This window comes from Erigeron canadensis, chromosome 6, assembly GCF_010389155.1.
Source record: "Erigeron canadensis isolate Cc75 chromosome 6, C_canadensis_v1, whole genome shotgun sequence".
Taxonomy (NCBI): domain Eukaryota; kingdom Viridiplantae; phylum Streptophyta; class Magnoliopsida; order Asterales; family Asteraceae; genus Erigeron; species Erigeron canadensis.
In genome coordinates, this window is record NC_057766.1 from 8453891 (window position 1) to 8525677 (window position 71787).

Here is a 71787-nt window from a genome sequence, read left to right on the forward strand (position 1 = left end):
CGTCCAATTACCCTTTCTATACAACCTAAATTTTTATTAATAATTCTCATTCATAATATTTCCCTCCATCTTATCTTTAATAAAAAATCAAGTTTAATAAAGTTCCCAACAAAAAAAGAACACATACGATTTTTTTATACCACCTTTAATTTTATTTTGGGTGTTCTGTTTGTGTTTGTTTATTATTTGATTAATTGTAATGTTATTGTTATTTTTCATTTCTTTATTTAGTTTGTTGTTAATAGTATTTTGATTATGGCTTATTCCTCTATTACAAAAGAGTTTATTTTTTATATTTGTTTTGTTCATGTTTTGTTATTTTTTACAGTTTTATTATTTGTTATTTTGATATTTACCTTTGATATATATATATATATTGAGACTATCCGTCCAACGAATGGCCTAAAAACTAGTTATTATATATATGTTTCAAGTGTACATATAAACAAAACTATGATAATTATTAAACAATATTTATTTATTAAGTAAATTAGGAATTATATGTACTAATCATATGCTAATTATATTTGTTTACAAAAGTAATAATAGTTTTAATTATATATGATATTTAAAAATAAAATTAATTAATTTTTATATTTATCTTTTTTTTTTAATCTTGTCATAATCTTATCATGTTAACTTTAATCTTAATTTTAATATCTTTACTGATAAAACAAACCAACTTTCTCCCACTCTTCATTTTTAAAAAACTTGAATTACCATTTTTTTATACATTAATTTGAATATATGCATCTAATATTCATATAATAACTTTAATGAATTTACAACATAAATCTCCGACTTTTTATATAACTTCACTAGACCTTTTACATCAGTTACTTTTTTTTATATTAATAACCACACCGAAACTACCATAGCCGCCACCGCCACCTCCACCAGTCATCGTCGCTGCCACCACCTCCGCCACTCATTGCTGCCACCAACCGCCACATTGCGCGGGTACCTCTTTAGTATACTATAATACAACTGACTTAACCTCAATTGACAAACCACAACTCTATATTCTCTAAATTGACTAATTAAGCACATGTGTAAATATGTGTAGAAGCAATTTCTGAGAGGCTTTTGTTGTCCGTCGTAATACAATTCTATGGGCTGATTATGAAGAAGAAAAGATGTCTTCAAGGTCGTGATGACGTCATCATCACTTCGTGATGACGTCAGCACGAGGCTAGTAGTTCGTGTAAGGGAGTTCAAGGCCTACGAACGAGATAGAAGCCCAGCCCATGTAGCAGCCTATATATACTAGAATTAGGTTACAATTGACGTTTTGAGGGTTTGAGTCTAGACAGAAATCGTCCATAGTGCACGGGGTAGAGATCTATATCCCGTGCCAGTCAGATGTATACTGATTTGGTGTAATATCCATATGTTTAATGATATTCACGAGTTTTACATCTGTTCTTATCTCTTATTCTTCATGTAATTCGTGTTTATATGTCCATTAATTATACAGAAACCTCAAAGTCGATTATGAATGGATTCCGCACTTTCATAGTCGAATTGGTCACGATTTGAACGATCCGTCGTGTTTTAACAATATGTTTATGCTAATTTACACTTTAGTCTTTTCCATCACCAACTTACACTTTAACCCAATGTCAAAATATAGCTATTAATGAATATTTTGTTGTATAATATCCATCTAATAATGAATGCTAATGTCTATCCTCCTAAGTATCTTAATCTAAACTTTATCTTTATATTTATTTTTAATAAAAAATAGTTCGATTATATCTTTATCTTTATCTTTATATATATATATATATATATATATATATTAAAAGACAACTGACCTAATAACTTATTAACCAATCATAAAACTCGACTTTATCAAATTAAAAATTGATGATGTTATAAATATAAAAACTACAATTTAAAATTTACGAGATCTTTATATATTAAATTTAAATTGAACATATGTACACATATATCTAAATTTGTTACGCATGGAAGCCAACTATACATATGGATAGCTATTATGGATGTTTGTTGATAAAATTGTAAAAGCCAACTTTTACCTATATAGATATTAACCTTTTCTATTCTAAGATTTCTAGATGAATTCCATAATAAAATAATTTATATCTATATAATATTTAATCATTATCTAAAGATATTTACAATTTATAATTTTTTTGCTTTTTATCAATAACTTACACATTTTTATCAATAATTCTATAATAAAAAATAATTTTTTTTCTTTCATATAATATTAACACTTATATATTTTTAATTTTATTAACTAATAATTCGTTAATTTAAATCGATTTTCATTTATTGGTATGTCAAAATCTATCTTTTAATTCGATCATGAACTTTAAATATTGTTCTACAATCATATATTTTGTTTTTCGCATGACAAGTTGATACATTATTTTGAATAAAAAATAAAAGGTACAAGGGTCATGTAAATTGTTATTAACTACTTTTACTAAAGTTGGTTTGTACCTACAATCTCCAATTTTTCAAGTACGGACAATTATACGTTGCAATATTTCGAGTAAGATCTAAAGTATCTTGAGGTATTATAAGGAAAAAAATGTAAGATCAGAAAATATAAACAAATATATTTGTCTACAAATATATTACAAAAGATGAAATATAATATATGCATTCAATGTTTAGAATTATATTAAATTAATTTAAGTATACCTATATTTTTAACATTTAATATACATATTTAACAATTTATCTTATATTGAAATTATCATAAATATCCCGTATATTTGATACGGGCCAAAATCTAGTATCTTATTAACGCATAAGGCTCATTTTTTTCAAATTAAAATTTGCTTATGTCATAACTATAATTAAAAATAAAATTTATGGATTCATATAAAATTTATTATATATACTTTTTTAACCAAATATAATAATTGTTTATTATTAAGTGTTTATAGACTCATAAAGTACTCGCGCGTTGCGGATGCAGGTGTTGGCGGTGGCGACGGTGATGGTGGTGGTGACGGGTGGTGGAGAGCGGCGGTGATGTTGGCGGAGATTGGTGGTGTTGGGGGTGGCGCCGGTAAGTAGTAGAAGTTATTGATGTAATGTGGCTTGTACATTATGCATTAATATGTGTACATTGTCGAAACTTAAAATCAATATTGAAATTTTAAGTACAATGTTGAAAATCAAAAATAAATTTGCTTTATAATATAATATAAATACTAGATTTTATCCAACACTGGACACGGAGGTTACGCTATTATCAATATTAGATCTTCACAAATTTAAATCATAAAAGTTTATAATTTCAAAGATATACGGTTCTAAGTGTTATATTTTGCAAGTTGTAGTAAAATAATCATAAGTTCATCGCTATCATTATTAGCCGAGACATATTGATGGAATCATTTGCCGTAGTCATTCCACAAGACACATGCTAGAATAATTTCTCTATCATAAAATATTTTGAAACCAGTTGTACTTATAATGTGATATTGTTATGAAAGATAATTAATAATTAAAATATAAGCATACTTGTGATCATGTACATGACATTCAAGTATATGTATTTGATCATGATGCGGACTCATAAAATATAAACATACTTATGATCTTGTACTTGACATTCAAGTATATGTATTTGATTCTGTGATTCTTATTGTTTTTAGGATAATGATGTTATATACCGTCATCTATTATTATGTTTGGATTATGTATCTAGAGTGTAAGTTGTGTTTATATTAAATATTAAACTAAATATTAATATTTATAATTTATAAAAATCTAATGTAATATTTGTTAATAAGTCATTAGGTTTAGAAATAAATTTTTGTAGACAATATTTCAGATGTTGAAATTCTTTTAAGTAATTAAGTGATTGTAAATTTTAAAAGATTCTTTTAAGTTGATGCCTAAAACTAAATATAAATTAAGTATTCAGGACTAAAAAGTGTAAATTATTGATGAAAAACAGAAAAGTGTAAATTAATGAGACTTTTTTTACAAATCAATATAAATACTAATATAATAATATATTTGAATAATGATTAATAGAATTTTTAATTTGTAGTTAATTTAAAAAAATGATGACATAAGTGAGAATCAATTTAATAAAATTTAACGATTTGATCGGTTAATAAATAATTAGTTCAACTATATTATATAATATATATTAATATTTGATATTTGTGATACGTGGATTCAATAGCAACAAGTTGCAAAGGTTCTCTCATCTTAAACATTTTTAATGTTCTTGAGTAATTGTCGGTTTTATGTTCAAGAGGTTGTAATTTTGGGCCGTTTACTTTTTAATGGTTGATTAGGTCACTTTTTTCATAAAACTTCAAACAGGTAAATTAGTCAATTATTAAGTCCATGTTAAATATCTATTCTACAGATTGTCGCTATCTCTTGCACTTTCGAAAATTGAAAATTGAAGTACTTAAAGACGACTTTGTTGTAAGTCAGGTGTTATTTGTGTTTGGAATATAGAGTTTTGTTAATGACATCCCTTAGGGGTTTTAGTATTAGTTAATTTGATGCATTAAAATTTGTATTTTGTTTTGCGAAAATTCAGGGAGGCGGTTATTGATATATAAAGTACTACTTTTTATGCATGTAATAAGCTGTTAATGACAACCCTTAGGGCTGTCATTATCATTTTCCAAATAATAAATAGGTTGACTTGATTACCTTTAACCGTTGTCGTGACTTGATCAAAAAGTGACTTCAGAATACGACTAACGAATAAGGTTTTAAAGTAAAAACCATCTATAGTCTCACGCACAACACGTCAAACAATATCCGAGAATTTGCTAGATCTTGAATCACCAAAAACCAAAATCTCGAAGCTTTCTATTACTTTAGTTTCGTCGAACACTAGGAGGAACCGAAAGCTTTGTTTCCGTCGAGCAAATCAATCCCAAAATTAATTCCCCACAATTAATGCAATGCTATGGTTATTATATATACTATACTAATAGAATAGGTTGTGAATAGTAACTCTTATGGTGCCGAGTTATTATTCGTTCATGCTATAATCTGCACCATTATTCGGATTTTGCCAAATCACATCCCGTTCGGGTTTTATAATACGAGTTATTTTTTGGTTTTCTTCATATGTTTTTCTTTTCGAGTTTTCAAATAATTATATTTAAAACGTTTATTCTTTTGTTGTAACAGTATTCCGATTTTACTACATTGGAATCCTTTCGGGTTTAAAATTAAGGGCAATTTCTTGGTTTCTTAAAATTTTTTTGTCTTTTGGGTTTTCAAATAGTATATCAATTTTTTTTTGAGTATTGCCTTTGAATAAATATCTATTTCATATGCCAAAGATTTTAACAAACATATACAACGACACATCATCAATGATAAAACATAATCGTTTTCAGGTCTCCAAATAATATTAAAAACTTTTATTAATTTTATTGTGGTATTATCTTAGAATAAGTATTTATATGTCAAAGTTTTTAACAAACATAAATCATCAATAACAAAAAGTTGTAACACCCCGAGCTAAGCTCGAAATATTACCGAAAAGATATAGCGTAGGCATGGAATTATCGTAAAACATGAAACTATATGAATAAAATGGGATTCAGTGAATCCAACATCAAAGATCAAGTACAAAATGCATAAGAAGGGGGCGAATGAATCCTGGATCCATGTAAGTCCAAGCCCAAGTTCTAGCACAAGCATCCATCAACCATCACGTCTTGGATTCACAAGGTTACCTGAAAAGTGTACTAAACAAGGTCAACACTAGGTTGGTGAGTTCGTAGGAGAGAATGACAAGGATCTAATGCCAAAGCCATTCACAATATGAACAAGGTTAATGGGCAAGGAACACACTTACAGTAAGTCCTTAAAAGGCACAAGAATTCAATTTAGGTTGGCTCGTAGCCCAACCTAGTCCCACATGTATCCATTGCACAGACTATACAATAGCTAGAACACGTATAATGCACAAGAACACAAAATGTTGACATCAACAAGTATCCATCAAGTTTTAAAATGTCAAACATGTTCATCAATGTCCCTCAATTGTTCTCATGTCATTCAATTGTCATCAAGTACGTATAGTACCCGTTTATTGTCATCAAGTACGTATAGTACCCGTTTATTGCACTTGTACACATTGCCCCTCAATTGTCCTCCATATTGTCATCAAGTACGTATAGTATCCGTTCATTGTCATCAAGTACGTATAGTACTCGTTTATTGCACTTGCACACATTGTCCATAAATCGTCCCCATATTGTCATCAAGTTCATCTTGTCAATCAACTCAACTAAACACAATGCACATACACTTCATACGACTTTATATTTAAGGAATCTTAGATGCTTATATATAGGGTCACCCGCAGCCTTCCCACCACATTTGCCTCATTAAATGTATCATCGTCTTCCATGTATGTACAACTATCCCAATCATAAATAAACCAATCATACTCATTCAATCCATAAATCAATCAATGTCTCCATATCTACCATGTCCATCAATGACCCTCACACGTGTATTCACGTAATGAACTACATTAAGGTATTTAGAATACGCATAGTAAGCAAGAACACGTAATAGTGATATCAACAAGTATCTTAACATGTCCTATGTTTTCACGCCTGCACACATCGTCCCCCAATTGTCCTCTTGTCCTCCATAATGTCATCACCCAAGATACTCAAACATATGCACAATCAAGTCATGTCATCAATCAAGAAAATCAAGCGTATGCACAATTGAACTATGTCATAAATCAAGGCAAACATATAATTGTACACTCAAACAAGTCAAGAGACAAAAGTTGTACACTTTTCATCCCGAATCCCAATTGATTAGGGAGCTACGAAACTTACCTTGATTCCAAGCAATACTAAGTTAAGACCAAGCTATGAATGTCTAACAATCGTCAATTGTCCACAACCTAACAATATGTGACACAATACAAGTCATGGTCAACACTAGTTATACATTACCACAACTTCCTCCAAGGTGTTTTAGAAGTGTTTCGGGCACGTTTAGACGACAATTGATAGTTTTGGTTAAACATGGTTCAATGACTTAGCACCAAAATTTAACATGAAAATCAAAGTGTTTGGAAATGTGTTTAATCAATTTTGTTGGCCTTAAAATGGTGATACAAGACTAATAAACAAGCTTTGGATCATTGAACGTCAACCGATAACCGAAGAAAATGCTACAGAGAAGACAATGATTGGCGGATGATGTGACGGATGATCCGTCGGCTGATGTGATGAACACGGATCATCCGTCAATCCATGAACATCGTCCGCAGTTTTTCTGAAGAACAATAAACGGGTTTGACCTCAAAATTCACAACCCTAGAAGCCAAATTTGGTTACCAAATTCTAATACAACCAAATATAAGTATAATTAACACTAGAAAACATCTTGTTCCACAAACCTGTTTCCAAAATCATTAGATTCATCTTCAAACCCGTTTTTAAGCAAAAGCACCCATTTTACACTCAAATCGACCCAAATTTGTTTAGATCCACAACAAGGAAGTATTCTACAAAGTAAGAGGAACATTTTGAGCTAAGAAACACTTACCAAGTTGACTTGTAACCCAAACTTCAGATTTGAAGCTCTTTGAGAAAGATGAACACTTTTACAACCAAGAATCTTGAAGTTTTGCAAGAGATTATTATTGAACAAAGCTTTACTAACAAATTTGATGTTACTACAACCTTCATTTCGGATTTTCGAAAGAAAATGAAGAAGAAGATGTAGGGAGGGTGTTTGTTCTTGCACTAGAGAGGGACGGGGGATAAGATAAAGAGAGAAGTGAAAGAGTGAAATGAATGGATGAAAAGGGGAATGGGTGTAAGGATAGGTTGAGTGGAAGAATTGGGTAAATGGGTCAGCCTAAGAAGGATCCGTTTAACTTTCTATTTAATTCACATGTCATCTCATATTGTAAAAATCGATTAGTACTATCAAATGATCTCCACTAGCACATTAGTCTCATAATGGAATGGTAAATTGACCTACATGAACACATTGCACCCAATTGAATATCAAATTACACTTGAACTACATTGGTTAACTTAATAGTTAGTTAAATTGTACACGTGTAAAATGGTCAAAAATCACAATTGTTACATCATTCCCCCGTTAAGGGAATTTCGTCCCGAAATTCGATAGAACCCTTATCACTAAACAAATGCGGCGTTTTGACTATCGTATAACGTTTGTTCTTCACTTTCTTGTCCTCACTCTCTAATATCTCTACTGGCTTTGCAACAAAATTGAGCTTCTTGTCCACTTGAATCTCATTCATTGGCACATGTAATGTAGGATCCGCCAAGCATTTCCATAGTTTACAAATATGGAACACGTCATGCACACTGTTATGTTCTTGAGGTAGCTTCAATCTGTAAGCCACGTTGCCCACTCGTTCAATGATCTCAAAAGGTCCAATGTATCTTGGTCCAAGCTTGCCTCTTTCCACAAAATAGACAACACCTTTCCACGTGGAGACTTTCAAAAGCACATGATCACCAACATTGAGAGGATTTGAACGGATATTTTTTGGTTTCTACGGATGGAATATATAATCACTTGAGTTTTCATTGTTTTCGAAGAGTAGCAATTGAGAGGATTTTTTTGGTTTCCAAGACATTAATTAGGGTTTTATTATTAGGATATATATAGGGTATAAATATATCCTTAATAACTTAACCTTCAAACTAATATTTTTTTTATAAATTGACTTGGAATAAGATTCTTTTAATTAATAAGTACATTTAACTATTACTTAATATTTCACAATGAATAATTCATATTCACTAATTAATAAATAACTCTAATTAACAAATCTAGTTAATAATGTCCAATATCATTTCTGTCCATATTGCTGAATATAAATATGTAGATACAATATCACATATAACTGGATATTTAAGTACTTAATGTGTGTGACCCTATAGGCTCATGTATATTTCGGACATATATGGACATATCCCAACAATTTGATTTCAAGCGGAGCTTATAATTTTGTTATGTTGTTTTTAATGAAGTAGTTAAAGGAAACACATCATCAGCTCCTATGGACAACGAGTGGATCAGGATAACAGTCACAAAGGTCTCGTAAAAAACAGGTAGGTCAGGTTTACATGCACAAAGCCCAGTATAAAAAATAAGTGGATCAAGCTAACACACCCAATGACCCAATACAAACCAACAACCCAACTAACAATGTTGTACAAGAAGGAAAGCCTACTCGAGCTATAATAATTAATAAGGCCGACCTATTTCAGACAAGAGTTTCAGATGTTTTATTAATACACGTTGAATAGGTCTTGTTAGTTACATTTTTAATTTGCATGGTTGCAGTAGTTGTTCAATTGGAGAGTTAGTGGCACTAAAAATAAGGACTAGCCTTTTTCATGTTTAAATTCTGTTTGCATATATGTTGTGAAGCAAACCTAAATCTAAATCATTTCTCTTATTAATATATGTTGTTAATTATTTGAATACCTCTTTGGTATATAATCGACTTCTATTGTTAATAAGACTTATATTGTTAATGAATGAATAAATAGCTTAATTTTTAATGGTATATGTTTTTTTTTTCTTACCCACTTAATTTTACTGCAATGAAAGGGGAATGTGTTGCATTGTTTTGTAAAGGTTCTACGGTTTAAACAAGTTTTGGAAGAAGGTGGATTGTACACATAGAAGGATTTCTCTATTTTCATATGATTTTAAATTATTATAATTTTTAGCACCATTTTATATTACACTTTCTAACTAATTCATTAAGTCTATATTTTTCAATTTATTTTTCAGACCAAAGATTGAAATTATATCAATTAAAAGATAGTTCTAATCTACAATAAAAAAGAAATTGTTGTATAGAAAGTTACATGAACAAATGTATTATATTATGATTACATATTTTACACTTATAATTGTATTATATCTAAAGAATTGTTATTCTGAAAGTAAGTATTGTTTGGAGTATCTACATTTGCAATTAAAAATCATTTGCGCAAACTTAATCTTAAAAAAGTTGTTTTTTGTTCATTTAACTCTTTTCATTTCTGTTTGTACAAAAACGTAAAGTATGTGTGCTTTGAATCAGTGGTTGTATGAATGATAACATAATTGAATTTGAAGCGTATGATCACCGCGTCTTATGGTATCTGGATAATTATTTAATAACCAACATAATCCTTTTTAAATGAGACTATTACACGCAAACAATTATATTATCTCCAACACGTCTTACTATTACACGCAAACAATTATATTATCTCCAACACGTCTTAAGACCTCATAATGTATAAAAATTAAATCTATTTATTATATCTTAAATTAATTAATGGATTATAATAATAACCTATATGCCTAACTTATATAATTTAACTATAAAATGTCCCATATATTTAATTTCACAACATGTTTGCGTTATATATACTCTCTAGATCTATAAGTGATTGAGTTTCTTATCGAAAACTTTGTAGATGGAGCTCTCTCATACGAACCTTTATGATTATACATACTAAACCTTTCGATATTCGCGAATAATTTACTCTCTTTTCTAAAAAATATAGTAATAAAAGGATTTTGATTTTTTTGTGATAAATATGGATGTTGTGTTGAATTTAAAGGGTTTGTTTATACAAAACAAGTAACTTGGAAAAAACTAGTCTAGTGCACGTGTAGCGTGTAAGACCATTTCCATTTACAACCCTGTCAATTATAAAGCTAATTTATCTTTCTTACATCTATTCAACGCAACTAACTATCAATTTTCACCCCATAAACAACCGAACCAAACCATTTTTTAAATATAAAATAATGTTTTTAATTGACATTACTGTTAATTAAAATTAAAAAAAAAAATATTAGATATTCTATTTATTTAATTCAACATGTTAAGTTATCGATTATTATTTCCTATTTTAAATTTTTTCCTATAATTTAATTACATAAATTTAAATTTTAAATTAGTAAAACCTATGAAGACATTATATTGAAGTTAAGTTTTGAGAATATTAAAATAAAACACAAATGAAAACAAAACACAAATTTAAATTTTACGACCAAACATCCGTTGGCCACCGACTTAGTCGGTTGTCTTTAGCATTGTTTAACATAATTTTTACATCCGACCGACTTATTCATCCGAAGGCAGTGATCTTATAACTTCTTTTTTCTTTATTGAAACTTAAATTAATTAAATCCATAAAAATAAAGGTAAAAAGCGCCAAATTTTCAAAATCAAAATAACATTAAAATTCTGAGCCAATCTTCTTCCTCTTCTTCGACCTACTAGCTGAATCATCATCATCATCATCATCTTAAGGTATTTTCTCTTCTTCTTCTTCTTCACCTTAATTAATAATATTATAATTATATATATGTTCAGATTATGTATGTATAGCTCAAACTGTTCATACCTAAATTCATCTCTGATTCTTATAAGCTCTCTCTATTTTCCACTAGCTATTTTATTTTAATTTCCTTTTTTAGTTTCACTTTCTTCATTAATTAATATATATATATATATATATATTGAAGGAATCAATTCATGTGTGTATCAATCGAGGATATTTGCAGCTTATTACATTTTAAGTGTGATAACCGCTATTGGAATAAGACCTTAGACCTTCAATTCATAGTTTCGATATAATTAATTAGACGATTTTTTATGCTTATGTTACTCATCAGTTTTCGGTTATTGGATATGAAAACACGTATTTTACTCATTAGCTTACAGAGTTTCAGTTATTAGGATATTTTGGTTATTTAATAACGACTGACTCTTAATCATTATTCTATTGTGACTTGAATTCGATCAAAATGTACAAATGTCGCCTGATATATGATGATGATGATGATATTTGAAAATATGATGGATTTGTATTTTGCCTTTTATATAGTTTGATGTTTTAGTTAATGATGATGAGAATATTTTGGTTATTTAATATCGACTGACTCTGAATCATTATTCTATTGTGACTTGAATTCACTCAAAATCTACAAACAACGCCTGATATATGAAGATGATGATATTTGAAAATATGATGGATTTGTACTTTGCCTTTTCTTTGAAAATATGATGGATTTTAGTTTGATGTTTTAGTTAACGTATTTCACTCATTAGTTTTCAGTTATTAGGATATTTTGGTTATTTAATATCGACTGACTTTTAATCATTATCCTATAGTGACTTGAATTCGCTAAAAATGTACAAACAACGCCTGATATATGATGATGATAATGATGGATTTGTACTTTGCCTTTTATATAGTTTGATGTTTTAGTTAACAAATTTCACTCATTAACTTTCAGTTATTAGGATATTTTGGCTATTAAATATCGACTGACTCTTAATCATTATTCTGTTGTGACTGGAATTCGCTAATAATGTACAAACGTTGCCTGATATATGATGATGATGATATTTGAAAACATGATGGATTTGTACTTTGCCTTTTTATATAGTTTTGATGTTTTAGTTAACGTATTTCACTCATTAGCTTTCAGTTATTAGGATATTTTGGCTATTTAATATCGACTGACTCTTAATCATTATTCTGTAGTTGCTCGAACTCGCTAAAAATGTACAAACGTTGCCTGATATATGATGATGATGATATGAATATTTGAAAACATGATGGATTTGTACTCTGCCTTTTATATTGTTTGATGTTTTAGTTTAATATCTTAGAAATGTCCACAGAAAAAATGGAGTTACAGCAAGCCGTCGCTGGAAAACCTTGGATCCCCAAGTTGACATTTGAGGATTACCTCAATTTGGAGCATCTGGATGTCATATCACCTGCTATTCTTCGAAAGTTGAGGCCCTGATCACTGTCTTTAAATAATTTCATTCTGCTACTTATTAAGTCATCTAGTTGATTTTAATGTTGATTGATTACATCAAACATAAATCTAGTGCTTGCTTTGATTATTCAACTTTTATTGAATTTTCTAACACCTTCTGTTCTTGTTTACAGATATTAATGATGCATGGATTCAAAAGCAACAAAGTTGCAAAGGTTATCCCATCTGAAACATTATTAATTTTGAGTAATTGCTGGTTTTATATTCTAGAGGTTGCAATTTTGACCCGTTTACCTTTTAATGGTCGATTTTGGGTCACTTTTTTCATAAAACTTCAAATTGGTAAATTAGTCACTCATTAAGTTCATCTAAACGGGAATGGGTTAACTATCTATTCTACGACCTGCAGTTTGAACCGTTTACCTACGAATGACTCGATTTGGGCTATGTTAAAAAACGTTAAGTTAGTCAACTCATTGAATTCTGGGTAATGTCTTTTTTTGGTTGCAATTAAACCCGGTTAGTTATGAATGGGTTGAATCAGGCTATGCTATATTATACCTCAAAGGTTTGATTCATAAAAATAATATTTTTGCAGCATGATTTGCTGGATGCGGTGAGGTCAATTGACCTGATGGATGCACACCACTCAACACTGCAGAGTGATGTTTCTTCAAATGCATTCCTGGATCTTAATGAAGTAATCAAAGACCTCTCGGCTCTCCATTGGCAAGAATGCTGCATCGCTTCTATTGAAACTGTCAACTCTGAGGCCCACTTTAGCTGTGTGGTTAATGATTCATCACTTGTAAGTTTTAAGCTGAACTCTAACACCGCCTCCAGCTTGAAGGATGATTCTGAAGCCCACAAAACACAGTCTCGCTCATTCAAGAAATCCAGCTTCAAGGATGATTCTGAAGCCCACAAAACACAGTCTCGCTCATCCAAGAAATCCTGTTCCAAGGATGATTCTGAAGCCCACAGATCAGAGTCTCGTGCATTCAAGAAAAGTAAGTTTTCTTTTCTTTCTGACTAATTGTTTTCTAGGGAAGTTTGAACACTAAAATTACTCAAACAGCTTTTAAAATTGATTAGTACTTTCTCTTTCAAGTAAAACCTCAGACTCTATATGGTGTTCTTTTGGCCTTTATTTATCACTACTTCTGTTAAATAAAAAGTTAACGCATGTGAAGACAATGAGACTATTATAGTATATGCTCCATTGCTACTAAATAAATCAACTCTAATAGTTAACTGCCTCAGAAGTCAGAAATACAGGTCGCCGCTATCTCTTGCGCTTTTGAAAATTGAAGTACTAAAAGATGACTTGTAAGTCAGGTGCTATTTAATTTCAAGCAGAGCTTATAATTTTTTTATGTTCTTTTAAATGGAACAGTTAAAGGACCACAAGTGGATCAGGATAACAGTCGCAAATACCCGCATGAGAGACTTCTATGCCAGCTTTCTGAAGAAACTGTGGATCAGATCAAAATAAGTAAACCCCAATCTGGAAAACAAGTGGGTCAGCTTCCAATGCCCAAAGGCTCCCGTAAAAAGCAAGTAGGTCAGGTTTACAGGCACAAAGCCCAGATTAAAAAACAAGTGGGTCAAGCTAACAAACCCGAGGCACGTAAGGGAAAGCAAGTGGGTCAGGTAAACACACCCAAGGCACGTAATGGAATACAAGTGGGTCAGGCTAACACGCCCAAAACCTGCAATGGAGAACAAGTGGATCAGACTAACAAAGCTGATACGTCCAGCTATCCATCACAAACCAACAGCCCAACTAGCAATGCAGTACAAGAAGGAAAGCCAACTCAAGCTATAACATGGCCGGCCCGTTTCAGAGAAGAGTTTCACATGTTCTATTAATACATTTTGAATAGGTCTTGTTAGTTACATTCCAGTTGTTCCCATGTTGCATGATAGCAGTGTTGTTGCATTGGAGAGTTAGGGCACTAAAAAATAAGGACAACATGGTGATGAACCAGCCTTTTGTATTGCATATATGTTTCAAGGCACATTTATTTTAGAGATGGTTATGAAAGATGATGTTAGATTGCTATAACTATAACTTCTTGAGCTTTTGATCTGAATATCCAAAATGATGACTGTTTACCTTAGTTGCAAATAAATGAGTTATATCTTCATGAAAGGTCAGTGTTACTTTCCATAAAAATCGCAGCTACATGAAATCGTAAATCTTCTTGACTATTGATTTAGTTATAGTCTTCTAATCTGTATAAACTCTTTTTATCTAGTACCAAAATATGATGCTATGGAGAAACTAAAAGAATTCTTGTAAGTCAAACTTACTGTTGTTTGGCTCTGGATTTGCATTGCTGTTGTCTTGGTAGCGCACGCCTGATTTGTTTTCTATTGTGTCTTAATATTCTTCAGCATCATACTTTTTGTTTATGTAATTGAGAGGTGTCAATTTTAATCCGTTTACCTACGATTTGGTCCATTTGGACCATTTCAATCTCAAACCAGTCATATAACCTGTTTAAATACGGTCTAACTCTAATGTTATGTATCTTATCAAGTGACGGCTTCCTTTCATCCATCATAATTATCACGATTTCTTAGTGGAAATATAGGGATTTACAATTTGCAAACAAGAACAGTTAAAAGGGTGACATGATGATCACATGAGATAATTTAAGTGCACATTCAAGCTCTCTGACTCGTATAAACAGCCATAATAATTAATAACGTAATACATAAAAACCCCAGATATAATTGTAATCTCAAAATTTTTATTTGTATTCTTATATTGTGGTGAACACTCCAAAATACTCAGAGAAAACATCATGGCTCATCGAAAAATCTGTATTTACAAGATGCATGAAAAAGGTTGATAAGTCTGTCAAAAAAGATTATATGATGGTCGCCTATTCATGACCTGCTACTAGTAAGCATTAAAACATGAAAAGCATGTAATTACCAAAAAAAGTAAGAAAGTCTGCCTAATTTGATTCAAAATTTTTGATCAAAAATTTACTTGGGGATGTTAGACTTGGTAATGTAGTCTTGGTAGCTATGAAGGCCTTTACTGAAGCTGGAAAACTGTTTGTTGAGTAATTCGTATGCTTTCGCCTCGTCAGATTCAAAACCCGAGGCTTGATCATCAAACATAAACTTCAACGGGCAATCCAAGTCAAACATGTCTTTCTCATTCTTTTTACCAACTTTAAACATCATATTGGCATGTTTCCCATCGGAAAAAACAGAATCCACCATTGATGTAGGCTTGTATGCAGCAAACTGTTGTGCAGAACTGTGAAACATGTCTTCATTATCATCAGCAAGAGAAACCTTAAAGTCATCACAACTATGAGATTCTGTTTCTGTAATGCCATTAGCTACCCTTACCACTTCATAACACTTGTGATCAATTTCTGAGTCAGCAGATTGGTTGTCTGCTTTTAACATACGAGTCTTATGAAACGTCATTAAAAACGGGATGGGGGTTACAGGGCCCACTAAAGAGCTACTAGGCTTTTGCTTACCTGACCACTTAGTACCACGAGATGAAGGATCCCGAAAGGAAAAAGGAGGCAAGTGAGATTGGTGACATGGAACCTCCAAGAACTCAAAGGGTAAATGATTATCCTTTTTCCTGGAAATGTCTGGGAGACTTGAATAGTTTGAAAAGCCAAATCTTAAAACTTGCTTAGGCAGATTTGCCAACACACTTCTTAGAGCAATCTCATGAATACTGGTTGGCAAGTCAACGTCTTTGAGCACATCATGAGTATTTATAGACCCTTGAACTCCACCAGAGCTATAAGTGTTCAACTTTTGGCATATGATCTTATGGAAATCCTCCCCCAAACAAGCTTTTTCCAGTGTTTTATTTTCATGGATTTTGACTAATTCCATACTCAGGATTCGGGCTAGATCAGCTTCTAAATAACCATCAAGCCATTCAAGTTTATGGTATAGATAAACCTTGCGAAATTTATATTTCTCTTTATCTCTTTCGTACAAAACAGAATCATTCATACCCAAAGGATGCTCAACATGGCCTTTTTCTGAAGTTTGTGAATAACCCCAGGAGGCACAATATCTATGTAATTCCATATTCCCTGCAGACGTTAATGTTATGAGTGTAAACCCACCGAACATATCAGATTTAAATAGTTGAGAAGAAAGTTCCTTATCAAGAATGCCAAAACCCAAGACAATTATTTTCTTTTCTTGCCAATTAACCCAATTATGAAGCTGGTCCTTGGAGAATTCTTCTTTCACAAGACAAGAACCACAACGGCATTCATTCGTAGTTAGTGAGAGGTCAGAGGGAAGTCCCCACGCATGATAAGATGGAGAAATGGACTTTATGTTTCTAACATCTGGGCCATAGCAAAGAAGACTAAATTGACAGTTCCAAAAAGACCCCAATAGAATACCATAACCAGCTTCAGAAGCCCAATTATATGTAGCATCTTTGGATTGTGATCTTAAATCGGACATACTAGAAACAATAACATAACTTGGGTTAGCAAGGTTATGGGTCCAACGTATAAGTGGAATCATTGGTTTTCTTATATCACAAAGGTAAACGGTGTCACTGGAAACCAGAGTATAATAGAATCTATCAGGACCAGCAATGGAGAATGCAACAAACCTATCACTTGATCCATTCTTGACATCAATTTTTAACAAAGGGGTGACGGTTGTCTCTTTGGACCTTGAATCAACAAGAAAAACGGCACTTGAGTGAACAACAATTAAAATTCTCGGATGCCAACTGAAATCACAGCTCAACCAACCACCAGATATCTCAGAAACAATAGACTCACCCCATAAAACTTTTAATTTCTTCCCACTCAACTGCAGAGATGTAATTGATGGTCTATGATGAGAATCCAAATCAAGTATAAACAAATCACCATTCTCTAGCAAAACAGAACTCTCTTCGGGCAGATGCGGGCTCCAACAAGCATGAACTATTGCAGAACTTTTGAACAACTTATTACCAGCTAATTCCAACAATGGTGTGATCTTACCAGAACCGTCCGTTGTGATTTTAATACGGTAGTAGTTAACAGAACAAGAAGTGTAAGCCAACAAGTACCCAATAGCAGAATTGCCTGATACAAATAAACAAGCAGGTTCTCATGATTTAAAGCTAAACCCATAATTGATAATTTTATTTAATCAAAGCTAAACATTTCTATAAAGAATCCAGCTTTTCTTTTCTGATTTCAGATTCTACAACAAATTTTCTGTTCAAAAAAGAAGTTGCAAAACTAGGGAGTCAAACATTGTAAAGTAGTAAACCCGAGTTTCTGAAACTCAGGGGATATAATTTCCTTAAGAGATGCACTATTGTTAAGCTTGGGTGATGGCTAGTGAAGATGACTGAGTTTCCAGGTTATGCTTTCTTGCTATGCAAACAAAGGAAGACATGAGACACGAAGCTGCTTGTAAAAGGCATGAATGCTGCAAACAAAGATCACATGCAGCTGCAGGTAAAAAGCATAACCAGGGTTTCTAAAATTCAGGTCTTCACTTCTTGTAGCACAAAACTGAGACACATTTATTAATGGCATAACATAAGTTTCAGAAACTCGGGTCTTCAACATATTGGCAGACTTGTGTCAGCTTGCCAGAAGTAGAAAGGTGCAGGCCATCTACCGGAAGCTTGGCTTCTAAAAATTACCCAAACCCCAAATTTGTCAATCTCAGCTCCTAAAAATATCCCATAACCCGAGTTTCCTAAACTTGGCCTTTTTAGTTTTGCAAAATCCTTCTTTGACTCCCAAACTTGGGAAATATTATTATGCTTTTAAAGTAATTCATCTTAAAACTTCTAAACTAATAATATGTTGAAACTTAAATCAATTATATTTGAAAACAAGAAAAAGAAAAAGAGCACATTTAAATGAAGATATTTTACAAAGCATAATATAGTGATGCATTTTAACATGGTATATGGTATATGCATTATAACAATGCCTTATGGTATATGCATTATAATTACCCGAATCATATTCGCAATCAGCAAGCGGGTTCATGGAGATATTGACAATCCGATGACTCAATGCATTAGGAGATGTAAACACTTCAGTTTCAGCATAAGCTCCTCTCATTTTCAATTGGGAGTTTTCAACAGACAAAACAACAAACCCAACTTGGTCTGAGTTGGAACCAGTTGGAAAGAATGCCAGAGACAAATTAGTACCAGGGCATCGAAATAAATGAAGACAATTGTGTGCAATAAGTCGCTCGCAGTCAGGCAAAGATGATGATGATGATGATGGGAGTTCTAAGGCGGCAATAGAAGCAGCGGTGGAAGGAAGAATACCAGATGATGTAGCGAGGAATCTAGGGAGGGAGATGGTGGGAAAAGGAGGAGGTAACTGAGGATGTAAGGAGGGTGATGAGAAGAGATGTACGTGGGTTTGTGGTTCGGACGATGAGTCGAAGATGACCGGTCCAATTTCTTTAATGGTTTTAGCGGTTTTGGTAGTGGTAGGGTCGATGAGCAATGGCGCAGAGTGGACCAATGAGATAGGCCACAAGGATTTCCATTCGTCTGAAGTATTCATCATTTTGTATTAAACAAAATTAGTTGAGCTGCAAAACAAAAACACGGAATAAATATATGTTGATAGTTGCCAAATAAGGTTCGTAACAAATATAATCTACTATGATGATTCTTTCACGGGCTGTTGAGTTAATGCTAATTGGCGGAGGTGGTTATAAACACAATCTAAGTGAACCTGCTCAATTGCAAAAGTCAGAATATTGACAGTTAGAAATCAAGAATGAAGGAGGAAATTTCGAACCATTTGATTATGAATGGGTCAAGTTGGAATTTGGTTATCTCAAACAGAATATATAAAAATAGCTAAAAAGGGAACGGGTCAAATAGGTACAGATACAGACACTAAAGGCACACACTTTGAAGGAAAGTTAGCAGTTATGGTTGTAGGATTGTAGATGATGCTCCCTTTGTTGGGAAGCACTTGGTCTCGATAAATCCGTATAGATTTATAACTGTCAAAAGGGGAAGAGTATTAGTATACTTTGCTTACTCTAAATCACTAAAAGTAGTCACTCCGTCATACAACTAAGACAATGGTGTTGATTAAGATATCCGACTAATGATAAACAAACAATAGCTGATAAATTTTCCAGTCTTTGGCAAAATGTTGATTTAATATCTGACAGCTAATCACGTAACTCCAATTCTTAAATCTCAATATAATAAGTTACAAAAGATACATGCTTTGTATAGCTCAATGATCACCATATGCATATTTTTCCTATTCATCTTTCCAAAGTTCGTTTAACCAAATCTGCAAATCCCGTAATAATATCAAGGGCTAAGTGTTTCTAGATGTATATAACTATAGTAAAAAATATATGGTATGTACCATATCTGAGATGTCGTTATTGTGTGAAATCTATAGTATGCATTCAAATGTTGCTTGCTACTGTGCATTTTTAATTTTCCATTACTGATTGTATTTATCATTGTATCCAACCTCTATTGACTTCTAGAACGGTAACAAAGGCACCATTTTTGATAAACATGTCAGCTTAAATGGCTGCCACATCAGTAACATATGATACATACAGCTCTAGTTTACCCTAAGCGTATACAAGCAGCACCAGAAGGACATACTAAAGAAGAAGTTGCTGAATTGAGAATTAAAGGGAAAAATCTTCCCCCAATATGTAAAGTTGGTTAACATTTACAGTTAAGTTGACTTATCTGCTCATTGTATTCTTGCTATTATAGACTGTTGACTATTTTTTGGTCCAAATGCATTCCCCTAGTCTGTTGCAATTAAAGAGTTAAAGGTTATTCTTGAATTCAACTAATTTGTCAAAGTGTCAACCAGGTTTTAAATATACGTAAAGTCACTGTTGCAGAGATTACACGTTAGAGGAATAGTATTATTTAACTCATTTGTTCATTCCATGACCCTATATGATGCAGATATACTCTGCTGTCCTATGATACTGTAGAACTACCCATTTTTAACATCCAACAAAAATTACAATATTTCGTTTCTATGGTATGTGATATATTATCAAAACTAAATGAAATATATATATCTTTGTATCATTAGTTCGTACTAATTAAAAAACCAAAAAACAAACACGTCTCCAAAACCACGGATTCCTAAACCGAACCCACTTTTGACTGCAGACAACATCCTAAAATGCATACTAAACGATAACTCATTTACGACCCATAATAAACAATAACCCTTCGTAACCCAAACCAAGTCTTAAGTCTTACATACCTTTCAGCAATTGAATCTGCAGTGGTAATGTCACATCGTGGTCTAGTACAATCGTCAAACCGAATAGAGTATTATACAACGTCTGCCCTTAAACCACAACCGAACTCCCTATCCACCCTCTTGGCCACAGAAATTGTAGCCGTCCTCAGGATTGTGTACATCCTATTTTACCCTTCATGGTATAACACTAACCCACTTCAGCTAAAAAGTCAAGGGTCCTGTGAGCTTCAACTATAGTCAAACTTCTACAAAGGATTATAAACCTCACTAAGACACACAAATCATTTGTAAAAGTACAAATAATCAGTAATAGGAGTATAATAATAATAATAATAATAATAATAATAATAATATGTGTTCTTAACATATAAAAACACTCAATTTCTATAATAAAGTTGCAAACTTTAACTACTTAATAATTCAAGAAACTTAATATTTTGATATAGTTAATGGGTTTTCAGTGAATGAAACAATTTAACTAAAAAACTAATTAGTTCCAACTATTTGGCCATTTGGGTTCTTTCATATAATCAAATATTAATAGACGAAAACCAAAAAAGTAAAACCAAATATATAAATAAAAAGATGCAAAATCAGTTTGGTACCTCTAGTAAACGTTTTTGTTGTATGAGCAAATGGGGAAGAAGAACGGTCTAATTGTTGCTGCTATTGTGAGATAGAACCCCAAATTAAACCTAAAAAAAACAAAAGAAAGTTTTTTTTTTTTTTTTTTGACAAGATCGAATTCGAACCATCCACCTCCGGACCAATATTTAGTAACCCGGCCAACTCTAATTATTTAATCGTTTAAAAAGTAAAAACAACCCTTGTATTTAAAAAACATAAAAAACTAAAATACGCTATAAAATTATAGTTTTATTTTTAAAAAGTTAAAAAAATTTATGTATTCCATATTTCAATGAGAAATCTAAAAGTTCTTTTTTTTGGGTTGTTTTTAACTTTTCATTTTCCAAATTTTAAAAATCTTAAATTATATTAACTTTTTTCAATTTTAAAAAGCTTTATTTCCGAAACCGTCCCGTCACCCCTTGCCCCTGTCCAACACCACCCCCACCTCCACGTCCCACTCCACTATTAAAACATTTTTTGTAATATGGAGAACGAAAATAGCATTTTTTATTTTTGAACATTTTTTTTATTTGTTTTGAATAGATGGAAAAATTTTCTAATTATACATAATAATAAAACTAAAAGTACGGGATTGCGTGCATAAAATTTTTTATTCTTTTCCAAATTTTGAAAACACAATATATAGGAGTTAAAAGCGATTACAAACAAAAAAAAATCAGTTGGAATAATGGTGAGGTGCCTTGCCTGCCACGGTTCAAATCTTGAAACCCCTTTTTTACTCACGGCATTTCATATATTTCTTGGTAATGGGCGTTTTTTTGCTAACGGGCCTCAACATTAGCCCAAATAAGCTGCGTAAATCAAGCGATCAACTTAACATTTTTAAAAAATCCAAACTACTCTACATGTAAAATGTCCAAAATCTTACATTTTAAAACTTTATTATAACTATTTCGGATTTAAAAACTCATTGATATTTTTTTAAATGTCTGATTTTATTTTCCATTATACATTTTGATGTTATTGTCAAAAGTAAGCATTCTTATTGTTATTGAATTTTATTAAATTTTATGTTTATAGCACATTATGTCATTTTTATGGGAGTTCCGTTATCAATGTTAATAATGATATATTTGTACACGTTTTAGAATTATATATTTATACAATTTTCTTTCATAACAGCTGATCTATCTATGTTGAGTTTGGTCCATCTATATCACGCCTTCTTTTAGTAATATATTTTTTTTAAATCGTTAATAAAATACCCCACGGCAACACACGGATTAAGCATCTTGTTTTATATAAAGTTAAAAGCAAAATTAAACTATATTTTCACAATTAAACATGTAGCTATTATGTATATATTGTCCTACATTTCCATCAGGTCCTAGTCTAAAGTCTAGATGCTAAAATGACAAGCTAACTTTAATTCATACAATCATAGGAGGCCCAAAAGAGATGCAAAGAAGCCCATCAGATTTATGGATTGAGTCCAGAGGCTTCTATGAAACCACGTCCCTTCATTTTTGTGTTTACTGCGTCTTGTTTTGTTACACGTTAAAAGAGTCAAGTGGATACTGTAATACGTTAGGAAAACGGCATAAAATGATATAAACAATATGAGTGATGAACTCACATCCTCTACACCTTTCTAACTTATGTTGTCTTTGGTTTTCAAAGTTAGTAAGGAAAATTGTCCAAAAATACTATTTTTTTTCTCTAAACTTTTTTTCTTATGATTTTCTCCCATATAAAATATGATATAATAAAGATATGGACAAATTTGAAGATTAAAACACATCTAAGGGATACCAAAAGACACATGCATCTTTCGCATGGAGGGAGCATGTTACCATAATACTACAAGAAGTCAAGAAGCATTCTTGATAGGAAAGGAAAGGCTAGGAAAACTTCTTCTTTTCATTCTTGAGTTTTTTTTTAAAAGTTAAGAATGAGAAAGAAAGGAAAACTTAGGACTTTTTTATCCAAAAATTTTCCAACCAAATATGATCGGATTTGGTTAGAAAAGTGTACATCGAAATATAAAAGTACCAATCTATCCCTTGAATCTGCTGCTGCCCGATCTATGCTCGAATATGCTGTTGCAACCGATCTATGATCGGATCTCTGTTGTTGTTGATGCAACTTGCTAATGGCATCAACTTCTGTTGTTGTTGATGCAACTTGCTAATGGCATCAACTGTGGAGATATTAGGGTTGGGTTCTTGTATCTGTAATCAATGGACAAATAAAATAAAATGAGGAGGAGATGTGTTTTTGAAAAAGTAAAACTGAAAAATGAGGAGATGGAGGTTCCTTTGTGGTTATGATAATAAAAGGAGGAAGGGATGGATGTTTTTTTGTGGACCTTGTGGTTATAATACATCTGATTTTTTTTAAATGATGATATATATAATGAGGATATAATTATAAATTTTTGTTTTTTATTCTTTTTTTCAAATCTATATTTTTAACTCTAGAATGCTTTAATATCAATATAGTTTTTGATCATCTCTTTTCAAGTCCATTCCTTTCTTTTAATTTTCTAAGTTTTAAACTCGAGAATGGAGTGTTCGTGTAAGTGTACCTTTGTCCCTCTGAAGAACAACATGGTGGGAGTTTGGAAGTCCATTGCCAAACTAAACTCCCACCTTAACATTTTTGATATTGCTTTGAAGAAATTTTTTTCAGGTGTTGTAAGTAATGACGCATCTCTACGATTTTAGATAGACTAATAGACAGGTCAAAAACCTTTGTTTATCTCCTACCGGACCTTTTCAACGTGGAAAAATAAAAAGGTTGCCTTAATACCGCCACAACATCCTCGGTTTCACACATTAGACGACTGGACGATCTTGATGATGAAGTGGCTAAATTTACAAGCCCAAACATCCTATTCTTCTTGTTTACATAATACTAATACCATAGATGATTTTCGCACCCTTGTACCGATTGTAAACCAAACAAAAAAACCTTGATACCGCCACAATTGTGCCGCCACATGTATTAGTTGTGAAAAATCCTAATACTGCCACCACTATGCCACCATTGTGGTACGGAATCAAGAAAAAGAAATCATATTAAATTATAATACCACAAAATAAATATGTATATCTGGTTGTTTTTACTTTTATATTTTTATTTAAGAAGAAACATTAAACTTTTTATAAGGGTTTTCTTAAATATATCAAAGTTTTGACCTAAATTAGTAATTATAAGTGTATTTCTTGGTAAAAATATTCGTTTTTCACAACTATTTTTTTTTTGGTTCTCCGTATTCATTTATTTTCAAAAAAACCTATATTTCTTCAACCCGGATAAATTTTATTTCTATTTGAATTTGAACTCAAAAGTTTTAAGTTTTCAAGCTCTTTAAAAACCAATTGATATCTTGATGGTTGATACTTTTACTTATTAGCTTTTTATGAGTCTGGTAGTATCACATGTATTTATGGAATCTACCTTTAGTTTGATTAGATAAATTAATAATAAATAAAATATAAAGTGATGTGAAAAAATTTACAAAAATATGTATTTTATAGATCTATCAATTGACTTTTAAGTGATAAAGATGATGACTTTTAAGTGATAAAGATGAAGGTGAAGTAACAAAAGTTCATAGGAAAACAAAAAATGTACAAGAGTTAATTACATCTTTGGTCTATGAAATAGTCAATATTATAGATACTATCCTAAAGTGAAGAATTACCTGAATTATCCCTGAAATTGTCAATTTTTTTGCAATTTTTACTTCGCAACCAAATGTCATTCAACTTGGATGTTAAATGTCACACTTGAGAAACACGTGAGGGTTAAGTTCGTTTTTTCCTCACCAGACTCCAATTTTGTAATACACCAAAGTTTTTAAAGTAAAGAAATTAATCCCTTTTTTATAGTTTTAACATTAAAGTAATTTTTTATTATTTTATTTTTGGATATGAGATTAATTTAGTTGGAACTTTAGCGGATAGTGGGTAAATATTACCCACAAAAAGATTTGGGGCGTGGCATCTCAAGAAATTGCCAGCCCACCTTTCCCTCCCTTAGTCACACTCCACTAGTTCTTCTTCAAACTTCTTGCATCTTCTTCTCTTAATTCTTTGCAAATCAAATCCTATATTCAATCCAATTAAAGATTCCTACATCAAGAACAATAATAACAATCTTTCAACATCTCATAAAAATTTAAAGCGAAGGTTTGTTTGTGTGTATTTGTGGGTCGAAATTCAAGAGAGAAAAGGGGGAAGAAGAATTTGTGACCTAAAGTCTTGAATTAGTTCCTTGAATCCTTGAGGTAATAACCTTTTTAACATAGTTTTGATTATTTTGAGAAATTAGGGTTCTTGAGATATCCAAATTTGGGGGTTTTTTGCTAGAATTGAGTTATTATATGTTTTTCCCCAAATTCTTGTATATTATAGGTTGTTATTGAGTTGCATGATGAATTTAATTAAGATTTTGAAAGATTGGCATTGAAACTTTGATTATGAAAGAATGATGATCTTTGCTAGTTGAATGAAATGATGATGAACTTGATGAGTTGAATTCATCAAGTGAAATTTTGAGAGAAAGGGAACTCAATAGCAAGATAAGATGGTTGGGTTAGGAATGCTAGTGAAATAGAAAGACTAAGTTGAGTTAGTCAAGGTTGTGAATATTAGCTTATGCATATGATGATGTGATTATAGGTTGAAAGCTTGTATTTATGTATTGCCATTTTATCGAGTTGTTGTTCAAGGCGTGAAGGAGGTGAGTATATTTGTATACATCTATGTATACGTTGGGTTGATTTTCATATGATGATGGATTTCATGTATGGAAATCGATTTGGCGTTAAAGCCCTTATGGGGCATTATGTTATATGGGGCCTAAGAATCCCTTTGCGTATGAGGCCTAAAAACCTCTTGATATGTGATTAATAAGGCCTAAGAATCCCTTGTGTATGAGGCCTAAGAACCACTTGTGAATGGGGCCTAAGACTTCCAAGTATGTGATATTGATTGTGTTGATTGGCTTATATGGATCCACGTATAGCGTTAAAGTACAAAGGTGAGTATGTAAGTATGGCACGACGATGTCATAAGTTACATATAGTAGTCCTTTGTGCGTTGCCCTCCTTTAGGGAAAGTTTGATCAAATGGATATTATAACTATGTTAAATATATGTCAATGGATGTTGAAATCTGAAATGATGTTTTGGTTATATGAGAAATTGAGTTGACAAAGTTTTAATGTTGGAACCAAATGTTGAAATGAACAATTTGTGCAGACTCAATTTGGGTGCGGCGCACCTATGTCTGATCTGGGTAAGGTGCGGCGCACCTGGGCAAGGGTGCGACGCACTCTCATCTGGTGTCTCACTGTTTTGTTTAGTGCGATGCACCCTTATTGGGGTGCGGCGCACCTACTATAATTTTTTTTTTGAATTTCATAAATCGAGTCGTGTTGTTTCAAATTTTGGTTAGGTTTTTTGCTTCACCTTGGGGATCGATTTGGAAAAATAAGAAGGATATAGAGGAGAAATTTAAATGATGATTATTATATAACTAGAAGAGAGAGGCGAGAAAAAGGAAAAAACGAACTTATCCTTCACGTGTAGCAGTTAACTTCCAAATTGGACGGCTTTCGGTCATGGAGTAAAAATTGCAAAACATCGAATTTCATGGATGATTTGGATAATTTGTTCACTTTAAGATAATATCCTCAAAAATTGACAATTTCAGAATGAAAAATGTAATTAACTCTTATATATAAAAAGCCTTTAATACAGTAACATATATTTATGTCATAACTATTAATATAGTAGCATATTTCATCAATATATATTTAGAGGCAACTGACATAATCTCAATTGACCAATCACGACGCCGAACTTTCTCAAAATTAATTAAATCAACACATTTTTAAATTAAATTACACCTTTTGGTTTTCCATTATCCAGTTACACTTTAACCCAATTAAAATAATTAATACTTCATTGCATAATGTCTAATGAATAACAAAATATAGCTACAAGTTAGAGAGGTTACAACATTTGGATTAATACGAATTAATATTTATATCAATATTTTATTTTATTAATTGTAATCAAGCTAACTGTTGTTATTAGTAATTGTAATCAGAATAACTATTGTTATTGTAATAATTGAAACCCCGCGAATTAGCTGCTACTTTTATTGTTCAATCATGTCTAAAGAAAATAAAATTACTTTTTTGTGTTTCTCTAAAATACTTTGTGTAAAAGAAACCATGCTACACCATCCTGCCTTGATATGATTTAATATTCGGTATTTATATTTGAATATTTTCAATTCATTCTTAAGTATATTTTTATATTTAACGTATATCTATTTTTATTTGTTTCATACTAGCATGTTACTCGCCGCAATGCGGCAGCGGCAATGTAATTGTGACGGTGACGATAGGTGGTGGTGAGGCGAGTAATGCAAGGTTATTTAAAGGTATTTTAGGTATATTGATGGAGAATTAAATTAATGAATAAAAAATAGGTAAGTTAAATAAAAAAGAAAGGGTATTTCATGGTGCAACATTCAACATTTCTAAAAATAAAAAAAGCTATTTTCTTTATAAATAAACCAACATGGTATCCGCGCGTTGCAGCATATACAATTGACATCACTAAATTTCGATGTACACCTATTTTTTCTCCGAATGGAGCATGTTTAAATCACAATGCTATACATATGCTAACAATGGGTGAATTGTGTGTTCAAGTGGTGAGTTGCGTGGAGTTAGAGAATAAGGAGGATGTAAGTGTAATTTATACATGGGTAACTTTTAATATTTAGAAGAGAGAATATATTATTCTTAGTATAAAGGAGTATAAATACAGATGTTAATTTTTATATTAATAATATTGTAAAATCACACAGTTTAAAATTTTTATATTAATAATATTGTAAAATCACACAGTTTAAAATCTAAAAGTTATGTAAAAGGACAAGTTTGAATGAAATAAGTTTATAGTAAAAGATTCCACCCGTGCCGAATTAAAAAAGGAAAAGAACTCAACCCCTTCCTTTTTTGACCCACTTCAGATATTCATTCATTCATTCATTCATTCGGTTCATGTATTCAAATCTAATTCATATTTTTTCTCATGATATACGAGTAATATAAAAGTACATTTCCCTTAGCCGCTTCTTTCATTTTTTTTTTTTTTAAATCAGTGTGTGTGTTATACATATACATATGGCGGTGGCTGCCGGTCACCGGTTCTCTCCCGGCCTCAATTTTCATAAACAAACAAACATAATTACACGACTAAACATCTTACAACCCAAATACACACTCAATAATCATCCAATTCCACAATGGAGAAAAACAACAACAAAAAACATAATAATAATTCATTCTACTGCTGCTGACAAGAGTCGAAAGAATTCTCCGATTTGTCGGTACGCGTTACATGATAAACAACAACAGCAACAACAAGCTGAAAATGAAGATGAAGATAAAATTATAATTGTTGAAGAAAATGAAAATGGAAATGATCCAAGGGTGAAGATTGCGGTTGCAGCGTTGGTTACGATGGGGTTGGGAGTAGGGAATCGGGTGTTGTATAAGCTAGCTTTGGTTCCGTTGAACAATTATCCCTTTTTCTTAGCTCAACTCGCCACTTTCGGGTAACCTTTTTTTCTTTTAACCAACTCTTTATTAAATAAGTAAGTAACTCCCAATGCCGTCTTCCACGGGTTTCGGGTCCCAATACTGTGTGTATGGAGAACATCCTTATACCTATCAAAGGCAGAGAGGCTGCTTCCAGGTTCCATAGGTAGAAAAGGACCTCCAGCCTTGCTGAGCATGAGATCGAACCCATGACCTCTGTTTTTAGAGGCATGAACTTCGACCACTGATCCAACCCAGTTGGTTTTTCGACTCTTTATTACTATTAACATATTTTACCCCTCTATCTCTCACTCTGTCACACATGCATTGTTATTTTATTTTATTTTTTTTACCTTTCTTATTTAAAAGGTTGTTAGCAGGGCAGGTTATTCAAATAGACACACATTGTTATTTACAAATTACAAACAAAAACCTGAAAATGTTTTATTTCGAGAAAAGTATCACTAAAACATCAATTATTGTTTTATGTCGAGAAAATCTAGAAGATATTATTTACTCTTTAGTACAGTATTTATTTAACATTTTTTTGACTTATTTAAAGATTAATTTTAAAAAAGTTGGATAAATAGTAACATCATGCCTCTAGAGATAGCAATAAGGGTATTAACAATATGGGTAAAGGCTGTTTACATTTAAACTTCCTCATATACCGTTAAGGTATTGGAATCCAAAATCCGTGTAAGACGCATTGGATATTACCATTTGAAGATTAGTTTTAATTTAAAGGGTAATATAGACAACTTATTATTATTATTATTATTATTATTATATTTTCTGTATAAAGTGTACATGTTTTCCCCAGCACCACACATTTGTGCCACTATTACAACAGAGCTCCACTAGTATATATAGTCACAATATATATACAATTTTTCTATTTTCTTCAAAGGCTACTCAAATATTGTGGAGAGGGATGAATTGGTGGAGGTGCATGATGGGTATCCATTAAAAAAAGTCAGGGGACAAATATGTTGGTGAGTTATAATTATAAGTAGGTCCATTAGAATTTTTTTTAGATGATAAAGTTACCTCATACTGGAATGATATTTACTACAGTAATTACCAAAGCTTGAAATAAGAATGAAAAAGGACAAATTATATATAAAGTTCCTGAAATGAATAAAAAGGAGATCTTGGATTTAAAGAATAGAAAAAAACAAAATAAATCTTGTATTTTGATTTAGATTATTCCTGAAATGAATACAAAGGAGATCTAGTACTTAAAGAATAGAAAAAAACAAAGTAAATCTTGTATTTTGATTTAGATTATAATATATTTTTATTACTGGAGTATTATAAGTAAAAGAATCTGCTGATCACCTTTTTTTCGTTTTTATTTGTTTATTTTAATGCTTCTCATTGTCATTGTCATAATATGCAAGTAGTACTAAAATATTGGTAGCAAAAACCATATCTGATTCATTTACTCATCTGAAATTGACTTAAATAGTTAAATGATTGGGACCATCTTGGTTAAAGTGTCACATTTGTCCACTAAGTATAGAAAATAAAGAAAGGAAAATGATATATCCTCATAAATTTTAACCTAAAATCCTTCTAAAACCATAAGATGATGATCTCTAGCAAGCCATTGAGACCATTGCAACATAGTCTCAACTTTAATCAATACCCATTTTTATTTTTATTATTAATCCTTAGATTCTATACAAGTTATTTTAGTCCTAAAAATAAGAGTTTATAGTAAAGCATGAAGAAAACTGAGTTCTTTTTTGAACTCCAAAAGTGAATATTCCTGTTTCTAGTCTAGTGAAAGTATGTCAATGATAGGTGATCAAGTCAAACTCATAAACATTATATAATTGGATATTTAAGGTACACCAAATGAAATGATAGGTAACGTTTGGTTTATAAGATTGTATAAAATTGACGTCTTAAACCCATAAAAGTAAGGAAATTTCAAACCAATTATAATGGGTGGGTTTAGGTTTTCATTCCCATTCCTTTCGTCATCTGTATCAAAATCATTTCCTTAGTAAAACCCAACAACAAACCAAATGCCTTGTTTTAGTTTTCTTTTGGTCACTTTAATGACACTTGTAGTGGAATCTAATATTGCCTTTTTGTTCAAAATGATTATTCTCATTCAATGGTGATTAGATGTTTTGAATTCTATGTTTGCATCATTGCGTGAGGTCTTTTGAGATGCTTGTTAGATACTTTTTGAGTTGTAACAACGTCTTAATTTGACATAGCTTAACTAAGTTGTTTAAAAAGTAGGATATCTTTCAATAGAAATAAATCAAAAGAATCTTGTGACTAGCTTAGTTGACATTTTCGTGACCCTGTTTGGCAATGGCTTCATCTATAAGTTGCAGGGCCAGTCCAAAAAATGTTATAGGGCCAGGCGTCGGTATTGTAAGTTTAGAATCATTTTGGTCGGTATTGTCATGTTAGCGTCGATGTAATTTCTATTCTTGCTAAGTTCTATATAGCACATATTTGCCATAAGAAGACATTTAGTTTATTCATTTTGGTGATGTGCATTGCAAGTAAATTGAACATTATAAATTAAGAGAATGGGTAATAACTAAATCTTCATATGGATATTGCAAGTAGGAAGTGTTGAACTCTTGGACCTTTTGGAACCCGATAGACTGGCATATATAACACATGTATGCATATTTTTCAGATATGTAGTTGTGTATTTCTCCATCTTACATTTCCGGTATCGTGCTGGCATTGTTACTGATGAAATGCTATCCATGCCAAAAGCTCCATTGCTTGCTGTTGGTCTCTTGGAAGCTCTTGGTGCCGCTTGTGGAATGGCAGCGGGAGGTAAATATACTATTCACTCTATTTTATTATGCTTTCTCCATGAAGTTAAGTAATTCTCAATTATGAAATAAACAATCCCACCAACTTCAAATAGTAACAAAAATGTAAATTTAGTGAAGTATTATTAACAGAAGTATTATTAACAGATTAATAACCGGTAATAATCTTTAACATTCAAGTTGCAAGTAAATTTACCTTGGAAATTTTCCAAAAAAAGAAACTGACATTGCAATGAATATGGTTGATTCAAAATATACTTTTTTTTTTTTATAAAGATTATATGCATCGCTGTCAAAAGCTAATCAAAGATTAATAAAATGATTATATGGTTATAAGTTAGTAAGATCTTAGTTACCAATCTTCTTGTGGATCTTTCGTTTCCATATTTCTAATATAAAGTTATTGACATATCAAGCGGGGGAGTTTTTGACAGCCATCTTTATTTGAACTTGGGAAGTTAAATTTTATATTTTTCCAGTTATAGTTTTATAGGCAGATAATTATTTTTGAAGTTCATTCGGCACATGACATAATTTCTTTATGACAGCCGTTCTTTCAGGGGCAGCTATTCCTGTTTTGTCACAGGTAACTCGGCAAAGCTTCTTTTGTTATGCAACTCTCTTCTTATTTTACCATCCAACGTAATACCCAACTTTCAGATAACTACACATCATCATGAGGAGTCTTAATTCAAATCCCAATTACATAAATCATCTTATATCAGATTTAAATATTGCATTAAGTCAAAACCTTATGCAGTGTTTTTACTGGGCCCGTGGATTCCGGAACATATTGATTTTTAACATGTGGACTGATAGAGTAAGGATTGTTGACCCCATCATATTCTAATACTTGCAGAGCTTTCTGGTTTGGCAAATCATATTGTCGTATCTTTTTCTTGGAAGGAGATATAAACCCAACCAGTTACTTGGGTGCTTTCTTGTGGCAGTTGGTGTGATTGTTACCGTTGCAAGGTAAATGCTTTTTTGGATCCAACAAGTATCTCCTGAAATGGCAAAATCGGCAGGTCAGACACAGTGGGTATCTGGTCAAAATGTGTTAAAAAAGTTGATACATGCCATAGCATGGGTCTAAATGGCTGAATTGGGTTAGTCCGAAACACATATTGGACATTTTACAAATCATTACTTTAATATAATAATCAAAATATTTATTTTTAAATTTTAATATATATTAAGTTATATGCACATGACTTCCACTAGTTTTAGATAAAACACATCCGAAGTGTGAAACTTCTGCGCAAGTGGTTTAATGAAAAGGGTAATACCTACTTCCAAAGTCACCCAAGTGCCGTTAGACTCCTGTTCCATTGCAGGGTTTGGGCCATCCACCACAATCATTCTTCAATCTTCACATATTAAAATCCTGTTCTTGTTTGAGCTTTTACCCTTAAGTGAGTGTTCTTCTGCAGTGGATCTAGTGCTGGCTCATTGATGGAAGCTGGTCTATTTTGGAGTCTTCTTATGATTGTTTCCTTTCTGTTCCAAGCAGCCGACACCATATTGAAGGTTTGTAATTTCCTTATCTGGGTTTATGTATGTGCAGCTCTTGGGAACGTTCTCTAACAAGCAACAATCTCTTTTGTTCCCTTATTGCAGGAAGTCATTTTCTTGGATTCTGCTAAAAAATTGAAGGTATGTATATACATCGTAACTTATGATAAATGTTTACTACATTTTCTTGGATGCTGCTAAATGTTACCGAAAATGATGATTGACAGGGAGGTTCAGTGGATCTATTTGTTTTGAATTCCTATGGATCTGCATTTCAGGTAGCTTTTTTAGTTATAGACTTTTGGGCCAAAACAATTTGAATCTTATAACAGACAAATGTGTGCCAATTTGAGATAAACACAGAAAACAGAAAGGGTTCCTCTTTCAGGCTACCCGGAAAAGTCGTGCCTTTCGCACTGATGTACGATTGTACATGGCCTAACCAATATTTCCATGGTTAATTCCTAGACTTTTCCGTGCCATCACAACATGTTTACCCAGTGAGGTTCGAATCCGGGTCGCCTCTAAGACCTTCAATACACCAATTTGGATTAATAAGAATATCTAAAGAAAAGGTGCCATGGAAATGCTATTTTGTTTTCATATACAATTCTACATTTTCCAAAAACACTTTTCAAACTATAGTGTGATTTATAACTGATTATTCTGATGATTGGATTCGGAATTAATCAAACTAAATTGGTCCAAAATGTTTAATAGTTCGAATTCATTTCCTCATCAAGAGACAAGTTTACATAAAGGAATTGGGTTATGTTTCTTTTGGCAGGCGCTTTTTATTTGCCTTCTCTTACCTTTCTTGTCAAGGTTATGGGGTATTCCATTTCATCAGCTGCCAAGCTATCTTTCAGATGGCGCGGCTTGCTTTTTAAACATGGGGACTGTATCCAGTGGTGAGTGATCTTTTTCTCATTTCTTTATCTACTTATTATAAGTTAATCAAGCTTAACATAGTTTTAACATTTTATAATGACCTCAAATACCCATGAAAGATCTATTTGTGTTTCCAGAGATGGGAATTCCAACAGATATTTAAGCTTTTACGGATTGATTTGGGTCGTAATTTATCTCAAACAATGTCAAATGAATAGATTCAGTTAAATATGGAGCTGATTAGATGGGCCAAACAGATTAAATCTCTCCCAAATTTCATATAGATCCTCCTAAATAAATCATTATATTTATAAACTTTTTATCTTAATGATATCTTCTTTTTTTAATTATAATGAATGAACATTTATTTATTAAAATTTACAAACAAAAACGCTTTTATTGTTCAACCAAGCCTGGTTTGACCCAAATTGGTTTGATCTGTTACCTAATTCACCTAGCCCTGGCATTGGTCACCTCTAACTGTATCTTACCCGTTCCTTGCTCATGAGATAAAAGAACTAAATTTTCAAGTTGAAACTTGAACACCCATATCTTTCTATCTGTATACCTTTAATTATTTTACAAAACTAATTCATTCGTATCTGATTTGCAACAGGATGCGAGGGAGCTCCACTGCTACCAATTCTGTTTTGTATCGTTAATATGGCTTACAACATATCGTTATTGCATTTAATAAGAATATCATCTGCCGTTGTATCTAGTCTTGCCTCAACAGTTTCTGGTATAATATGCACTCTATATCGTTTTTTTTAGATAATCAACACTTTAAAAGTCCTGTACTGAAAAACTATTTTGGCTCCTTCAAATCTTAGATTTTCATTGTGCACCGTCCATTACTCTAGTATAAAGGCAACGGAAATCCTATAGTCTGCAAGAACAAGTGTCTTTTTTTTTTCTTTCTTTCTATATGGTTGCAAATTTTTTGAAATAAAAGCACTTTCCATGGCATATCGTTTATTTCCCATATTAATGGTTGGCATGTTCATTTGCAGTTCCAATATCTGTTTTTCTGTTCACGCTTCCACTACCATACTTGGGGGTGGCATCCTCCCTTCCATCTGGTTTCATAGCAGGTGCTGGAATCCTTGTGATGGGCATGTTGATTTATGCTTGGACACCATCAAAAAGTAGTGGTATTCCCCCTCCCATGCCATAACATGTGACTACCCCTTGATTATCAAAATATTTAATGCGGTATAAAATGCGCGCTTTTTTGTAGCATAGAAATAGGTAGAGAACCTGTGATTTTTGATTGTATGATTGTCTTGTAATAAAACTGCCAATGTAGCGTTGGTATTGCTAGCTCGTGGTTTGTACATTCATGTAGCTTCCATCAATACATGAATAGGAGCAGATTTGTTCTCCGAAAATATATTTTCCTTTCTTTTAAGTTGATCAAAATTTCGTATATAACTGTAATTTCTATATAATATTAAAATTAAAAAAAAGAAAAGATTAACCAGAGCTCACCGCTTTTATATGTGTCAATGGACTTAAACCGTGATGATGTTTAAATTCATTACACTGTACTAGGTTTTTAGCCTAGCAGGTTTATCTTTCCAGAGTATGTGCTGTGGTAGAGTGAATCTCAGGGTCTAGGGGCGCATCACGCATGGTTGGTGCGAGTGGCAAGCAAAGTTGAAGCCTTAAAGGATATAGTTGCGTTAAATTTAAATCATTTCCGGTGACGTTGTACATTGATTAGTATTACTTTTCGCTAGGATTGGTAGGATACGTAGAATTAGATTAGCTAAGTTGATGTTTTACTTTCATTGCGCATGATAGTTAAGGAAATTGTTATTGATGGATAATTTATGTTAAATGTAATTAGTTTTGGTAGAGATCCTTATGGAAGCAATTTCTTTACTTTTTGGTAGAGGAAAAACTTTGTACATCTTACCTACATCATATCTATTCGGGGTACTGTTGTGTTGTTGTAATTATTAGTTTTGGTGACAGTGTAGCATTACAATTTATTTATAAGTGCATGAAGCATTATTATGATTATCACTGAGTTGTTAAATTGACAATCATTTAGCAACATTTACTTTGAAAAAACGTAACAAGATGTAAATAAAAACTATAACAAGATTTCATCAGGTACCACATATCAAATGTGTTTTATTTGCAAACAAGATATGTAAACCATCAAATTATCAAAGTATTTGCAATGGACATCAAATTATCAAAGTATTTGGTTTTGAAATATAGCAGTTACTGATCAAAGTTTTCTGTTATGTTTGCTGCGCATCCTGGACAACGTATTATTAAACATCTGATGCAAACAAAAGCATCGTTAAAACTCATCGTGGCATACCTCACAAAGGTGAATGAATCTGCAGAGTAAATCTTATTAGTCTATATAATCTCTAAGAACACATTGGACAGAATTCTGAAAACCATCTTCAAATCTATATGTGCTTTCCTTGTATGGATATTATATTTTAGCATCCCTAAAGATTTTAATATGTGAGGTCAAGTTTTTTAGGCTAGAAAAACTCTTGACCCTAAAGATTGTGATTGTTTCACAAAAGTAAAATAAAACAAAGTGTATGTTTGTAGCAAAATAAGCAAAAGAGTGACAGGGTTGAATGAATGGTCACTAAAGGAAAAACTCAATAATCCACTATTTCCATTCCTACAATCCCTCTCCAATATTCATCCATGTATCCTAAAACTTGTAACATTTTTTTCTCTCTAAATTTCCTTTACCAAGTCCCTAAACCTTCGTTAAATCAATCGCCCAAAGACCCATTCGTGTTGTTTGTCTCTCTGGTCCTCCCTTCCCTCCAGCCATCCCAATGGGGAACTGTTGTTCCCAAGCTCAATCTCAAGATGCAGAACCCGAAGCTCAAAAAGCCTTAAAAGGGGAAGGAGGAGGAGGAGACAAACCAAATGATCAAGAAAAACCGCCCACTGCACCCCCTAAAAAGGTCCCTACCGCTCAACCAACAAAGAATAATGGCAAGCATTCTGTTATTGGAACAGTCTTGGGACGTCCCATGGAAGATGTTCGGACCCTTTACAGCATTGGCAAAGAACTCGGTAGGGGACAGTTTGGTGTCACACATTTATGTACATGCAAGAAAACCGGCAAACAATTTGCATGCAAAACCATAGCCAAACGAAAACTTGCTAATAAAGAGGACATTGAGGATGTTAAGAGGGAGGTTCAGATTATGCATCATTTGGCTGGCCAGCCAAATATTGTTGAGCTTAAAGGGGCCTTTGAGGACAAACATTCTGTACATTTGGTAATGGAATTGTGTGCCGGAGGAGAGTTGTTTGATCGAATCATCGCCAAGGGCCATTATACTGAAAGGGCTGCAGCATCGTTGCTTAGGACCATTGTTCAAATCGTTCATACCTGTCATTCCATGGGTGTTATTCATAGAGATCTTAAACCCGAAAATTTCCTTCTTTTGAATAAGGATGAGAATGCTCCTCTTAAAGCTACAGACTTTGGCCTTTCTGTGTTCTATAAACAAGGTTCTAATCATAAATAAGTTTGGTCCTTTTTTCTTCTTTCAAATACTACATGATTTTTAATTCTTGAGGATCAATGCTCATGATTTGTTCTTGATGCAGGGGAAGTATTCAAAGATATTGTGGGAAGTGCGTATTATATTGCACCCGAAGTCTTGAAAAGAAAATACGGACCTGAAGTTGATATATGGAGTATCGGGGTTATGTTATATATTCTTCTTAGTGGAGTTCCTCCCTTTTGGGCAGGTGATTATTATAAGGTCTTATTGAATCATTAAGCATAGAAAGATTGATGATTTGATGAAAATTAAGACGAAATTCTATGGTGATACAGAATCGGAGCATGGGATATTCAATGCAATCTTGCGTGGGCATATTGATTTCACGAGTGATCCCTGGCCTTCAATTTCTCAACCAGCCAAGGATCTTGTAAAGAAGATGTTGAACTCAGACCCGAAGCAAAGGCTGACAGCACATCAAGTTCTTTGTAAGTAAAATCCGACTTGAACATTTCAAAAGTATTTTGAAAATATTTGAGTATTTCATGTATTTTAGACCAAATTAGATTGCAATGAAGAACAACTATGTTGGGATGGCGATAAGTTATTGGTAAATCATAGTATTACGGATGAGCTCATAAAGCTAGATTGAATGTTAATTATTCTTTTGTAATTTCAGCTCATCCATGGATAAAGGAAGATGGAGAAGCACCCGATACACCACTTGACAACGCTGTTCTTGGCAGACTAAAACAGTTTAGAGCCATGAATAACTTTAAGAAAGTGGCACTTCGGGTAACTACTATAACATTATGTCCACACATCTTTAGTTATTCGAACAAATGCTCTAAGTTTACATATGATACTGTAAAGGAATGAAATTTATCTTCCTAGACACCCTTTGGCGTACTAATATCTGATTTTAACGTAAGTTTTGGGGATGTGCAGGTCATTGCAGGATGCCTTTCTGAAGAAGAAATCATGGGATTGAAGCAAATGTTCAGAGGCATGGATTCCGATAACAGTGGAACGATTACACTTGAGGAGTTAAAACATGGACTATCCAAGCAAGGGACAAGACTATCCGAATCTGAAGTCAAGCAGTTGATGGAAGCTGTAAGACATTTGACGAAATTCTGTCATTCGAATCACTAAAAGTTTTTGTCATTTATTGTTACTAAGATTCATCTAATAATATCTCGAAAAATTTTAACAGGCTGATGCAGATGGAAACGGAACCATTGATTATGAAGAGTTCATAACAGCAACAATGCATCTGAACAGAATGGATAAAGAAGATCATTTGTACACTGCCTTCCAATACTTTGATAAAGATAACAGCGGGTATATATCTATAAATCCTGATTGATCAATACATCCTCTTGGCATTGCCAAGATTCTTACAATTGAGGTCATGTGTTGTCAGGTACATTACTATAGAAGAACTAGAGCACGCTCTGCGTGATAATGGAATGAATGACGATAGGGACATTAAGGAGGTTATATCTGAAGTTGACTCTGATCATGTAAGTATCTAAACCAAATAGCTAGAAGCAGTAAAGTGGGCAAGTCAAGTGGGTTGGGTAACATGACTTGGGGTATTTTTTGGACCTAAAAGTTTAGTGTGTAAACGCTAAACATGTGATTACAAGATTGTATTATTACAGGGTAAATGCCAAAAAGATAAATGATTATGTACTCTGCAAATATCAAAATTTGTTCCAATATATGTAATATAATAACATTTACCCTTATACTATATAGTCTAATTGTTATTTAATAAAATGATTTTGGAGGATTTACTTATTAATAATAAAATTCCATCTGTATAACCCTTTTGTATATTTGACTTGTTTTCTCTACACTAATCTTTTGATGGTTTAACTTGCCAGAGACAACACATGACTTGGGCCTTGACCCCTAAGTAAAATACATTATAATTGTCACAAGTCTAATTAAATTCAAATGATTGTAAAATTTTACAGGATGGCCGGATCAACTACGACGAGTTTGTGGCAATGATGAGATCAAAAACGCAAGCAGACACGTTGAATCCTAAGAAACGAAGACAATCCTTTGTCGCCAAATGAAAATGATTAGAATGTTGTGCCTAAGCGTGTTCAAAGATGATGATGAAGAAGGAGGAATTGGCATGAAACTCGTATACTTCACATATATCCAAGTGAGGATGGAATCTGGCCACAAGAGTTGAGTATGGTTTGGAGGGAACTAAAAATGATGAGGATATTTGGTTCTAGCAAGAAACTTTATATTTGTTGCTTTTAAAGATTTTTGAACAACAATTGTAATGGGTATTTGGGTTGGTTTTGATAATTTATTCAAATTTCTATGCTTGAGATATGGAATCAACTCTATGGCTTGTTGATACCTTTGTAATCATTCGACGCTGATACTTCTGTAATCATTCGAAAGCGTTGGCTTGGAGCTAAGCATTGTGATTTGCTAATGGTCGCATATATTAGCTATTAAGTTTAAGTGAGAGATCTTGTCATTTAACACGGAAATGATTTTGCAAATACGAAATGTAAACTAGTTAAATCAAAATAACATTTTGAACCCATACAACAGGATAGATAAAAAACGCCTCATGTGGCAGCGTCGCAACAAGATGAACAACAACCTCCATTAGGGGGCCATGTGGCATGGCTAAGCTTACCACGAGTAATGGCCTAGCTTAACCACCTGGTGTGGCCAATGGTAGGATAGAAATGGCTTTTTTATTACCTATACATGGATGTACTTGGTCAAGTTTTAGGTGTTTTTTTTTTAATGTTATTCAATAGAGGTGTGAAATGACTGGACTTAACTCAACTAAAAGATAGAAAAAATTTTTTATGGCCCGAAACCGTAAATTTACGGCTTAATTACAACTGACCGTAAAAACTTAGCCGTAAAACTATGGCTTAAATTATAACTAGCCGTAAAAATGAGACGTAATTTGCTTCTGGATTTTTTTCTTCCTAGATCAAAATTAACACTAAAATACAAGGGCCGTAAATTTATGGTCCAGGGCCGTAAATTTACGGTCAGGTATGCACAAAACCATTTTGACTTAAATTTGATTCAAACTCTTTCCAAAGCTCAAATGCTCAAACCAAAACACCAAAAATAGTAAAATCACATATAACAACATAATGGACACATCCAAAACCTTTAACATTGAAATTTACATTAAAATGACCAAACGGATCACATTACCCACGTTGTCATCAACTAAGACTATTCAATACTTTGAGTTACAAAAGTCCATGACTCTAAACCTTCTTTTGCAGAAATATACATAATAAAACTTTACCAAAAACACTTTGTATGTTCGGCATGACCCATTCGTAAAATCGTCATAAAAACCTGTTACGGATTATGAGTTTTCCAAAAATACGTTTCAATCACAATCCAACACATTTCTAATACAAAATGACTCAATTGAAATAACTAAAACTTATTAATTCTTACATTTGACATAATCAATAATTATACCAAAACAATCAATTTATCATGAGCCAATAGTTCAAAGGGGTCTCTACGGGTCCTATAAACGTTACCATTTTCCGCATTTATGATATGCTTTAAGCTTTAGAAATTAAAATTCAATCTTTATATTACTTTGGCGCGGTGAAGGGTTCCCGTTGGGGTTCCCGGCTCTCCTGGTCCCCTTTTTAGCCCTAGACTGGGTAGATTCTTTCGATTCTTCAATGAAAGCTTTGTTTCCGCAACCGGGACAACCTATAAAAAGGGTAAACAATTAAAAAGTAAGCAAAGCTTAGTGAATAATCTTGCATACGTTTATACACACGATGGAGGGCAATGCATAAAGGTCTATTGCATATAGACTATGGCACCGTCGTGTCATATCTATAATACTCATCTTTGTGCCAACACATTACATGGATCCATATAAAAAAATGATTACAATCTCAATAAACAATATCAATGCTCCACATGAGCCATGTCCCACATGGACTATAGCCACTACTTATCCTCTCCTTAACAGTTGAGTGATTTCTCATTCTCTCTCCCTCTTTCTATAGATAAGCGGGTTCTTCGATCATTCTAATGAAATAGGTTCGTTAAAGCCAATTGATCGAATTCTGTTTTAGATTCCTATTCCACTCCAACCGGTGCAGAACTCTTAACCTTTCTATGACCCTCTCTACGACAAGGTGCTTAGTCACTCACTCTTTGCTAACTGAACACCAACCCGATCTAGCATTCGAAACTGGCTAAGAGCTTTAAGCCAACAAGCATACTAACTCGCTAGCCGGCAAGCCAGCAAAGCCCCCTCACTCACGTCTTCATCTACGCTAGAGTATGTCGGGCAAAGGCGTCTCACGGTCCTTCATGACACCGTAATCAAAGACGGCCACTACTTGGGCTCAACGCCAAATCAATTACCACAAACGGAATCCACCATCATAAGGTAATTGACCCAAGGCATATATAAAAGTATGCAAGAAAACTCATCTCCTCCGCGACAACCAAAATCATAAATCAAGATGACCGCAAGACACAAAATATGTATGCTTCAACCTAGCAACAAATCACAAACGCATATAGGATTATCAAACACATATTAGGCCGTCTAGCCATAATCACTATCATTTCAACACCCAACCCATCATTTACAATCTAATATTAATCTTGGGTTGGTTCACATAATATGTATCTCTTATATCATTATCATAATGTCAAACTCGCTTTTATAACAAAATTTGAATGTATGTATTGGTTGAATTTGTGAAAAGATTGTAAGTTGAGTCAAATGTAAAAAAATAATTTTTGGTCCTATGAGGTGCTGAGATGTGGCGCACCTTTATGAGGTGCGACGCACATATTGTGTTTTAAACTTATGCGTCGCATTTTGATTCGCATGGAAATTTTCTGACCTTTTTGGACTGCATTTATGCGTACAAAAAAAAAAGTAATATAATTATAACTTTTTAACTAAACTGGGTTGAGTCGTTCCAAGGTGCCCAAAAAACCCGGTTTTGGGGGAACCGGTTTTAAAAAACCGAACCCAAAAAAACCCGATTTCCCCTAAACCGGTTCCGGTTTAGAAGAGCCACCAGTTTAGAACCGGTTCCTACAATGGATCCCTTACTGGGTCCAAATTGGTTCGTTTTGGTTTTTGGGAACTCGGTCAAAAGGTTAACCAAAACTGATCCCAAAAGGTCAAAAGGTTAACTAAAACCTTAAAAAAACAAAGAACCTCAAAACTGGTTTTTAATCGCGTTGACGAATACCGGTTCCGGTTCTGGTTCTGCTTTGGAACCGATTTCTAAAAAAAAAAATCAATTTTGGGCATGACTACTATTCAGGCATATTGGTGTTAGAAAGTTGATGAAGTGACTAGGAGTTGGATTGAATCTGTGACTTTTGTATCTTATATACGATTAGACTTGTAAACTTTTAATATTACTTTACAATTATACATAAAAATGGAACAAATTTGCTACTATGACTCCGAGTTAGGATAGTAACAAAATAACATCCACAATGTTTCTTCTTCTTCTTCTTATTCTTTTTCTTCTTCTTTTTCTTCTTCTTCTTCTTCTTCTTCTTCTTATTATTATTATTATTATTATTATTATTATTATTATTATTATTATTATTCTATATATTAAAAGAAGCTTTTACATAAAGTTGGATGATAGGTTAGACACAAGTTATGCTCCCACCTTTTCTGAATGCATTATTATTATTATTATTAAATGGCAAACTAATTGTATTACTATTTCTAAACTACCCGATTTCCTAATATAGATTCCACAATTTATGAAAATACCGAGAACTCTATACACTTATGCTTAAATAAGAGGCTCTTACATATATTTTCACAAATTAATACTTTTGGGTATAAACAACCAAATCTGATTTTTCTCCAATGTGATCATAAGTTTTCAAAAAAACCTACTCTCTTTTTAGCCAGTTCAATTATGAGTCACGAGTTCATAATCTTGGTGCATAATAAACAAATAAGATATGAAATTACTATCGATCTGGTCAATATATTTACGTTTTTGTGTTACATAATACATTTTTGGTTTGACTTGTAGTCACCCTTTTCATTAGACTTTCTAATTATAACATGTCCACAGCTTTACAGTTCGTTATTTATATTGTTATTTTTTATAAAGATGTAAATATTATTTGTATATTGATTTTTATTGTTTTATGTGTCCGATACCTTAATATTTTTAAGTATATTTGGGTATTATCCGGGTGGATAAACTAACACAACTATTTAACTATTGTATAACAAAAGTCAAATATTGCATAATTGCGTTTCACCCACTTTCAAAATAAGTGTTGAGCACAAAACTGAGTGAGTAGCGGTCTTGGTGTAGTATTTATGGTATATTTTTAGCAAGTGACTTTTTTCATTTTATAAAGAGAAAAAGTCAAAATCGCGGACTCACTTCTTCTCCTTTTTATATTTCCTCCTGACCTCTCCTCGATAGCTGCTAGCTGAAGAAGAAGAAGCAGCAGAAGAAATTACCAAAATTACTACTCTAATTCCTTCATATTCATATCTTTCAATCAATTCTCTTTTGATTTTCTTGGTATGTTCTCAAAGTCTGCTCCTTTTTACTTTCTTTTTCATCAATTCAAATTCATATGGGTTTATCTTCTTTTTTTTTTTTTTTAATTACTTGTATTTGGGTTTTGAGCTATTTTCTTTTCTGGGTATTGATTCAAGTTCATTTGGGTATCCGGTTTTTGAACCCTTTTTTTGGTCACCCTCATGATATTATATTATTAAGGAGGTTTAAACCTAAGAAATGAATTGACTTGAAGTGTTATTATTATTGTATATTAAGTTGATAGATATATGAGTGTGTACATATATTACTACATACCCTTTTGGATATGTTTTTGTTTTTCTTTTAATAGTATTAAAATTTAAAATGCTAATGGCTACTTGAGAATAAATGAAACAGTAAAAGAAATACTTGTGTTCAAATTTGTATGAATATACATGCCAATCTTGTGTAGCTGTGAACGAACTAGGTTGTTGAAATTTATATGGAACACGTATGTTTCCAAATTTGGTGTTTGACCTAACGTTTATTTCGTTTATAGGTTTAGGTATGGCTTTTATCAGACACATGTTTTCATTATGTTTTGTAGGGTTTTAGGACTTTTAGCCTAAAGTTGCTTTTGTTAACTTCATTATTGATAGTCTATTTAAATTCAAATGACGGTCAACTTCTTTTATTGATGTGGTTTAGGTTCTATCAACGATATAACTTTCAAAGTTTGAGTAAAAGGTTCTATCAACGATCTAACTTTCAAAGTTTGAGTAAAAGCACTAATCTGAGCTTGCATTATGTACACAAGTTACAACCTGAATGTAGCGGTAATCTGAAGGTTTTAGGGATGTGTCTCGAATTAACTATATACAAGTCATAAATCCGTAGGTTGTAAAAAGGTCAAAAACGGATTTTGTATAATCAAAAGAATTAGTTTTGTGGTAGTTTCTTGGAGTGGCATGTGAAAAGAGTGTAGATATGTTTTGTGCTTAAAAATAGGATCCTTTTAGACACAGTGTTCTTGCATCCAGCTATGTCTTGGTGTATGACTGTCTTTGATATTGTTTACATCAGATTTTTAAAGCAATCTTAAGCTATTATTAATATCATTGGTAATATCCAGATCATTCACCAAGATCAAGTCCATTGCATGGCCGTATCTCTGATGTGTGCCATTGCAAGGTTTTAATGAGGTGAAAAGTTTCTGTTATTTTACTTTGTATTTTTTCTTTTTTTTGATGGCCTTTTGATTTATTTTCTTTTTAATGCTCAATTATAGTTCAAAATTTAATATGTTTCAGATTTATGTATGCAGAGTCAGTTGGATACTGAAAACAGTGATGGTGTTTGGTAACTATTAATAGTTGTACGTTTCGTTGCTATCGCTACACACGGAGATTCAGGATATTCTAATAGTTTGTGTTAAGTGAGAGTTGATAATGGCAGAGCCCAGTCCAAGTACCTCTACAGATGGGGACACTGAAGACAAGGCTCTTGGGGTGATGTTTTCAACTTTTTGAAAAGTCTTCTTCGAGTTAATTTGTACTTAGATGCATAATTACATTGCTTTACATGATCATTCTTGCAACTAAGTAATAACAAGTTTTGATATATCTCAATGACAAGTTTAATGGTACTATTCGCAAGAATAATTTGAATATTGGATGGGAATATGTAAATGGGAATTTGCTAATATGAAGTATTTGTGATTTTATTGCAGTTCCATAACAGTTCTCATGGGCTTGTGGTTTCTGATGCTAGTGATAAGTCCAGGGATCAAAAGGTTCGGTTTACTCTCCCTTTTAAGTTGCTAAGTATCTTGTTTCTGAGTGTACTAAACTACTAAAGGAATTGTCCCATCTTTCTAAAGTGTACAGAAGAAAACATAGATAAAAACTAGATTAGCCTATGGACTTGTAGTTATCACTGGAATGGCAATTTGTATCCATTATTTCTGAACTATTCAATATGTGTAATGTCTTATGTCTGACGGTCAAATGGGGAATAAGGAAGATGATCAAAAATGAGTTAATTAGGTTGAAATGTATTTGCAATGCATAAAACCTCTTTCAGTGCTTTATCCAAAGACGTATAGTATTTTTTAAAAAAAGTTGGTTGTTGAAATCATATATTAGCAGAGATGTTTCTTGTCATCCGAACCCTACCATATGAAAAGTTGCTCATTTTCCCCCGAACATGTTTGACCTGTTCACTAACCCATGAACTTTACCGGTTGTCATCACAAAGCGTTACCTTTGAGACCCACCTTTGTATTTCTCAACATCCGCTTACCATGTGGTCACTATGCTCTATGTAGCCTAAATTTAGCGACACATTGTGTAAGTTTGTATCTAATTTTCATGTTGAAACTATATATTTCCAGACACTCCGTAGGCTTGCTCAGAATCGTGAAGCTGCAAGAAAGAGTCGTCTGCGAAAGAAAGTAAGTTTTCTTTACATTCTTCTTTTGATACATTCTAATAATGTCAATCAGGCAATCAGCCCAATAAAACATATAGAGGGATATATATTTCATGAAAGTTGTTCCTGTGTTAGCAGCGTATTATGGTCAGGAATAATGGTTTTTACTTGTGGGTAGTGTTAGGAACATGATATAATTTATAATTCCGATTTAGTATGCTAGATGTCCTTAATTTATATATATATATATATATAGTTATCTAGTTTAGTCAATTAGGAAAATGATGAACTTTACCTTTCTCAAGTACGTTTGTTCAAGAAAGTGTCCTACTTGGACAAGATTGTATCTGTATAACTCGCTAACTGTACTCGACCGGTCGGGGAACATGGAGTGAGTACTCAGGGAACTTGGCTGAGTCTCGGATCCAATATTTTTTACTTACTTAAATTATAAGGTTTGAAATTATATGTTCAGAAAGATTAGTGGTTTGAAATTATTTGCTTATGCATAAACATTATTGGTTATAGGACCCTAGGAATATGTTTAGAAACATTAACACAATTACTTAAATATTTCAAACCAGTTTCTTTACCTAGTTTGACCAAGTAATCGATTTTTCACTTAATTTATTTTTGAGGCCGAGTAGGGAGTAATCGCCGAGTAGGACGATTTTTACAACATTTCAATTCAAGCAACTTAGATGCTGCTACCTTAAAGATATCATCAAAAGGTCATAATTTCCGCAATAAGTGTTTACATCGATCAGCCAAATGATGTCATTATGTTTATGTTTCATATTCCATCTCATAAATAATATCAGCTGGTTTTCTAAACTAAGCACTTTTAGTGTCATTTTTGGGTATTTGCACAAATAAGATGTAATTAAAATGCCTAAAATTCATCAAACTATGTAGTGTGTTATTTAATTAGAGTAAAGGCTTCAACAGATCCCTCATGATACAAATTCCACACGGTTCAAAACTATTTAAGCAACCTTATGTGAGTCCAATGGTTCTACATTGCTTGCTGTAGTAATAGGGATGGTTTTTGGTACAGTACCGTACCGAACCGCTTGGTACCGGAACCGGTTATCATCAAAAGTGGGTACCGCATACCGTACCGAAGTTATGGTTTCGGTACTGGTAAGGTACCAGTATTTTTGATACCAATACCGCTTAGAACCGGTTCGCGTGGAAGTATATTTCAGTGTCAATAAAAAAAGATAGCTAAATGTACCTTATAAACAATTAAACAATCTTTCATATATTGTATATTCAAGTTTTATTATGACATATGAACATCTTGTTATACCTTTACAGTCAAGTTATGTATATACAAATTTATTATACATTCCACATCGAACTTAATATACATGTTAACCACATTTTATCATTCATTGGTTGATCGTTGATGTAAACTTAATAGACAATATGTCGAATATTACCAAAGATGTAGAAAATATTTTTTACTTGGTCGTTAAAATGTTTGGAGATGATGATGAATTCATGAGTTTTGAATGTTTAGTTGTGTTAGGTTTTAATTGTTGCTAGCAATGGTAAACTTTTATCTAATTTTATAATTTGGCTTACTTCAGTTATAGGAAGAATAGGAGCACAAACCTAAAAAAAACCCTATCCTATTACAACCGGTCAACATGTATAATGTATTACCTGTACGGAACTGGAATCATCAAAAGTAGCAACCGAATACCACACCTAATACGAATCGGTATCGGTTTTTTCAAATTTTAGTTCATCCCTAAGTAGTAATACTTTTAGAGTGCTGATCTAGATGCTGGCGATTCTGAACTATGCTACTTTTTGACATATGACATTTTTTTATTATTATATACCCTCATAAAAATAGATGGGGATTCTCTAAAGTTGTTTCCAACTTAACTAGTAAAGTTGAAGACGTCTTGACCCTTGGATTAAAATCAAGAGTCAAAATTCAAAAATCATCGTTGAATCTTGACCCTTGATTTTAATCCAAGGGCCAAGATCCCCAACTTTACTAATAAATTTAATTCAACTTTATAAGATCTCAATCCTATAAAAATTGTTCAAACTTTTTGTCTTATGTAAAATTTTATTTAGGAATACCTTTTTACCCCTCAAAACTTAAGTTAATTGTGAACTTTTCATTTCAAATAATCATTTATCTTTTTGCAAATTCTAACACTAACAAGCTAAAATTACATTAAAAAGTTGTATAAAGATTTCACTTTTACCAACTCATTGTAGCATCACAAATTGGAAAATTACTACAAGATGTTGTCACCGCTGCTTTGTGCGGGTATAATGCTAGTATATCTTAAGGAGTTTGGTTTACCAAGTGTATAATCTTTATATATCATAAATAATTAAATTTTTCTGAACTTTCGATGCACTTGCTGCATGCCTGCACCTTTATAACTAGTATAGGTCGTTTTTTCCATCATTGGCAGGAATGTTATGGTTTTGTTTAAGGTTATTGATCTTGATTTGTTCTAAATGGGGCAATTCCAACTCATTCATATACAAGTGGTTAATTGTAACTGTAATTTACCGATAATGGGTCAAACGGGTATTATAACAAGGATTGAGATTCCCAAAATGTTTTGTTGAACTTGTCAAATAGCTTAGAACTTAGAAATTACCAAAAATGTATTCATTGGTTGAGATTCGGAAAATGTTGTGTGTAACCAAATTTTATATATATTTTACTAGTATATTTTCTTAATCATATTCAACACATTGATTATATGTTATTAAGCAGCCAACCCATTTCCCAACCTTCCCAGCACGCCCGTTCACCTCTATTTCTTAAAACATATCAATTACTTATTTTCTAGTTGTGCTTTTTCAGGCATATGTCCAACAGCTGGAAACTAGCAGAATGAAACTGACCCAACTTGAGCAGGAGCTTCAGCGAGCTCGGCAGCAGGTACGGTTTGACTCGTAATCATAGGGATTGTACAACCGTCCACGATTTTTGTTTTGGTACAGTTGTACCGGGTTGCGGTACGATTGCGATCTGGATCGCTTCAAAACGTGATTTGGTATGGAACAATAGAGTTCCCAACCAAGTTGATGAATCGTTCCACACCAATCCAGTACATGGTTTGGGTTCCATAACATCAAGTTATTACCAGATTCTTTGTATAAAGCTTAGCACCCTGAATATGTTCAATGTAAATAATTAATTGGATTCCTTGAACAAACATGTGAATGTGAATAAATTGTGTAGTTCGAAAAATATAGGAAACTGATATCATTATATTTTGGGTACATTGTACCTAATTATATGGTACATCGTACCGAAGCGATCCGGAATGATCTTATCCCCACTGTACCGACTTTTAGGACATAGCGAATTGTGAGTGCACGCATACCTAAATCGTATACCAGAGCAATCCCAAATTCCATGTGACTAGTTTTTCTGCTTATTGTTATCCTTTCATTTCTTTACAATTTTACTTATAGTACCTTGAAAAGTATATAATGTGACTTAATGAAATTATCTTGTCATATTTATGAAAGGGCATTTTCATTTCAAGTTCAGGAGAACAATCTCAAACAATGAGTGGCAATGGTAAGCTTTTGTTTTCCAGTATCTTCTAATTATTTAGATCCTTCTATACTTCAATAGATGTAGCAATATTCATTGATATGGACTATATTTATGGAGTATTTATTTTGGTATTATGAAGACTTCAAAGTGATGAGAGATTTTATGCAGGAGCCTTGGCTTTTGATGTCGAATATGGGCGGTGGCTAGAAGAGCACAACCGAAGGATTAACGAGCTAAAAGGTGCTGTCAGCAATCATGCTGGTGATGGTGAACTGAGGATCATAGTTGATGGCGTTGTGGCACATTATGAAGAAATTTTCAGAATAAAGGGGGATGCTGCGAAGGCTGATGTTTTTCATGTTCTGTCAGGCATGTGGAAAACTCCCGCAGAAAGATGTTTTCTTTGGTTAGGTGGATTCCGTTCATCGGAACTCCTAAAGGTCAGTATTGCATCGGTCTTGAATTTGAATAATACTATGTATCTGGATTTTAGTGCTGGTGCTTTATAATTTAGTTTCTAATATGTTTTATTAGAAGGATAATGATAAATCCTCCTAAAGAATAGTCTAAAAGTCCTAAAACTATAAGAAGGTGACATGTGGTATCCACTAATTCTCTTTCCTAGTCTTGGCCCCTGATTTTTTCACATGTCATCATCTCATGGTTAGAAGGATTTTTAGGCTATTTAGTTAGGAGGATTAATCAATTCCGTTATTTGAATGTTTGGGATTGTTCACTTTTTTTTGGCGGGCAAAAAAGGGCAAGTGACGAAAATTTGGCTACTTATCGTTTTTAAGTAGCTATTCTAATCCCCGTTTCTTTGTGTTTAGTATGTCCTATCTATGTGCTTAAAAGATTTTATTATTTGTTGACCTAGCACTACTCTATATCTATAATACATAATAAAGTAGCAACCCCTTTTTAAAATCTGAATTAAGGAATTGAAGTACCTAAAATACCCCTATCCTATATTCATTAGTTTAAACATCTCTACCTAATATACCTATAATACCCTTAATGAAATAATTACAACATAAATCTCTCAATCCTTGAAATAAGTCAATAACTACACTACCTCCTTTAACATGAATTACTTTTACATTCACCACCATTGCCACCCCACTACCCGTCACCACTGCCGCCGACACCCGTCGCTGCCACCGCTGCCACCACTACCTCGCGCCACTACCACCATCGCCGCCGCATTGCGCGGGCATATGACTCGTATAATATGATGTTACTAATAACTAGTGATGAAACATTATAAATATTAAAGTTAGTACTAACACAAATTAGATAATGTTTTTCTGGTAAAAGACCATGGCTTCACTAGTATTAAAATCGATAAAAATGGGGCTAAATTCTTATTGAATAAACAACCGAATGGAAAGAACACATGAAATTCAGGCCATTAAAATAGAACTGCCCAATTAGGCCCCTTCAAATCATTCAGTTATCTTCGTGTACCAACTTCTCAAAGTATCAATCTCTATTATACTACTGTTAAGTGAGAGCATTTAAAAGATTTTCAATTTCATATGTTAATAGGTTTAGAATTACTTTTTGTTTTTATTACAATGTTAAGATAATGTCAGCATCATTATTTTCTTATATAACCTGGAGAAGCATGCTTATCATTATATATGCATTCTTATATTCAATAAAGTGAAGCTTTGAGATACTAATTATTTGCAAGAGTTATTTCCATAGTCCATATAATTCTAGTTAAGATAAAGACATTACTACTTAAATCATTTCCACCACCAAGAGATATTATATAGGGCCCATCCATATTAAACTTAAAGCTGTCCCACTTTAAGGTCCATTTAGCTAGTTGTTAGACCAGAGATGCGGGAATATGAATGGTTGACATCTAGAATATCTGTATCCTATCAGTGTTTTTCCAGGCCTGCGATAGAGATTAAAAGCATTTGACTATTACTTTTCAAGTTGCATAAACAGGTAAACAGATGAGGTTTTCTTTATTTAGGTTACCCGGTAAGGTTACTCTTTTAGTCTTTTTGACTCGGAGTCTCGGATACGCGTGGATTAACCGGATAACCCGTGACCATTTCCCAAGCTTTCCCTGGACACGTCAAAGATTGTACCTAGCGGTATTCGAACCTCGTGCCTCTTGTAAAGAAGTCTAGGATGTTAACCGTTAGGCCACCTTGTAGGTGGTGCATCACTGCATGTTGCAAGTTGGATTATTATAATCTATGTTCGAGTCTCTGAGATACACACATAGCTAAATGATTCCAACTGATTAGTGAGATTAATTTGTGCTATATAAAAGGAAAAGTTCAGCTAGAGGTTGCAAAAATGTGTGGCATGAGCGGGTTACATAAGGGATCAAGATGGTGTTTGGTCAAAATGGGTTGGGCCAGACCTGACTTGTTTGACCCTTAACCTTTTTAATATACAAATATCGTCAATGTGTTTAATATAATTACTATATTGTTACAATTTTAATTTAAATATAGCCATTTGAATAAAGTGATTATGACTTTATGAGGTCGCGTCAATAAAGTAAATCTTTGGATGACTTGCTCTACCCGTTTAACCTGTTTGACCATTCTGACTGTTTTCCTCTGTAGTTAAATTACGTGACTTGACCCGTTCGAAATAGAACATGACCCACTTGATCTACTTGTAGGTCAATGGGTCTAAGTTGCCAATTTAAGTTATTGTTTTTGTTAGCACCAAGATCTAAAGAAGGTTACGTAAAACCCTTGACACTCTTTGGTGTGGAGTTTATTTATTTGTTATAACAGTGTTACAAGGAAGATAACCTGTTATTTATATTCCGGAAAAAACAAAGAACCACACTAGATAGATTAAACATTATCATTTTTGACTTGTGACATTCCATCTTTATGTTGATTTCAGTTGCTTATAACTCAATTGGAACCTTTAACGGAACAGCAGTTATTGGCCATTGGAAACTTACAACAGTCATCACAGCAAGCAGAGGATGCCTTGTCCCAGGGGATGGAAGCATTGCAGCAGTCCCTGGCAGAGACAATAGCAGGGTCTCTTGGCTCTTCAAATTCATCAGGCAATGTAGCCAACTACATGGGTCAAATGGCAATGGCTATGGGTAAATTAGGAACTTTAGAAGGCTTCATTCGACAGGTTATTCTTCTAACACAACTTATTCCTCAGTCAATTTACTGTCCTTTTCTTTCTTGTTAAACCCCTGTTCCTCGGTCAACTTAGCTTAAATAAAAACAGATCTGTATATTAACTGCAGAAAACCTTCGAACTAGCCTAATTTATATATATATAAAAATGGATCATCATTGTGATAATAGTTCTAAGTCATATATAAAACATTATTTATTAGCTATCTGATTTAAGGAAAGAAAAAAACAAAGGGAGTTTGTGGTCTACCAGACCCAACTTTGACTAGTTATCGAACTTGCCTAACCTGCCCATTCTGCTACCTCTATGAATTCTGTTAAAATTTCAGACCAACATTAATTAATGCATAATTAGATAAAAGTTTTCCGACCAATGGCTTAGCCTAGTGGCATCTTGGTAGTGGGATAAGGCCTAGGGACTATAAGGTCATGGGTTCGTGGGGATATGATCGGGTGGTACCCTGGTGGGACGATGATAATCCATTGGTTCGTCAGTGATCCAAATTTGCTATTCAAAATAAATGATAAAAGTTTTATCTTGGAAAGAGTTAATTACAAAGATCGTCCATGTGATTTGTCAAAAGTTATAGGTTTCATCCCTATCTTTCATAAGTTATGATTTTGATCCTTGACTTTGGAGCTCCATCAACAGTTTTGGTCCGAAAGCGTCGACTTTTTGACCAAAAATGTTGACTGTTGTACCAAAAGTGTGGATGGCGGTTAAAACTCAGGGATCAAAACCATAATTTGTGAAAGATAGGGATGACACCTATAATATTTAACAAACCACACGGACGATCTTTGTAATTAATTCTTAAAAAAGATTTTAAGTTGTACCAATTAGCTTCTTTTGCACATAAAACATATAGAATTACAGACTGACAATGAATCAGAAGCTGTTCAAAGTAAAACTATAATGTTTCAAAATCCCAAAATCATTAATTGAAAAGGTTATAGTTGAAAAACTACATTTTTTGATATCGTACTTGACATAGTAATAATTGATAAAATTACCAATATTGACCTAGTAATAATTGATAAAATTACCAATATTGACCTGTACTCGTTTTGATGTGTTATCCAACCACCCATGCCACCCATCTTGCTATCTCTGCATGCACTTGTAAATAAACAATGAGGTGATAAAACATTTGTCTGATGAATCCAGGCTGACAATTTGAGGCAACAAACCTTGCAACAAATGCACCGGATATTAACAACGCGCCAATCGGCTCGGGCCCTCATAGCTATCAATGACTATTCATCCCGGCTTCGGGCTCTGAGCTCATTATGGCTTGCACGGCCTCGTGAGTGACCAAAAGCCTTCTCTTACTGCATCCTGTATCATCACAAAATGTGACCGGAGTTGTACCAACTATACAAAAATACACTCAAATGTGCAAGAAAGTAAGGATTTGTAACAATCAGGAATGGTAGCAAAATGTTTAACAGCGCTCAATCTCTTGATTCGTTCCTGGTACCTTCAAACCGCTGTTAATGATGTCGAGTTCTACCTTCTTATCTTCAGCTTGTATGAATGACATCTCAGAATATTAACTTATAAATTGCAATAATTTGGTGTAATCTTTGTTATAATTTAGACAGATAAGATAGGGGGTACATTGTGAATTTGTAGCTTGGCCATGGTTTTTAAATGCTAATGTTTGAATTTGGTTTGTATGTTACTATCTTATGGGAGTTAAGGCACAAATTTATTTTCAATAGCAATTAGCAAGAAAATAATGATTGATCTTGTAACATATTTCTTCATGCCTTGTTCTTTCTAGAAGTTGCAATTTTAAACAGTTTTGATTGATTTGGGTTGTTTTATCTAAAGGGTTTAATGAATACAACTCGGGGAAATGGGCCATTCATCTCAAACATATTCATGTGCATTACGTATGGAGTATGCTCCTTATTAAAACAAACTGCCTTCATTTTTAAGCAAATTAAACATTTTTTAATTATTCTTAAAATACCCTTGGACATATGAAACACACAATCACCTCTCTCTTCCTCTCATACACACGTCAACACCACCACTGTCAATCATCACCGTTAGTTGCCGCCCACCGCTATCAATCGTCATTGCCAGAGCCGCCGCAGTCATTACATCGCCACCACTGCCACACGCCACCACAACCTGTCACGCATCGTATAAGTACTTTTTTGGTATAATCCAAGTTACTCGTAAATGATTAGGTATATATTGGTGTTAAAAAATGAAAAAAGCTAACAATTCTTGTGTGGGTGTTAAATAAAGAAGTCATAATAATGATTTAGTTATTCTCTTATTCACTATCCAAAGAATGAATCCAACCATCGTTTAGGACATTCTTCTTGGAGATCGCTTAGTTTCGTTTCGAGAACCGACACCCCAGAATGTGAAGCCGAAACCCTTGGAGGCATTATGAGAATATATAATATAATATAGATTATACAACCCATAAGTTTGTTCATACATCTACGTACGGAGAAGGTACCGTCACATTTAACCGTTTTTTTACAGAGGTAACGTCTAATCACGCAAATAGTTACGCAAATACTAGGCTATCAAGTTAGTCACATTATCGTTTTTTTAATATTAAATTAAAATTTCCTTGAAGCAATAAAGGAAGATAAATAGATAAGGTAGTATAGCTTTTAAAGCAAGGAACTCAAGTAGATAATAGATTTAAAAGAAAAAAGAAGAGAAAAAGAAACATGTTTGTTTCTAGCAAGACTTTGTTTGCCTTTCAAAAAAAAATGAGTAGTAGCTTTGTGTTTGTTGCGGAGTGGTCAGTTTGAAAAACAAACAAACAAACAAACAAAGGAAACTATGAATATTCATGAGATCCCAACAGAGATAATTAGCGACGAAGAAATGTCACTCATTGATTCCGCTTTCTCTCTCGCTTTCGCCCATTCCCATTCCCATTCCCATTCCCATTCCCATTCCCTTTCCCTTTCCAAACCCAATATTCATTTCTCTTCTTCTTCTTCTTGTCATGATATCGAGGATGGAATCGGAATCACTCAAACCCAAATCAACAACAAGAAGAAATATGAATCTTTGTTACATCGTTTCAAAAAGAAAACGGGCTTGTTCGTTACTGATATTACCTCTTCGGTATATATATATATATATATATATATAGTTGATTGCTTTCTTTTCTTGGTGATATGGGTTTTCTTTGCTATTTTTTATTTTCCAATAAAAAAACCAACTTTATTATTATTAGCCCAATGTTATTATTCTTATGTAGAGAATATGAAGAGATAGTTAGATGGATACTATTAGCATGAAAATTGGAATAATTTATAGTCCTTGTATTAAAGAGAAAATCTTTATGTTATGTTTATACCGAAATCGGGTGAAAGTTTTGTAATTTTTGTATCTTTTGATGTCTTTTATGCTAGGAATGGTGCGAAAAACAGGAGGAGTTTTATCTTCTTTATGGAAAGCCAAAGGCTAGTAAAGCTATGAAAGCAGGGACTGCTCGTCACGCACTACTTGAAGAAGAGGTATATTAACCATGATTTACGGAAAAGTATTCTCTGTTTTGAGAAAGTCTGTTGGGTGTAACACTCATCCGATATGCCATCATAGTCAACGTATTTCCAATTTATATATGATAAAGTTCTTACCTTTTTCATACACTGCAAAAATGTATGTGTGTGTGTGTGTGTTTGACACGTCGAAAGAGTTATCATGATATTTTCAACTGAAATTGACTTGGTCGATATGAGATGCTAGCAAAATGCCGTGGCAAAAATGTTGAAGCCCGTTACTCTAATCTTTGCAGGACATAGGACTTTTACTAATGTTTAGGTTTAAATAAGAATGGTTGGGGTAGCCTTCGATTACATAACGCATTAGCTGTGTATGCATTGACATGAAAAGAATGTTTCATGGTGTTCTGTTTTTAAAGGTGAAACCTGTTATTGTGTTGCATCTTGTGGGGAAAAAATTTGAGTGTAATGCATACCCTGATGTGAATTCATGGATTGATCAATGTTTCTCCCAAGCTATTGTGTTGTGAATTTTTTTTTTGCGTTTTACTATAGCGTCGTATGTCTACAGGTTATAACAAGAGTGGAAGTTCTAATAAGATCTGCTGAAGAACACTGGGCTTTGAAAATGTTAAATTTCATACATGGTACTAATCAATTAATTCTTGATGGATTAACCCGCGAGCTGCCACTGTAAGCTTCAGTAACTCGTTAATGTCCTCTTTATTACTTTTATTCTGAACTATCGAAATTCAATTCATCTTACTTTTAGCTCTTCTTCGTATTTTCAAATTCCTTACTACCAATGTTTCTTTGCCATGGCTGTGTGCCTAAAGATAAATTGGAGTCAATATTAGACGTTCAGTTCTGAGTTCTGACTACAATTTCTTGCTCTATATTGATTGCATTAACAGGATAGGGTTTGCAGAAGGCGTGTGTGTGGTTGGAGTGATCGATGAAATCCTAATGACTACAACAATCAACAGTAATTGCGTTCCAACATTAGTTGAAACAAAAACCCGTTCACAAAACAATCTTCCTTCCGAACCCCAACAAAGAAATGCAAGGCTTCAGTTGATGTGCTACAAGTATTTTTGGGATAACCTACTTACTCAGCCTTTTCCTTCTCAGCACTTCTTAGAATTGTTTTCTTTGAACCCCCGTTATGTTTTATCCAAAGAAATCCAAGAGTTTGCTTTTCAAGCAGGTTTACCTGTAAAGGTAATTTTGCTTCCTCTTCTTATTGTTTGCCTAGTTAATCGTATTTAGTAGAAGTAGCAAATTCTACCCATTTATGGTTATGTGGGTTGATAAGGGTTATATATGACATCTAACGGGTCAAATGGGTAAGTTAAAAGCCAATGAGGTTGGTGGCCCATTGTTAAGGTCTCTTGGGAGGATCCACTTGGGTTCGAATCCAATTCCCACATTTGTGCGGGTGGATTAATAGATGTTTTTTGATAGTCTTGGGTTTTATCCCAGACGTGCGTGTAATTCAGGAGTAGAAATAGGATAGAATGTTGTTCTAAAATTGGGTAAGTTAAAAAAAATTAACATCAGCTTGAATGATTACAGAAGTTGAAAAGGTCATTGTAATATTACAACAACAACGATGGTACCCAATCCCGGTATAAGCGGGGTTTGGGGGAGATAAGATGTAGACAGCCTTGCCTATACCCAAAGGTAGAGAGGCTGCTGGATTCATCCTGCCCTGTTTTGTCCTAGTCTCCTAGACTAACAGTCTTTTATTTATACAATCAAGAAATTAAAGAAGCTTTTGTGGGTAAGCTATATCTGTCCTGCCCTGTTTTGTCTTAGACTAACAGCTTACCCATGGCTTTTGGCCACCTCAACTGTTTCCATATCTCGCTCTTATGTAATTTGGTTTATGTTTTTGGATCTGTTTTCAGACACTTAATGACGTATTAGAAAAATACCAATACGTCTGTTCCATGCTGCCCGAGACTCAAGAGCAGCTTCTGTTAAGGTAAGTGAGTTGTTCTATTATATGTTTTCATCATTAGTCGTATTTTTATGTGTAACAAGCTCGTCATTCCTGTCATATTGAGTAACATTGATCCAACGTGTAAGTTTTAGTATAAATGGATCATTTGTCTCTCGGATAGAATATTTGTAACACCACCCCCGACCCCATCCTATGTGGGTCTGCATCGTCTTTCATTACCATTCACATTTTATGTCATTCAACTATTCAAGTTTGTCATCCATCTGTACCATGAAGACGTTGACACTTGAATCCAGGTTTGGTATGATTAAAGCATTCCAATATTGGTTCCATTTGTAAATAGGGGTGCATATGAGTTAAGCTTTCTGTAGCTAACTTTTTAAAAATTTGTTATTTTCATTATCTTTAATATAACTGAATGGCTCTAAACGGGCATATCTCGATGTTAAGATCTCTCCAAGAGTCGAGCTCTACTAGGCTCAGCTTATTTACAGCCCTCTTTGTAAATGACGACTCTCTTGGACCAAAAGGATTAACATTAGCAATTGGCAAATAGAATTTTTAAGCTTGTAAATTTGTGCGAGTCTTTTGGCACAATCGTGTGTCACGACACTATAACCTCGTACCTTTAATTTCCAAATGGTTGGCGGTAATACTGATATAACTTCGGTTTGTTTTGAGACAGATACGAATACCAAGAAGATCAATCTTTGATAGGCGAGAACCGATTTATATACGATTCTGATTGGGTCACAGCTCAAATCAGGTCTGCCCTGGAATTCTGGAAGGGTGAACGAGAAGCTAGTTACGCTTTGGAGGATGAGCGTTGGAAATGCAAGTACTGCAAGTATGCGTCAAATTGTCCAGTAAACACCATATCTACACAAATCACTAAACAAATGTAAAAAGGTAACCCATTTTGCAATTGAGGCCTAAAGTGAGTAACTTTAAGCTGTTTAGTGCACGGTTTTGGTTGGGCTTCATTCGATATTGAAACAGTAAAGCTTTCAGCCACAGATCACAGTGTGATCCAGGGTTGCAACCTTTGTTTTATATGTGTAGTGGGATGTCACTTCAGTTTGGCCTCAGTTTTTTGTATATTAGGTTTTAGTCTTTGTTCCATTTGATTCGTTATCATGTAACTTACATGGTGTGGTTGTAAGTGGTAGTGTTGTAATGTGATCACCATTTTGGTTAAAATACCATTTGGTTACTTAACTTGTTATAAGAAGCCTAAGTTTTGCTTGTAAAGATTATATGGGACATTTGGTTTAAAAGTGTAAACGTGAGAGTAAAAGTAAGTCATAAGTTAGTTCGATGGGTAAAAATAAATTGGTTCTGTTTTTGGTGAAAATAAAGTTTTTGATGCGTGAAAATAAGTATTGGTTGTAGATTACATGATAAAAGTCATGTTGAAATTTCTAGCTTTTGTTGTAAAAGTGGCTCGTTTAGTTGAATTATGCTATAATTTAGGTTTGTAAATGGTGGGTTATGGTCGTTTCAGTTTGTCGCATAAGTGGTTTATGCGCCAAGTATGGTTGGAACCCATGATTAGGTTTTTGTTTGGTCTTTCTAAATCATGTACAATTGTGGAGACGTATTGAAATTTATCTATAATGTTCGAAACGTAACTAAAAAAGAGCACCATATATTAAGAAACTATTTGATTTCATATGATTCAAACATAATAAAAAACTTGATGTTCACAAGTATCTCTTCTAAGAAAATCCATGATATTAGGTATTAATATCGGGTCGGGTAGGTATAGACATGTCATGTTCTCTGTCCCAAACGAGTTCAGGTATCAAGTATTCTTATCACGCATCGAGTTTCTTTGTTGGATCGAGTTTTTTTTGCTATCCCTATGTCTGTTTGGTAGAGGGCTTTTGGGGGCTTTTAGGAGCTTAAAAGCCGAGCTTTTAAACAGAAAATCCATTTATTATGGTAGGCCTGTTTAGATATACATTTAAATCAAAAACTCCAGCCCCAAAAAGCTCCTAAAAGCCCCGAAAGGTCTTTAAAATAAAATCTGGGAGAAGAAGGGTTGAAATAGAAGCCTCGGCTCCTAGCCCCATTTTTAAGCTCCAGCTCCAATCCCTTGACCACAGCCCAACTCCAAGCTTTTGTGCCAAACATACCCTAGTCTTTGATTTTAACGAGGCGCTTAACACGACCATGGCAAAAAAGGTAACCCCACCAGGCATTATTAGCGGCGACGTCACCGCTAATGCTGCGAACACCACTTGAGGCACAACAGTTACTTTTGACCGTTGACAAGACCTTTGACTAAGACGTTGCCGCTAATGCTAAGACCTATTTTTCTTTTAAACCAGCCGCAGATCCCAAACCAGACGATTCAAACAAAAAAAACCCACATCCGGCCACCCCAATTTTCTCTCTATATTCCGGCCATCAACCCATTTTCCAGCCATCACCCTCCCTATCAAGAATCCGACCACCCCCACCTTCTTTTTGGTGACGAAATTCCGGCCACCCTCTTCTAGTTTTGCCCATGAAATCTAGTTTGTCATTATGTTTACTTGAGTATCTTGCACCCAATTTGTTCATTGTATTGTGAATCTGTTTGTGTGAAGAAAAGAAGGAATAGATAAGAAAAGTGTTGAGATTTAATTTTGATAAACGGATTTTTGTTTAGAAAGTCTAACCGAGTAAGAGAGAAATCAGAGAAATTGTTTCGAATTTTTGTTTAAGAGAAAGAGAGTGATACAATTTTTTTTTAAAAAATGGCCGTTGTTTAATGTGCAAAAACTTGTTTTAATTTACAAGATAAAGTCATGTCGTGAATGATAGTATCACGCATGTTCTGAATTTGTAACATCTGTCAATCTTTAATGGTCAAATTCATTTCATTCACTAAAGTAAGTTGGTTGCAAGCTGTAACAAGGAATAAGATCACGTGAAGTGTGGTGCTTTTCAAGAAAAGTTGGTCAAATTCAGTACTATTATATCTTGGGCTGAAAGTAATCACAAATGCCACGTCACAAGCATTAGCGGCGACGTTGCTACTAATGCCTGTGGCGTGACATCTTGGGATCGAACGATGTCAGTCATTATTGCAGGCATGTCAGGTTCGCCACATCTTCAGCATTAGCGGCGACGTCGCCGCTAATGCCCTGGTCGGGTTACCCTTTTCTGGTCGTGTTACCCTGATTTTAATCCAATAGTTAAAATGTAAAAATCTATGTTTCATTTTGTCTCGAGTAAATTACACTTTTCGTCTCTAAAGTTGGCACGTTTTTCACTTTTGATCCCTAAACTTTAAAAATTACAGATTTAACCCTAAAGTTGGCCAATTTTTTCAATAATCGTCCTTTGGCCTTACGACGTTAAAAATGGCCATTAACGTACGCACGTGCTAGACACGTGAGGGCACTAATGTCATCTCACCTTACACCGAGGGACGAAAAGTGAAAAATAGCTACTTGAGGGACGAAAAATGAAAATCATATAAATAAATTTATTCTTCCATTCTTTCTTTTCCGATTATATAAATAAATTCATTTTTACCGATTGAATTTTCCGAACTAGACATTTATTTTTCGATGATACCTAATAAAAACTCGACTTTGAATCCAAATCTAAACCGCAAACAAAGTCATTTACAAATTATAGTTTAAACATGCATGTCATCTTTTTTTTTCTTTCTAAATTTTGATTTTAATTGAAAGGGGGACGATGGATGGTGGTGATTCTAGGTGGCGGCGGTGGTTGGTGGTGATTCTTGTCGACGACAGTTGGTGGTGAATGTAGACAGCGGTGGTTGGAGGTGACTGTAGACGATGGTGTTTGGTGGTAATTGTAGGCAGCAGTGGCTGTTGTTGAATGTAGGCGGTGGTGGCTGTTGTTGATTGTAGTGGCGGTGGCTATTGGTAATTATAGGCGGCGGTGGGTGGCAGTGGCTCGTGGTGGTTATAGACGGCGGTGGCTGGTGTTGGTTACAGACGGCGGTGGTTGGTAGTGGCGACTGTTGTTGGTGGTTATTAGGTGGTGGTGATTGGAGAGGCTTGGGGGTAAAGGGGAAAGAAATGTCTAGTCGGAAAATTCCGTCGGATAAGATGATGTAACACCCCAATATTTTAAGGTAATATAATATTAACCCTTTTCATAGTTTTGACATTAAATTAATTTCCTAATATTTTATTTTTGGTTATGGGGTTAATTTAGTTGGAACTTTGGCGGATAGCGGGTAAAAATACCCACAAAAGTGTTATGGGGCGTGGCAAGCCCATGGATTGCCAGCCACCCACCTCTTATGACTCATAATTCCATTTTCTTTTTCTCTTGTTCACTACACCAAGAACTTCTCTAAATCTTCTTCTTACTTCCATCAAAATTGAAGATTAATTCATCCAAGTAAAAGAGATAAATTACAATAATAATCATCACCATCTCTAATCTTCAATCAAGGAATTTAAAGTTAGGGTTTTGAGTGGGAAAGAGGGGTGGTGGCCAAAATTTTAAAGGAAAAATAAAGAAGGAGAATTTCCAATTCAAGTCTTGAAATTTCTTATTATTGTTGAGGTATTTGATTTCCCCTAATCTAGTCTTCATATTTTTCTTTTGAAATTAGGGTTCATGGAGTGAATCAATTTGGGGATTTTTGATAGAAATTGAATTATGGTGATTTTTCCCCAATTCCTTATATAAGCTAGTTTGTCATTGAGTTATGTGTTGAGTTTGAATATGAAATTGATAAGTTCATATGATAATTATAGTTTATGAGAAAAGATGAACTTTGGCTAGTTATTGAATTGTTGATGAAAGTGGTAGGTTGAACTACCTAGTGTTATTGTTGAAGAAAATGAGACTCAATGACAAATGGGTTGGGTTTTGGGTGTAGGAAGGCTAGTGATTGGGTATGATTAGGTTGAACTAGTCAAGTAGTAAATATAAGCTTATACTTTGTATGTTGATTTATGTAAAGGTGGTGAAGAATAATTTGTTGAACCTATTTGCCTTGTAGTGCCAAGTAGCTAAGTTTGAGGTGAGTGTATATGCATATGATCATGTTCTAGTTATTAGAGGTCATAGGTGGGTAAATTCCTATGACCCATATGTTTGTTGAAAAATGAAGACTAGTAGGTGGGTAAATTCCTACTAGTCAAAATGTTGATTTGATGAATGAAAGCTAGTAGGTGGGTAAAGTCCTACTAGCATAATGTGATTTTGTTTATAAGAGCTAGTAGGTGGGTAAAGTCCTACTAGCATAATGTGGTTTTGTTTATAAGAGCTAGTAGGTGGGTAAATTCCTACTAGCCAATTTGTTTGATTGATTATGAGAACTAGTAGGTGGGTAAATTCCTACTAGTAAAATTTTTTGAAAGAGCTAGTAGGTGGGTAAATTCCTACTAGCCAAATTGTCCATGGCCATGTTGAAAATGATTTGTGATGATTTTGTGTTATGATTGATATGAATGAAATGGCTATCAAAAGATAGGCTATGTATGATGCTTGATGCACTAATGTTTTGGTAACTTGATTATGATCATATGTATATGTATTCACTAAGCGTTTTGCTTATGTTTTAGTTGTTTAACCATTTTATAGGAGTTGGTAGTAGCAAGAGCAAGATTTGACCAAGTGAAGTTAAGCTTGAAGGATTTTAACCATCTTGGAGGTTGGCATTTTGGGTAATTTTGTAGATAATACCTTTGACTATTATGGCTCTGGATACAAGCTTTTGATTTGGGAGAACATGTTCTTTTGGTGGGAAAATATATGGTCATGTTAAGTTTTTGGTCATTTTGTTCTACATGGATTTATAGTTTAAATGTATGTGTTTTGGTGATTTGTGGTTTCAAGATGATTATGTTTTGAAATGGTGAAAGTGTTTGAGTTCAAATGATAGTGAATTGGTGTTTTAAGTGGGTGCAGTAAGAGTACAGACGCAGGCACGGCTAATTGTGCTCAGCGTCTGCAGTATTTTGTCTTGGTGATCAGTTTCTAGGAACACGGTCACAGAGCACGGTCGACCGTGCTAGCGGCCGCAGTCCTTCTGTTCTCGAGCAAAAATTTCGAGCTTCATTTGACGTTTTCAAGGCCCGGTACTTCTAAGATATGTTTAGAATGACATATTAGGAATGTTCCAATTGTTATTTTTCAAATTCGATAACTTTTATTTTTAACGAAAATTTGCAATATTTTTCTAAGTATAAGTTTGTCTCAAATTTTTTTTCTTCGATTTTTAAAGTAAATGATTGTGATATTTTTGGTCTTCTAACTTTGGGCGTTACAGATGATCGGAAAGATGATCAGAAAAGAAAGAACGGAAGAATAAATTTATTTGTATAATTTTCATTTTTCGTCCCTCAAGTAGCTATTTTTTTACTTTACATCCCTCAAGTAGCTATTTTTTCAATATTTGTCCCTCGGTGTAAGGTGAAATGACATTATTGCCCTCACGTGTCTAACACGTGCGTACATTAACGGCCAGTTTTTAACGTCATAAGGCCAAAGGATGATTATTGAAAAAATTGGCCAACTTTAGGGTCAAAATTGTACTTTTAAAGTTTAGGGATCAAAAGTGAAAAACGTGCCAACTTTAAGGATGAAAAGTGTAATTTACTCTTTTGTCTCCGATCAAATGGCAGATATGATTTTCAATATAATATGAATTTATTTTAGCCCCCTCCAAAGCAAATGTAATTTCTTATATATAAGTATAACCTAACTAAAAAATCCAAAACCTCTTTCCCCAAACCACCAAACAGCCGTCCCCTTCCTCCCCAAAATGTCTGACAACATTCCTTTAGAAATCCAAATGGATATCATTCAGAGAATCCCCGATATAAAATCTGTGATTCGTGCCGATCGGTGTCAAAGGCATGGAAGTCTGTGATCGATAGCAAGGATTTTGTTGCTTCTCATATCCTCTGCCATCAGGTGAAACCTCATCATCTGCTTACAAGGACACAAGATTTCAGTGATTCTCAGGTAAATTATGTACCCATAGTCAATGATGGCTCTTTCTTCAATAAAAATGTTAGTGTGTTCGTTCCCGCTTCTGTCGACAAATTTAATGATACAAAGGTAAAATATATGTCCGTTGTCGATGATGATGACACTTTCCCACATCAAAAGCATAATGTGTTTGTTCCCGATTCAGTTAAAGATGCAAAAATAGTCGGTAGCTCTCATGGCTTGTTTTGCTTCTATGATTATAAAAGGAATGTGGTTGTTATTTGGAATCCGTCGATTAGAAAAATAGTCGTTACGGTTATACCTAATATGACTCATGTTGGTTTTGGTGTTTGTCCTAACACAGCAACACTCTTGACCCTAAGCTTGTCAAGATTGTAGATGTCTATGATCGGTTAAATTCACAAAATGTAAACATTGGCCCCCAAGTTGAGGTATTTCCATTGAGTTCAAGGGCTTGGAGAAATCCTCTAAGCAACATTTTTCCTCGTAAATCGATTGGATTGGGACGGTCTCAGATAGTTATAGATGGGTTTGTTTATTGGGATGCCGTTGATAGGATTAATGCGGGTGATGAAGTTAGGAATCTAATCATGTCATTTGATCTGACAAGTGAAGGATTCGCTGAAGTAAACCTCCCTGATGGTTTACTATATCCTTGAGTTTTTATTAAAAGAAAAGAAAGGGAAAGATTGAATGAGGAAAGAAATGATAGAAAATCATATGAAAAAAGGCATTCTTGACTCTTGAGTTACAAAAGTCAGATCGGAAAAGAAAGGATAAAAACCATAAATTTACAACTATAACCTCATTAGAAAAAATCAGATTTATTTATATAACCACATACGAAAGAACTTCCATCTACTCCTTTTATCTTTATAACCACTCAATATCCTCATCCTCCTTTTATGTTGTTGTTGCTGCTGCTATTCCTATTATTCAATTTCACTTTTTCAAAAAGTCATCTCCCCCTTCCTTTTATTTGTTCCTTGATTTACAAATACAAGAACCTAACTCCTAATATCTCCACAGTTCCTTTATTTGTGGTGTTATGTTTTGGGCAACAAGTCTATTTGGAATTAGGTGACTCCAACTGCTTCAAGTGAGACGCTTTAGCATCACAAGTGTTTTTGCTTCTTTTTTCAAGAGACATCATAACACAACTTTTTTCATACTTAACTTTTTGACACACACCAATCCATTTTAGAGCACTCAATTTCGCACCTCAATCCTATAGATGTAGCAGCAACCAGCTGTGAAATGACATATTAGTGTATGGGACTTTTGGTAATGCAAGTGGGTCAGCAGGAAAAGAGCTTATATCTGTGGTAATAGCAACCATAGTTGTTAAACTTGTACGAGTCATGAGTCGACTCGTACGAGTCGAGTCAAAACAAAGTACAAAACGAGCCAGCATGACTCTTTTTTTTTGGTGCGAGTTGGTCCGAGTTGTGTAACGATTCACAAAATAATTTATAATTTATAATTTTATTTTTATCTTTTTTAAATATATATTTAACTTAATATATAAATATAATACTATATTTATACAATAAATACTTGTATATAATTATAAAAATGTATATTATTAAATATCTTGATTCTTACGATTCGAGTTACGTCTCGAGTCACGAGTCAAAAATCAGGATTTCGAGTCGAGTAAAAAACGAGTCGATAACTATGATAGCAACAACCAATCAATAGCTTCCATGTCCACTAATTAAACGGTTTGGTGGTATGGTTGTGCAGCAATGGTGAAACAGTTAGGGCTGTGTGGCGATGGTGGGAGGCTGGGAGGGTTAGGGTTGTGTACGTGGTGATGGTGAGAGGTCATATGTGACGCTCATTTTAACTGATTTGGAGCGTCAAATTTGATTGCTTTATTCATCATGGACTGCCTTTGGTTGGCTTGTGGATGGTTAATACGTAGTACATCTTAAATCGTTGTTTGTGCCTTTTAGTCAACATGATAAGTATTGCTATTTACATTGTTGTTTGAGTCTTTGGATTGCTACTGCTGTTATTGTCATGGTAACCTATGATGCACCGAAACTCCAAACAGGTAGGCGTACCCGTTTCCGAAACTCCATGGGAACCGAAACTCGTACGAAACGTTTCCTTGAAGTTTCAATATATATCGAAACGTTTCTATGAAGTTTCAATACCGTATCCAATTAGTATTAGGATTTTAATGAGCTTTTTCTATTCTAAAAACGACTTCCATCTTTCGACTATGCATATCCCCAAATACAAACCAACTACATTATACAATTGAGATCACCATCGTGTGTTTTCTATTCCAAAATTGATTAGTAAATAGTTAATTCGTGATCACCGGTCACCATCAAGCATATCTTATAAAATTATATATATATAATTATACTTAATCTCTCAAGTCTCAAGTTCTTTTAATATAAAATCAATACTTTTTTATTTTTTATTGCCGTATCTTTGCCGTACCTGTATCCTAAATTTTTTAGTTTTGCCGTTCCCCGTTCCCGTATCGTTTCCGTACCCCTTTGCCGTATCCGTTTCGGTGCTACATAGATGGTAACTATTACTTGCCCCCTGCAGATGAAACGGCATTACCACAGAATATATTGCTCTCATGTAGATTTTTTTTTATAGAAAAAGTGAAGGTGGTGCCGTTATGCACCCAACTTGATGAATAAATAATTGGCCCCCTATGTATTTTATGGTTTAAAAAACTAGCAAGTGAGAGGTATTTTGCCCAAGTTAGATGCATAATAGTACCTTCAAACCACCCCCCCCCCCCCCCCCCCCCCAAGTTATGAATGTGACTCCAATAAGTGCTTCTCAATGGGGCCGTCCCAAAATGGCACACGGATGACATCCAGATCACATGCACGAATGTGACTCCATAGTGCTTTTCAATGGGTATGTCCCTAGATGGCACAAGGATGACACATAAGGAGGAATTAGGCAATCGGTAAATCAATCCGAGGTGGTGCTTCTCATTGGGAAACATCCCTAGATGGCACACAAGAAAGATTACCCTACTAGCCCCGACCTATTACCCCAATCCCCAAAAGAAACGAGCCAAACATAATAACGCCTCAGCAGATTATAAGTACAATCAGACGTCTACACGACAAATAGGAGAAAACAAAACCATCCATCCATTGCGTTAAGGCACTCCGTGATCCACTTGTCGAGGGGAAGGTTCACCAAGTTTGCTCTTGTCTTCAACCAGAAATATGTCTCCTCTTTTATATCTTCAGCCACCTTCCTGATAGATTTGATTCCTCCTGATCTAAAGACTATGTCATTCCTATACTCCCATATCTTCCACAATGTTGTATAAATAATACCTTTCAGAGCCTTAATCTTTGTTTTAGGACGACTAAGCATTGTGAGGTACTGAAGGATGTCGAATATATTGTTGCAGCTCGTGAAAGTATTAGAACCCAGCCAAGAGTCAATATCCCACCATCCTGACACAGCAAATGTACAAGTTTTTAGTACATGGTTTGCCTTGGCTAGGACCCAATTACACCAAAGAGAGGGCAAGTGTGTGTGTTGAAACTGGGCAGAATTGATTGCACTCAGACTATCTCGAACTGTGCGTGCCTTTAAATCGGTAACCAGATCTGAACCTACATGCCAAAAATATAGCGTGTTACCTTGACCCATTTTACAGCCCAAATTATCATTTAAATCCATGTTTAGCTTTGAAAAGTCGTTTCGGATACTGTGGATTCTTGACCATACTCCATGGCTATTTTTTAGAGCCGGAATGATATCATGCGATCTTCCTTTTCCATGGATTGAGTCCACCACTTTTGCTCACAGTTCATGATCTCTATCTAGCCTCCATCTTCCCCACCATTTGAGAAGTAATGCCAAATTCGTATGTCTTAGTCCACCAATACCTAAACCCCCAATTTTTTTTTGACATAACCAGTCTCTCCCAAGCTACCCGTCGTATCTTGTTTCCCGTTGATGATCCACCCCATAAAAATCTGCTTATAATACTGATGTGTCATATTTTATACCATTTCCCACGTGATTTTAAGACCAATTATTCGTTATTTTTATAGTTTTATATCCAACTTTCGATACTTTGAGGTTGTGTCGAGTGTTTTCAGGTTGGAAATTGATTAGACGAATGAATTGGTTGATTTTGATGACTTATGGAAGAAACGAGAGAAGGTTTCGGTTAAAATCAAGCGAAAAACGAAGACAACGAAATCTGGAGTGTGTAACTCCCGTTTTTGGAGTAATGGCCGTTACAAAAAAAAATCCTGAAACTCCTGTAATTGGCAGTTAGGCCACTAATGGCCATGAGAAATCTGAAGGCGTGTAACTCCCATTAGCCCAGTAACGGCCGTTACACGGGAAGTACAAAACTAACGGCAGTTACTCAACTAACGGCCATTACACGCGAATTTTATATATATAGTTAGCTTCGATTCCGCAGTAGGAAGATATTTTTTTTGGGAGAGAGATTTATAGGGGACGAGTTTCAATAGGGTTTTTGATAGCAATACTTTTGTTCTCAGTATTTTTAAGGCAAACAAACTGTTAGGATTTTTATCTTTCCAGCTTTAGATTATAATCATTGTTGCTACCGGATTTTCTTCAATTCATTGGTATAACATGATTTCTTCTATTATTGTTTGTCTTATTTATTTTAATATGAGTAGCTAAATAATTTATCATCCATCTTGATGTAGCGAGACAATATGTAGGATTGCACAATTTTTATAATTCAAAGTTGATTTTAATTATTATTGTGTCGAGATCCTGATGATTTAATTCTTTATTAATTATTATTTTGATATTGGTGGCATATGTGTTCTTCGTTAGTGGTACTAGTCGAACATATATGTGATTTTCTATTAATTGTTTGTCTAAAAACAATTATCACTAGTTCATGGTATGATAGTGAATGTCATTTAATAAAAGGAGTTATTTTGTCAACGTGTTGTGTAACGGTTGGTAGTACCACGTTATCTTCACATAGGTACAATTGTTAATTCGATAGTCAAACAAACTAGTTGGTTAGGGAAATTGTTTTAAGCGTTGGTGGTACTAGCTTTTACAAAGGAACTGATTAATTAGGTGATTTAAATGATTTTACAAACGTTGGTAGTACCGGTTTGTGTCTTTATTTTGTCACGGTTATCTTTATCAAATTAATTTGAATTTGAACTTCATTAATGTGCAATCCAAACATGTTGTTGATCGAGGTCAAGAGGGATGACTTTTAAATCTCTTGAGTCATAAATTACAACCAAAATTATCTTTTCGATTAATCCTGAAGGATTACTGACTTTTCTTCTAACTTTTGCAACGTGGCAATTCGGCCACAAAACCCATTTTTAATTTGAATCACTTTATTGTTAACAATTGCTAAATAAGTCATTGTGTTTGACCTCGGTTTACCAAGTCAACTATACTGCATACGAACGGGTCCACTGCCTGCAAGTGTGTAGTAATCAGTAGCTAGGTATTTCGTGTTTATAAATTTAAGACTAGAAATTACACATCAAATACCTTCCAACATTTTGAGAACTTTAACCGGAGCTTTACATAAGGACATATAGTACGTAAGAAGACTACCCAGCACCGACTTAACCAACACCGCTCTACCTAGAGATGACATACTTCTAGCCTTCGAGGATGATAGTCTGATACGTACCTAGAGCCGAAAGAAAGTCTAGCGTAGTTAAGTGCTAAGTTGTA

The 71787-nt window shown here is 33.7% G+C and overlaps 6 protein-coding genes across 13 annotated transcripts; 5 read left to right on the forward strand and 1 right to left on the reverse strand.

The window, feature by feature from the left end:
* Window positions 1-12699: 12699 nt before the first annotated feature.
* Window positions 12700-14855, forward strand: LOC122604262. Its single transcript, XM_043777150.1, has 4 exons — window positions 12700-12783; window positions 12972-13013; window positions 13397-13808; window positions 14195-14855. Exons 1-4 carry the CDS (start codon window positions 12700-12702, stop codon window positions 14668-14670), a joined length of 1014 nt encoding a protein of 337 aa, XP_043633085.1. The 3' UTR covers window positions 14671-14855.
* Window positions 14856-15594: 739 nt separating this feature from the next.
* LOC122605188 lies at window positions 15595-21739 on the reverse strand. 4 transcript variants are annotated; one of them, XM_043778084.1, is made up of 4 exons: window positions 21671-21739; window positions 21066-21283; window positions 18788-19383; window positions 15595-17894 (listed from the first exon to the last, which is right to left on the reverse strand). In XM_043778084.1, exons 3-4 carry the CDS (start codon window positions 19356-19358, stop codon window positions 15799-15801), a joined length of 2667 nt encoding a protein of 888 aa, XP_043634019.1. In that variant the 5' UTR covers window positions 19359-19383; window positions 21066-21283; window positions 21671-21739; the 3' UTR covers window positions 15595-15798. The 4 variants fall into 4 exon arrangements, with proteins under 4 accessions (XP_043634019.1, XP_043634022.1, XP_043634023.1 ...); XM_043778087.1 differs by lacking the exon at window positions 21066-21283 and having other exon boundaries at window positions 21671-21708; XM_043778088.1 differs by lacking the exons at window positions 21066-21283; window positions 21671-21739 and adding an exon at window positions 19711-20107.
* A 7092-nt stretch (window positions 21740-28831) lies between these two features.
* Window positions 28832-35929, forward strand: LOC122602517 (protein CLT1, chloroplastic-like). The gene is made up of 11 exons (XM_043775131.1): window positions 28832-29302; window positions 31957-32102; window positions 32650-32687; window positions 32961-33076; window positions 33535-33631; window positions 33722-33757; window positions 33844-33894; window positions 34404-34527; window positions 35124-35249; window positions 35521-35851; window positions 35883-35929. The coding sequence occupies exons 1-10, from the start codon at window positions 28869-28871 to the stop codon at window positions 35682-35684; spliced, it is 1332 nt and encodes a 443-aa protein (XP_043631066.1). The 5' UTR covers window positions 28832-28868; the 3' UTR covers window positions 35685-35851; window positions 35883-35929.
* A 1260-nt stretch (window positions 35930-37189) lies between these two features.
* On the forward strand, window positions 37190-40107 carry LOC122602901 (calcium-dependent protein kinase 34-like). The gene is made up of 8 exons (XM_043775513.1): window positions 37190-38017; window positions 38117-38260; window positions 38349-38501; window positions 38693-38808; window positions 38962-39129; window positions 39230-39357; window positions 39440-39539; window positions 39999-40107. Exons 1-8 carry the CDS (start codon window positions 37330-37332, stop codon window positions 40101-40103), a joined length of 1602 nt encoding a protein of 533 aa, XP_043631448.1. The 5' UTR covers window positions 37190-37329; the 3' UTR covers window positions 40104-40107.
* A 4330-nt stretch (window positions 40108-44437) lies between these two features.
* On the forward strand, window positions 44438-55403 carry LOC122603444 (transcription factor TGA2.3-like). Of its 5 annotated transcripts, none has more exons than XM_043776144.1 (10): window positions 44438-44594; window positions 45688-45757; window positions 45866-46063; window positions 46285-46347; window positions 46948-47007; window positions 49834-49911; window positions 50508-50559; window positions 50707-50978; window positions 53428-53673; window positions 54850-55403. In XM_043776144.1, the coding sequence occupies exons 3-10, from the start codon at window positions 46004-46006 to the stop codon at window positions 54994-54996; spliced, it is 978 nt and encodes a 325-aa protein (XP_043632079.1). In that variant the 5' UTR covers window positions 44438-44594; window positions 45688-45757; window positions 45866-46003; the 3' UTR covers window positions 54997-55403. The 5 variants fall into 5 exon arrangements, with proteins under 5 accessions (XP_043632079.1, XP_043632078.1, XP_043632082.1 ...); XM_043776143.1 differs by having other exon boundaries at window positions 45880-46063; XM_043776147.1 differs by lacking the exon at window positions 45688-45757.
* A 1003-nt stretch (window positions 55404-56406) lies between these two features.
* LOC122605839 (exonuclease V, chloroplastic) lies at window positions 56407-60352 on the forward strand. Its single transcript, XM_043778795.1, has 6 exons — window positions 56407-56790; window positions 57081-57185; window positions 57745-57866; window positions 58088-58394; window positions 59084-59160; window positions 59825-60352. The coding sequence occupies exons 1-6, from the start codon at window positions 56500-56502 to the stop codon at window positions 60042-60044; spliced, it is 1122 nt and encodes a 373-aa protein (XP_043634730.1). The 5' UTR covers window positions 56407-56499; the 3' UTR covers window positions 60045-60352.
* The last annotated feature ends 11435 nt before the right edge of the window (window positions 60353-71787 follow it).

Bases quoted from the DNA above. Each gene is read 5' to 3' on its own strand.
- LOC122603444 (XM_043776144.1), top strand. From the start codon at position 46,004: ATGGCAGAGCCCAGTCCAAGTACCTCTACAGATGGGGACACTGAAGAC. The intron at 50,560-50,706 runs GTAAGCTTTTGT...GATTTTATGCAG, and splicing joins TCAAACAATGAGTGGCAATG to GAGCCTTGGCTTTTGATGTC. The intron at 50,979-53,427 runs GTCAGTATTGCA...TGTTGATTTCAG, and splicing joins GTTCATCGGAACTCCTAAAG to TTGCTTATAACTCAATTGGA.
- LOC122605839 (XM_043778795.1), top strand. From the start codon at position 56,500: ATGAATATTCATGAGATCCCAACAGAGATAATTAGCGACGAAGAAATG. The intron at 57,867-58,087 runs GTAAGCTTCAGT...TTGCATTAACAG, and splicing joins TTAACCCGCGAGCTGCCACT to GATAGGGTTTGCAGAAGGCG. The intron at 59,161-59,824 runs GTAAGTGAGTTG...GTTTTGAGACAG, and splicing joins CAAGAGCAGCTTCTGTTAAG to ATACGAATACCAAGAAGATC.
- LOC122604262 (XM_043777150.1), top strand. From the start codon at position 12,700: ATGGAGTTACAGCAAGCCGTCGCTGGAAAACCTTGGATCCCCAAGTTG. The intron at 12,784-12,971 runs GTCATATCACCT...TCTTGTTTACAG, and splicing joins TCAATTTGGAGCATCTGGAT to ATATTAATGATGCATGGATT. The intron at 13,014-13,396 runs GTTATCCCATCT...ATATTTTTGCAG, and splicing joins AAAGCAACAAAGTTGCAAAG to CATGATTTGCTGGATGCGGT.
- LOC122605188 (XM_043778084.1), bottom strand. From the start codon at position 19,358: ATGATGAATACTTCAGACGAATGGAAATCCTTGTGGCCTATCTCATTG. The intron at 17,895-18,787 runs GTAATTATAATG...TATTTGTATCAG, and splicing joins TGATTGCGAATATGATTCGG to GCAATTCTGCTATTGGGTAC.
- LOC122602901 (XM_043775513.1), top strand. From the start codon at position 37,330: ATGGGGAACTGTTGTTCCCAAGCTCAATCTCAAGATGCAGAACCCGAA. The intron at 38,018-38,116 runs GTTCTAATCATA...TTCTTGATGCAG, and splicing joins TTCTGTGTTCTATAAACAAG to GGGAAGTATTCAAAGATATT. The intron at 39,540-39,998 runs GTAAGTATCTAA...AAAATTTTACAG, and splicing joins CTGAAGTTGACTCTGATCAT to GATGGCCGGATCAACTACGA.
- LOC122602517 (XM_043775131.1), top strand. From the start codon at position 28,869: ATGGCGGTGGCTGCCGGTCACCGGTTCTCTCCCGGCCTCAATTTTCAT. The intron at 33,895-34,403 runs GTAGCTTTTTTA...TTCTTTTGGCAG, and splicing joins CCTATGGATCTGCATTTCAG to GCGCTTTTTATTTGCCTTCT. The intron at 34,528-35,123 runs GTGAGTGATCTT...GATTTGCAACAG, and splicing joins CATGGGGACTGTATCCAGTG to GATGCGAGGGAGCTCCACTG.